The sequence below is a fragment of the Triticum aestivum genome, chromosome 1A (genome assembly GCF_018294505.1).
Source record: "Triticum aestivum cultivar Chinese Spring chromosome 1A, IWGSC CS RefSeq v2.1, whole genome shotgun sequence".
NCBI lineage: Eukaryota > Viridiplantae > Streptophyta > Magnoliopsida > Poales > Poaceae > Triticum > Triticum aestivum.
This window is the reverse complement of record NC_057794.1, coordinates 212,900,330-212,972,418: the sequence shown is the minus strand read 5'-3', so window position 1 is coordinate 212,972,418 and position 72,089 is coordinate 212,900,330.

The window sequence follows — 72,089 nt, the reverse complement described above, 5'->3', positions numbered from 1 at the left end:
ATCTCAAAAACAAACCTAATATGACAAGAACTCGGATTGGTGGTGGATATATGGTGGTAGATGGCAGCGCTGGTAGTATATGACAGCGGTGGTGGTATATGGATACAGATTCGAAGCGGTGGCGGATAAGCGGTGGTGGTAGATGGCAGGGGCGATGATGATGGTGCGGCGGCGGCGTGACAACATATGACCAGAACTCGAAACTCTAAAAGACTAGACTCTAAGACCGGCAACTAGACACGACGATGCAACCACAAATTCAACAAAGCAAAACCCTAAAAAGATTATGCAAAGGCTCAGATTGGTTCGGATATGATGAACTAACCCTAATTTTTTTGTGGCTTTTTCGTGGACTGTAGGTATGAAGAACAGACTCGATCTAAACTACGAAAAACTGTAAAATCTCACCGAGCAACCTGGAGCTCTGATACCCCTTGATAGAGGCAAAGGTGTCCCGTCTTTCGATGAGATAATGGATATCGCTTTGGTGGAAGTCGACTTTGACGATCCGACTACGAACGTGCGAGGACGTCGCGCCTTAGCAATCGCTAAACCAACTCCGAGAGGTTATTGACCACGCCGGAGCACGATCAACCTGACCACGAGGGTCTGTTTCCTGCGAGCAAACGAAGAACAAGCAAGAAACTAAGATTGCAATCTGGATATTGCGAATATAAGATGAAAAGCTTTATTGATCAAGGTGGGGTTCTGTGACGCCTTTGTCTGGTCGTTGAACACAAACGAAGTACGCGAAGTTGCAGCTATGGCGAACTTTTAATCTAAACAAAACCCAAAGTATAAACGGTGCCCTAAGGGCTGTATATATGGAGGAAGAGAGGGGGAATTTCGTGGCCCTTGGTGCAGGGGTCCGAAATCAACCCTATCTCTTGTTTCCCCACACATACGGACTCTAAAAATAGCCTATACTTATGTATTTCGAAATTACATGGGCCTGGCCCAATAAAAAGGTGACGCAGCACCTATAATAGCCTCTGGACGAAATTTATGAAGTGACATCTTGTATATTTCGTCCAAGGCTTCATGCACTCGTTATGGAGGCTTGAAAGACCTGAAATCATCACTTGTAACTCTGTTCTTGTTCCCCTTGCGCATGCCATCATCTCCATGCTTGTTCTTGCTCCAATGTTCATCCTTCTCCAAGCTAGGCCCTTCATTTGTAAGCAAAACAAATGTATCCAATTTAGGCAGCATCATATTCTCATGAACATTAGAATCATTACCAAGAAACGAAAGTACCTGGTAATTTAGTTGGCGTGCGCGAGCTCTAGTAATTGGTCCAGTATGTATAGCAGCAAGGGCTGTGGGTGTAACAATGGTATTGATGTCCTCATCAGAGTCCGTATGTGTGGGGAAACAAGAGTTAGGGTTGGTTTCGGACCCCACCCTCAAGGGCCACGAAATTCCCCCCCTCTTCCTCCATATATACAGCCCTTAGGGCGTCGTTTAGACTTTGGGTTTTGTTTAGATTAAAAGTTCGCCAGAGCTGCAACTTCGCGTACTTGGTTTGTGTCCAACGACCAGACCAAGACGTCACAGAACCCCACCTTGATCAATAAAGCTTTCATCTTATATTCGCAATATCCCGATTGCAATCTCAGTTTCTTGCTTATTCTTCGTTTGCTCGCAGGAAACAGACCCTCGTGGTCAGGTTGATCGTGCTCCGGCGTGGTCAATAACCCTTGGAAGTTGGTTTAGCGATTGCTAAGGCGTGACGTCTCGCACGTTCGTAGTCGGATCATCAAGGTCGACTCTCACAGAAAACGATAGCCACCATCTCATCGAAACATCGGGACACCTTAGCCTCTATCAAGTGGTATCAGATTTCCAGGTTGCTCGGTGAGATTTTACAGTTTTTCGTAGATTAGATCGAGTCTGTTCTTCATACCTACAGTCCACGAAAAAGCCACAAAAAAATTAGGGTTAGTTCATCATATCCGAACCAATCTGAGCCTTTGCATAATCTTTTTAGGGTTTTTGCTTTGTTGAATTTGCGGTTGCATTGTCGTGTCAAGTTGCTGGTCTTAGAGTCTAGTCTTTTAGAGTTTCGAGTTCTGGTCATAAGTTGTCACGCCGCCGCCGCACCATCATCATCGCCCATCTACCACCATTGCTTATCCGCCACCACTCTGAATCCATATCCATATACCACCACCAATCCGTATCCATATACCACCACCAATCTGTATCCATATACCACCACCGCTACCATATACCACCACCGCTGCCATATACCACAACCATATATCCACCACCAATCCGAGTTCTTCTCATATTAGGTTTGTTCTTGAGATCAATCTAAATTTTGATTCGTGTTTCCTTGCCTGCGTAGGTCTCGGGAAAAAAAAGAGTTTGGAGACCCCCGGGCAGTTTTTAGGCCAAAATTTTCACGGGCAAATTTTTTTTCCCAATCCTATTTTTAGGCTTTTCTGAGTCTTTTGAGCCACGTGACATCATAGTGATTTTTTGTCGCACTTTTTCGTCGTCGCTGCCCTGATTTCCGAAAAAAGAAGTGAAAAAAAATTTCGTGCCCATCCTATCAGTTTGACGAGGGAAGAGTTTTTAGACACTCGCCATTATAGTGATTTTTCGCAAAAAAAAAGAGGAGCGCAAAAAAAAGAGCAAAAAAAAGAGTTCCAGAGTGTGCTTTTCCCTTATTTACGTGCAGCGCCGTGATTTTGTTAGTGTTCTAGGCTCACGTCTCTAGCACGGTCTAGCCTAGGACCAGCACAGTACCGTCGTTGAGCGTTTATTCAACTTTGCATCTCTGAATTGATTATTGCTGACCCTTTTTGCTACCATACTATAAGCCTTCCCAGCTCCACATACATCTACGTCGTGCGTTTGACTCTCCCTGGCAATCGCTCTATCCAAGCTTTTGAGAGTTTTGACTACAACGGTTGCCGATCACCGCCTGCTGCTGGGTAAGAACTGGTAAGAATTTGAGATTTGCTGGACGGATTTGTGACACCCGCCACCACCACCACTTGTTAGTAGTCTGTAGAATCATATTCTTGTGTGTTTCTATTGCTGCTAACCATGCCAGGATCACAAGCCGACGAGACTGACTGGGAGAACTTGACGAACAAGGAGCTTCATGATACGTTTCAGCAAATGATGAGTGGACAGGTGCAAGATGTGATAAACAGATTTGAAGAGGCCATGGAGAAGATAGATGGCATGGAGAAGACGTTTGAAACAAAGCTCGATAACAAGTTTGCTGAATTGCTTTCGCGTTTTCCACCACCACCACCGGCTGCTCCTGCCGCACCTCTACAACAACAACAACAACATCGACTACCTCCACGTCGGGAAACAGCCCTCCGCCGAGCGAGCCGTGTCCCTCTTCAGTCGGGCCAAACTGCTGGTGCTGCTGTTGATAATTCTGTGGCTCCTACTGCTGATGTGGAGGAGGATGATTATGTGGGAGATTATGAGGATGAGGTTGATCAAAATCAGAACTACGTGCGACCACCAGCACAACAACCCCTACTGTTACATATACTGGACCAATTACTAGAGCTCGCGCACGCCAATTAAATTACCAGGTACTTTCGTTTCTTGGTAATGATTCTAATGTTCATGAGATTATGATGCTACCTAAATTGTATACATTTGTTTTGCTTACAAATGAAGGGCCTAGCTTGGAGAAGGATGAACATTGGGGCAAGAACATGCATGGAGTTGATGGCATGCGCAAGGGGATCAAGAACGGAGTTACAAGTGATGATTTCAGGACTTTGAAGCCGAAATTCCCCCCTCTTCCTCCATATATACAGCCCTTAGGGCGTCGTTTAGACTTTGGGTTTTGTTTAGATTAAAAGTTCGCCATAGCTGCAACTTCGCGTACTTCGTTTGTGTCCAACGACCAGACCAAGACGTCACAGACCCCCACCTTGATCAATAAAGCTTTCATCTTATATTCGCAATATCCCGATTGCAATCTCAGTTTCTTGCTTGTTCTTCGTTTGCTCGCAGGAAACAGACCCTCGTGGTCAGGTTGATCGTGCTCCGGCATGGTCAATAACCCTCGAAAGTTGGTTTAGCGATCGCTAAGGCGCGACGTCTCGCACGTTCGTAGTCGGATCGTCAAGGTCGACTCCCACAGAAAACGATAGCCACCATCTCATCAAAACATCGGGACACCTTAGCCTCTATCACCTAGCATATGCAGATATGGCCTCGCAACACTGAGACCGAAAGGTCGAGCGTGAATTATATAGTAGATATGATCAACATAATGATGTTCACCATTGAAAACTACTCCATCTCACGTGATGATCGGACATGGTTTAGTTGATATGAATTACGTGATCATTTAGATGAGTAGAGAGATGGCTATCTAAGTGGGAGTTCTTAAGTAAGATGATTAATTGAACTTTAATTTATCATGAACTTAGTACCTGATAGTATTTTGCATGTCTATGTTGTTGTAGATAAATGGCACATGCTACTGTTACTTTAAATTTTAATGCGTTCCTAGAGAAAGCTAAGTTGAAAGATGATGGTAGCAACTACACGGACTGGGTCCGTAACTTGAGGATTATCCTCATTGCTGCACATAAGAATTACGTTCTGGAAGCACCGCTAGGTGCAAAGCCCGTTTTAGGAGCAACACCAGATGTTATGAATGTCTGGCTGAGCAAAGCTGATGATTACTCGATAGTTCAGTGTCCCATTCTTTACGGCTTAGAATGGGGACTTCAACGATGTTTTGAACGTCATGGAGCATATGAGATGTTCCAGGAGTTGAAGTTAATATTTAAAGCAAATGCCTGAATTGAGAGATATGAAGTCTCCAGTAAGTTCTATAGCTGCAAGATGGAGGAGAATAGTTCTGTCAGTGAACATATACTCAGAATGTCTGGGTACCACAACCACTTGACTCAATTGGGAGTTAATCTTCCTGATGATAGTGTCATTGACAGAGTTCTTCAATCACTGCCACCAAGCTACAAAAGCTTCGTGATGAACTATAATATGCAAGGGATGGATAAGACAATTTGATAGATGCGAGGGTGTTCCGATCTTTCGATGAGATGATAACTATCGATTTGGTGGAGACGACTTTGACGATCCGAGTACAAACATGCACGACGTTGCGCCTTAGCAATCGCTAAACCAATCTCCCGAGGTTACTGACGATGCTGGAAGCACGATTAGCCTGACCACGAAGGTCTATTCCTGCACGCAATCAAAGAACAAGCAAGAATATGATAATGCAATCTGAATATTGCGAATATATATGAAGTATTGACAATGGTGGGGATCCGTAAGCGGTCTTGGTCTGGTCGTTGGACACAAACGAAGTACACGAAGTTGCAATGGCTAACTTTTAACTAAACAAATCCCAAGGAAAAAGCTACTAGATGGATCTACTTATATAGGAGCAAGGGGTGGCGGGCAAGGAGGTGGAAGGACGTCCCAAGGCAGCCTAAAACTAAACCTATGTCGTACAAGGCTCATGGGCCCAAGTGGAGGTGATGCAACACCTTTGGACTTGTTATTTGACTCGGATTCTGCTGCAATGTCAGATTGTTTCGTCGATATCTCAATGCTCCGGATGAATTTGAAGGTGAATCCAATTGGATTGGAAAGAGCACGAAATCTAGTTTCCAACAAAAAAAGAATCATCCAATTCGGAGTCCGTATAAAAAAGTTGTTGGCGTTTTGAGTCAGGTATGCCTGTGTAGTCCGAATCTGAATGCAGAACGTGAGAGACTTGGACTCTATCTTCTCTTCGGCCAAAAGTGACGTGAGAGAACTTTTTGAACATAAAGTAAACATCTCTTTCTCCCTTATCTTCATATGTAGATTGTACAAATGCCCCATATACTTGCAATTAGACATAACACAAAAGTGTGTGAAGTATTTTTGTTCTGGATAACATAAATAGATTATTGAATAGTTTGCACTAGAAATCACGTGACAAATATGCATGTATGCAATATTTTTGGTCGTATCCAAGGTAGTCATGTCCTCATCATCCCCCCCCTTCTTGAAAACAAAGCCGTCCTCGGCGTTGCTTAATCTGAAATATGGCTAACAAAAGAGACAAGGTGTATATGTTGTATATGTATATGTCATCCATTTTTACTTCCCTTAATTTTTGCACATATGACACATTTACACATGAGTAACTTTCATAGTTTATAAAATGTAAAGCCAAAATATTATCACGATTATTTTAAGGCATGAAAATGTTGCAACTCAATTTGCACATATAAGTGAAGCTCTTATTCATATCAAAAGATTGACAATGTCATTAAACCATCCCAACATTGGGGAATAAACCTTATTTGCATGAAATTTACATGCTACCACGTGCTTAAATAAGCAAACATGCAATAAGTCATTGGACACAGAATCATCACCAAGATTAGAGGTCATATCAAAATGATTAAACATTAGTTCTTTTGCATCAACAATTAATTCAATGGGTGCACTCAAAATTGTTGGTATTTTAGTTGTTTTATCGCATGGCAAAGTCAAATTATCAACATAGTCCTCTAAAATAGGTGGTACGATCAAAGTAGTGGGTAGCTCATTAGATGATGCATTCAAATTGACAAGGCATTCATCATTCTCATGTAGAGATGGAAGATCAGTACCTTTGTCATTACCTCTTATGATCAACGCAGCTGATGTAGCGACTCTCGGGGGCGATGTGTCACATGGTGGATGTGATGTAGTCCTCACAACAACGGATGTGGTTGTCATAGTATGCCTAGTAGTTGAAGGAACAATCATACCAACTCTTGGAATGTGCACCATGCGCTTGTTCTCCTCGTGGGCAACACGTCGTTTTATTTCCTGTTCAGCTTTGCAAGCAAGACGAAACAAATGGTCCATAGGATAACACTCTTCATGAATTAATATCTCTTGAATATCATGGTTTAATCCTCCCCAAAATCTATCCATAAAATCATCTTCACTTTCTTCTAAAGAGGAATGCAATAAGGTAGTTTGTAAATCATCATAATATTTTGTTACAGTGTCACTACCTTGTTTTAAATGTTGCAACTTCTTAATCATGTCGCGAGTATAATAAGAGGGAATGAAAGTATGTTGCATGGCAAGTTTCAAATCATCCCATGTAGTAGGTATATAATCAGGGTGTAACCGACCATATTCACTCCACCAAACCAAAGCATAACCAGTGAAAGAACCAACTGCAACCTTAACCTTCTTATGTTCATCAAAATTATGGGAAGCAAATATATTTTTTATTTTGAACTCCCATTCAATATATAAAGCAGGTCTAAAACGGCCATTAAATGGTGGTATAGATACATTAACCTGGTCATGTGCATTTGGATGTTTGTGCACCTCTTGTGACAGTTGTGGTATTTGCAAAGGTGGTGGCATGTCTCCCATGATCGACAAAGCCCATGAATTGACTCTGGATCCTATCATGATTAGTAGAAACAGGAAACAGAATCCAAAAAAATGTTCCTATGAACTACTTGGAAGTGGTGGTAAAACGCTCATAGTATAGAAAATCTCAATATCTTACAAGTTCTTACCATGCAGTAGGTGATGATCGACAACCAGCGGTGTCAAATAACTCTGAAGATTGAGTAAGGCGATTGCCAAGGGAACGTACGTATACACGGTGTAGAAATATGTGGAGCTGGGTTGGCTATATATGGTAGCAACAGATTAGCAATAATCAATTCAAAGATGCAATGTTGAATAAACGTTCAACGACGGTACTGTGCTGGTCCTAGGCTAGACCGAACTAGATACGCGAGCCTAGAACACTAATGAGGTCACGCCGTAGCACAACTAGCATCAATAAAGGATATGAAGTAGATTTGGACAGCAAGATGTAAGTGAAAATCACAATAGCAGTAAAGATAATGATATGAAACAACTTTCTCTCCAACTTTTCTCTCGAGAAGTTTGTGCCAATTTTTTGATAATTTTTTTCAAGAATGATGTTGACTCAAGCTTTCAAACGCAAAAGGAATCACTCAATTCCGAGTTGATATGAGGAGTCGAAAAATTCAAAAACTGACGTGAAAAACTGGAATAAGCTGTGTCCGTGCACTTTAGAGAGCAAAAAGACCTATTTAGAAGCCGATTTTGAGGTCCCAAATATTGAACTAGCTTTTGCAACTATTTAGATGCGGCTCGTCGCTAGCTTTCATTTTGAGTACTTGCGGAGCCAAAACAGACTTCGTATGAGGAAGTTATGCCTATTTTACTGAACAATGCACAAAAAATATTCCAATCCGAATTCAACTACCAGATTGAGTCTAGATAGATCCGAATTTTGTTTTTTTCTTCTCCCTTTTTTTCCTCAGTTTTTTTCTTTTTTTCTCTCTCATTTTTTTCTCTTTCTTTTTTTATCTCTCCCTCTTTCCAAAACAAACTAGATATGATGTAGATTGGATCAAGCGAAGATGGGAACGATCTCAATTGTGATTATGACAATGAACGGTGGGTAGCACGTGAAGGAAATTTATGGATGGGTGATGGACAGCGGAAGAGATAATGATGCAGCGGCGGCATGACTAATGTGAATAGAACTTGAAACTCTAAACGAACTAGACACTAAGACCAGCAACTCGACACGACGATGCAACCGATAATTCAACTATGCAAGCAATGAAAAGAAAAATTGCAAAGGCTCAGACTGGCTTGGACAAAGGATGAATAGATCTAACTTTTTTTGTGGCTTTTTCTTGGACAATAGGTAAGAAAATAAATCTAATCGAGGAAAAACTGGAAATTCTCACCGAGCAACCTGAAAACTGATACCACTTGATAGATGCGAGGGTATCCCGATCTTTCGATGACATGATAACTATCGATTTGGTGGAGAGGACTTTGACGATCCGACTACAAACGTGCGCGATGTTGTGCCTTAGCAATCGCTAAACCAATCTCCTGAGGTTACTGACAATGCTGGAAGCACGAACAGCCTGACCACGAAGGTCTGTTCCTGCACGCAATCGAAGAACAAGCAAGAATATGATAATGCAATCTGAATACTGCGAATATATATATGAAGTATTGACAATGGTGGGGATCCGTAAGCGGTCTCGGTCTGGTCGTTGTACACAAACGAAGTACACGAAGTTGCAATGGCTAACTTTTAACTAAACAAATCCCAAGGAAAAAGCTACTAGATGGATCTACTTATATAGGAGCAAGGGGTGGCGGCCAAGGAGGTGGAAGGACGTCCCAAGGCAGCCTAAAACTAATCCTAGGTCATACAAAGCTCATGGGCCCAAGTGGAGGTGATGCAACACCTTTGGACTTGTTGTTTGACTCGGATTCTGCTGCAATGTCAGATTGTTTCGTTGATATCTCAATGCTCCGGATGAATTTGAAGGTGAATCCAATTGGATTGGAAAGAGCACGAAATCTAGTTTCCAAAAAAAATCACCCAATTCGGAGTCCATATGAAAAAGTTGTTGGCGATTTGAGTTAGGTATGTCTGTGCAGTCCGAGTCTGAATGCAGAACGTGAGAGACTTGGACTCTATGTTCTCTTGGGCCAAAAGTGACGTGAGAGAACTTTTTGAACAACAACTAAACATCTCTTTCTCCATTATCTTCATATGTGGATCGTTCAAATGTCCCATATACCTGCAATTAGATAGAACACAAAAGTGTGTGAAGTATTTTTGTTCTGGATAACATAAATAGATTATTGAATAGTTTGCACTAGAAATCACCTGACAAATATGCATGTATGCAATATTTTTGGTCGTATCCAATGATGAGGACATCAATACCACTCTTACACCCACAGCCCCTGCTGCTATACATAGTGGACCAAGGCGTCACAGAACCCCACCTTGATCAATAAAGTTTACATCTTATATTCGCAATATCCCGATTGCAATCTCAGTTTCTTACTTGTTCTTCGTTTGCTTGCAGGAAACAGACCCTCGTGGTCAGGTTGATCGTGCTCCGGCGTGGTCAATAACCCTCGGAAGTTGGTTTAGCAATTGCTAAGGCGCGACGTCTCACACATTCGTAGTCGGATCGTCAAGGTCGACTCCCACAGAAAACGATAGCCATCATCTCATCGAAACATCGGGACACCTTAGCCCCTATCAAGTGGTATCAGATTTTCAGGTTGCTCGGTGAGATTTTCCAGTTTTTCATAGTTTAGATCGAGTCTGTTCTTCATACCTACAGTCCATGAAAAAAGCCAAAAAAATTTAGGGTTAGTTCATCATATCCGAACCAATCTGAGCCTTTGCATAGTCTTTTTAGAGTTTTGCTTTGTTGAATTTGTGGTTGCATCATCGTGTCGAGTTGCTGGTCTTAGCATCTAGTCCCTTAGAGTTTCGAGTTCTGTTCACAGGTTGTCACACCACCGCCGCACCATCGTCATCATCATTGCCATATACCACCACCCCACCATATACATCGCGACTGCCATATACAACCACCAATCCGAGTCCACATATACCATCGCCATATACAACCACCAATACGAGTCCGCATATACCATGGCCATATACCACCACCAGTCCGAGTTCCACCAGATTCATCACCGCCAACAGTCCGAGTTCCACCAGATTTATCTCCGCTACCAGTCCTAGTCCGAGTCCAGTATTTGTTGCTTTGTTTTCGAGTTCCAGATCATGCGATACTTCGAGTCATGACAGAGTAGGACTCCTGAGATTCTGTGCTACCCGCAGAAGAAAAATAGTTCCAAACTAAAAAAACGAAGTCTGGAAAATTCTGGCTAGGCAGTTTTTAGACCATTTGCAGACTTTTTTGAAATTTTTTTGTTGCGGAGCAAAAAAAAGAGGAAAAAAGTGCAAAAAAAGTGAAAAAAGAAGAAAAAAATTCATATAGTGCTCCTCCCTTGTTTACGTGCCGCGCCGTTATTTTGTTCGTGTTCTAGGTCGCGTCTCTAGTACGGTCTAGTGATAGAGGCGAGGGTGTCCCGATCTTTCGATGAGACGAAGTTGCAATGGCTAACTTTTAACTAAACAAATCCCAAGGAAAAAGCTACTAGATGGATCTACTTATATAGGAGCAAGGGGTGGCGGCCAAGAAGGTGGGAGGACGTCTCAAGGCAGCCTAAAACTAACCCTAGGTCGTACAAGGCTCATGGGCCCAAGTGGAGGTGATGCAACACCTTTGGGCTTGTAGTTTGACTCGGATTCTGCTGTAATGTCAGATTGTTTCGTCCGTAACTCAACGCTCCGGACGAATTTGAAGGTGAATCCAATTGGGTTGGAAAGAGCACGAAATCTAGTTTCCAACAAAAAAATAATCACCCAATTCGGAGTCCGTATGAAAAAGTTGTTGGCGTTTTGAGTCAGGTATGTCTGTGCAGTCCGAATCTGAATCCAGAACGTGAAAGACTTGGACTCTATCTTCTCTTGGCCCAAAAGTGACGTGAGAGGACTTTTTGAATAGAACATAAACTTCTCCTTTTCCCTTATCTTCATATGTGGATTGTACAAATGTCCCATACACCTGCAATTAGACAAAACACAAAAGTGTGTGAAGTATTTTTGTTCTGGATAACATAAATAGATTATTGAATGGTTTGCATTAGAAATCACCTGACAAATATGCATGTATGCAATATTTTTGGTCGTATCCAAGGTAGTCATGTCCTCATCATCTAGCCTAGGACCAGCACAGTACCGTCGTTGAGCGTTTATTCAACTTTGCATCTCTGAATTGATTATTGCTGACCTTTTTGCTACCATATTATAAGCCTTCCCAGTTCCACATACATCTACGTCGTGCGTTTGACTCTCCCTGGCAATCGCTCTATCCAAGCTTTTGAGAGTTTTGACTACAACGGTTGCCGATCACCGCCTACAACTGGTAAGAATTTGAGATTTGCTGGACGGATTTGTGACACCTGCCACCACCACCACTTGTTAGTAGTCTGTAGGATCATATTCTTGTGTGTTTCTATTGCTGCTAACCATGCCAGGATCACAAGCCGACGAGACTGACTGGGAGAACTTGACGAACAAGGAGCTTCATGATACGTTTCAGCAAATGATGAGTGGACAGGTGCAAGATGTGATAAACAGATTTGAAGAGGCCATGGAGAAGATAGATGGCATGGAGAAGACGTTTGAAACAAAGCTCGATAACAAGTTTGCTGAATTGCTTTCGCGTTTTCCACACCACCACCGGCTGCCCCTAACGCACCTCTGCAACAACAACAACAAGAACAACGTCGCTTTCCAAATTAAGTGGGATGAGCACAACGCGTTCCCATTGACCCTGGGCCAAATTTTGGTGCCGATGTTGATGCTTTTGCCGCTCCTGCTGCTATTGCAGAAGTGGAGGACCATTACGAGGATGAGGTTGACCAAAATCAGAGCTACGTGAAACCACCAGCACCACCACCACCAGGTCGTCCTCATGCATATCATCGCAATGGTAGGGCTGCACCACGACCTGAGGTACATGACCATCTTCCTAAACTAAAATTGAATATTTCACCATTTGAGGGTAGATATGTTCCTGATATATATCTTACTTGGGAGTTAGAAACTGAACAATGATTTACATGCTTACAATATCCTGAGGAGAGACGTGTTCCTGCTGCTGTTTGTGCTTTCACTAGCTTTGCATGTGTTTGGTGGTCTAAACATTGTAGATTATATCCTATTCCAGCTACTTGGGCTGCATTGAAAACTGCTATGCGTACTCGTTGGGTTCCACCATATTATCAACGTGAATTACTTCAAAAATTGCAGCGTTTAAGACAAGGAAATTTTTTTGTAGAAGAATATTATCAGGAATTACAAACTGGCATGATTAGATGTGGTATTGTTGAGGAGAATGAAGCTATGCTTGCATGTTTTATGGGTGGATTAAATAGAGAGATTCAGACCATTCTAGAGTATAAGGAGTATACTAATATCACTCGTTTATTCCATCTTGCTTGTAAAGCTGAACGTGAAGTGCATGATCGACAGGCATTGGCGCGAACTAACTTTTCTGCAGGTCGATCTTCATCATGGACACCACATGCATCCTCTAATTCCACTCCACCAGCACCTCCATCAGGTGCCACCTCCAGCCATGATACAAGAAAGCAGGCACAACCAGCACTATCTGCCAAGAGCACACCTGCCGGACTTGCATAGAGCTCTTCTTCTTCCATGGCATCAACAGGGCACACAAGTGATATTATTTGTCGTCATTGTAAGGGAAGAGGATGTTTTGCGAGAGAATGCCAATCTCAGTGTGTGATGATTGCTACTAAGGATGGTGGGTATGAGTCCGCTAGTGACCATGATGAGGAGACTTTGGCTCTTATTACACGTGAAGAACATGGTGAAGATGATTCTGATCATGAGACGCAATACATGGCTCCTGAAGATGCTGACATGTATGAATGTTTAGTTGCTCAGCGTGTTTTGAGTGTGCAGGTCACACAAGCTGAGTAAAATTAGAGGAATAATTTGTTCCATACAAAGGGAGTTGTGAAGGAACGTTCTGTTCGCGTCATCATAGATGGAGGGAGCTGCAACAACTTGGCTAGCATGGAGATGGTGGAGAAGCTATCTCTCACCACAAGGCCACATCCACATCCTTACTACATCCAATGGTTCAACAACAGCGGCAAGGTTAAGGTAACACGTACTGTTCGTGTGCATTTTAGTATCTCTACATATGCTGATTATGTTGATTGTGATGTGGTACCTATGCAAGCATGTTCCTTATTACTTGGTACACCATGGCAATTTGATAAAAATACTGTACACCATGGTAGAAACAATCAGTATACTCTTGTTCATAAGGTTAAAAATATTACTTTGCTTCCTATGACTCCTGATTCTATTTTGATAGATGATATTAATAGAGCTAATAAAGCAAAACAGGAGAACAATAAGAGTGAAAATCAGATTGTGGCAAAAGAATTTGAGCAACAAATGAAGCCTAATAATAAACCATCTAGTGTTGCTTCTGAAATTAAATTGAAAAGTGCATGTTTACTTGCCACCAAATCTGATATTAATGATCTAGATTTTAGCAAATCTGTTTGCTATGCTTTTGTGTGCAAAGAGGCATTATTTTCATTCGAGGACGTGCCTTCCTCTTTGCCTCCTTCTGTCACTAACATTTTGCAGGAGTTCGCTGACGTCTTTCCACAAGACGTGCCACCGGGATTACCACCTATTCGAGGGATTGAGCATCAAATTGACTTAATTCCCGGTGCATCATTACCCAACCGTGCGCCATACCGTACCAATCCAGAGGAGACGAAGGAGATTATGCGTCAAGTACAGGAGCTGCTTGACAAAGGTTATATACGTGAATCCCTTAGTCCTTGTGCTGTTCCTATCATTTTAGTGCTGAAAAAGGATGGTACGTCGTGTATGTGTGTTGATTGTAGAGGCATTAATAATAGTACTATTCGTTATCGTCATCCTATTCCTAGGCTAGATGACATGCTTGATGAATTGAGTGGCTCTACAATATTCTCCAAAGTTGATTTGCGTAGTGGATACCATCAAATTTGTATGAAATTGGGAGATGAATGGAAAACGACATTTAAAACTAAGTTTGGTTTATATGAGCGGTTAGTCATGCCTTTTGGGTTAACTAATGCACCTAGTACTTTCATGAGACTAATGAACAAAGTTTTACGTGCTTTCATTGGACGATTTGTGGTAGTCTATTTTGATGATATACTGATTTATAGCAAATCTTTGGAGGAACATTTGGGACATTTACGTGTTGTTTTTATTGCTCTACGTGATGCACGTTTGTTTGGTAACCTTGGAAAGTGCACCTTTTGCACCAACCAAGTATCTTTTCTTGGTTATGTTGTTACTCCACAGGGAATTGAAGTTGATAAAGCCAAGATTGAAGCTATTGAGAGTTGGCCGCAGCCCAAAACGGTCACACAAGTGAGGAGTTTCCTTGGCCTCGCTGGTTTCTATAGGCGTTTTGTGAGAGATTTCGGCACCATTGCTGCACCTCCCAACGAGCTTACAAAGAAGGATGTGCCTTTTGTTTGGGGTACCACATAGGAAGAAGCCTTCACGGTATTGAAAGATAAGTTGACACATGCTCCTTTACTCCAACTTCCTGATTTCTATAAGACTTTTGAGCTTGAATGTGATGCTAGTGGAATTGGATTAGGAGGTGTGTTATTACAAGATGGCAAACCTGTTGCATACTTTTCTGAAAAATTGAGTGGGCCTAGTCTGAACTATTCTACTTATGACAAAGAATTATATGCTCTTGTTCGGACCTTAGAAACATGGCAACATTATTTATGGCCAAAGGAATTTGTTGTACATTCTGATCATGAATCTTTGAAACACATTAAAAGTCAAGCAAAACTGATCCGTATACTTGCTAAATGGGTTGAATTCATTGAGACTTTCCCCTGTGTCATTAAACACAAGAAGGGTAAAGAAAATGTTATTGCTGATGCATTGTCTCGTCGTTATACTATGCTTTCACAACTTGACTCTAAAATATTTGGTTTGGAGACTGTCGGTGTCAAAACCGGCGGATCTCGGGTAGGGGGTCCCGAACTGTGCGTCTAAGGCGGATGGTAACAGGAGGTAGGGAACACGATGTTTTACCCAGGTTCGGGCCCTCTTGATGGAGGTAAAACCCTACGTCCTGCTCGATTTATTCTTGATGATATGGTATTACAAGAGTTGATCTACCACGAGATCGGAGAGGCTAAACCCTAGAAGCTAGCCTATGGTATGATTGTATGTATATATCTACCGACTAGCCTAGCCTCGGTTTATATAATGCACCAGAGGCCTAGGATAACAGGAGTCCTAGCCGAATACGCCGGTGGGGAGGAGTCCTTGTCTTGACCACCAAGTCTTGTGGAATCTTCCATGTATGCGGCAGCTGTCCGAACTGGCCCATTAGTATACGGCCATGGGGGTCCTCGGCCCAATCTAACAGATTGGGAGATGACATGGTGAGTACCCCCTAGTCCAGGACACCGTCAGTAGCCCCCTGAACTGGTCTTCAAGTTAGGGACATTCCTCGATTCTTCCGAACTGTTCTTCATCTTTGGTCATCGGTCTTGAAAACTGGTTCAACAAATCTTCTCATCTTCGATCTTGAGGATTGCCGAAATGCATTCGACGAGTTTACACGTCGGGTATCCGAGGAGCCCCTTTAAGTTTCCGGCCTTTATCAATGCCTTGTTATTTTTATGCCACACCTCGGGTTTGAAGTTGTTCCTGGGAGGCAGTGTCCTCTTGCGTTCGAGCTCTAACGCGGGACTGCATTCGAGGTATCTTTTGCACTCGAGCACCAATGCCGGACTGCTTCCGAGCTCCAATGCCGAAATGTATCCGAGCTCCAACGCCGAAATATATCCGAGCTCCAACGTCGGACTGTGTCCAAGCTCCAACGCCGAAATATATCTAGGGTGTCATATCACCTTGGTTCAAAAAGGTTGAAGGAGTTCAGTCGAGCTTAATGCTGGAAATGCCCTCTATGGAGCCAGCCACTAGCGCCCGAGCTTTATGCCGGACTGCTGCCGAGGTGGTGCACCACCCCGACTGTGAGCCGGTTTTTGTCAATATTTTTTTATTGGTGCAATTTATTCTTTGCCGAGATATATAGCCAGTAGCCCTCAAGGTGTGTATCGGTCTAAAACCCGAGATGCACCTGAAGGATGATGTAAGACCGCTAATCCCAGTAGCCGCTGAGACTCGGGTTGATTTGCAAAATTGGTCTGAGGATCAAGTCCTAGATCGGCAGAATACTTCGGGACACAAAAAGCGGCGTGCTCAGTCCTCGAGACTCAGGTTGGGTGCGGCTGACCAACCTAAGGATCAAAATCTCCTCAGAAACTGTATTACACTTAAAATTTTCTGCATTGGACGGGAAATGCAGTAGCCCCTGAGACATTGGTCGGGTGGCAACACCAGTTCAGGGGATCGATGTGCCCCTTTAATATTTGTAAATAATAAGCCCGAAGCCCAGTAGCCCCCGAGCTTTAATGCGGGCACGGGTGGCCGAATTAAGGATTGATATCCATAGTAAAATCACAAATTATGTGTAATGACTCTATGTTTCCAAGTACTTTACGTCATTTAATGCTCGGATCCGCATTGTACAAAACTTTGTTGACCGACCATCGGCTTCCACCTCCTCGGCCAGTAGCCGAGGAGTGTTTGTCTTACTTTATAAAGCCTTTATGATGGCAAAGATTTACGACAAACAAGGCAATCTGGCCATACGGTTTTATAAACAAAGGTACGCAGAGAGATATGTTATATTACTGTTTAACAGAAGAAATGTCTTCCAAGGAAAATAGTCCCGCTATTGGTTCCTTTCTTTGGGTTGTCATGCTAAGCATGATCATGAAACCTCAGCTCCAATGTAAGAGCAAAATATCAAGGATACAGTTTGGGAGGCCAGTTAATAGCCCCCGGTAGTGTTCGGCGACAGTCGAGGTCAAGCCATAAACACTTCAGCCATTGTTATGAATGGCCTGTCATTTAACACCGTCATCGGATCGCTGAGTAGTTTACGCTTATTGTGACAGTCAGTTTTTTGGCTTTCTCCACTGAGGTGCTTAACCATGTGAGCTGGAAGCACAATCGCAGTGGTTCTCCCTTTGCACACCTAGCCGAACAAAGCAGAACGTAGGAGGCAAGCGCAGGAGCCGGGCAACCCAACTATTGACCGAAGACACAATTCGAAACCGATGCATATATAGCAATATCCGAGAATGTTTTTGCCGAATCTCTAAAGGTGTCCGGCGTTGCATTGCGAGACTTGTGCTGAAAATACACAAATAGTTTAAAAGTGCCATGAGCTTGGAAAACTAAAAAACGTTAGTAAAAACTTGACGTCCGAACAAGATCAAGTGTTCGGTGCCAATCCGAAAATTGGCCTTAGCAAAAGAAGTGCTTATGTCGTGCTTTAACATGATACATCCTATCTCAAGACTTCAAGCGGGTCAGCCTACGGCTTCAACCTCCTATCCCGAGGGCGGAGTACTTCTCATTAGGCCAGTTTAGCAAACTAAACTCTAGCGGCTTTGAGAGAGAAATTAGGCTCCCCGGCTAGTTACCACATGCTCGTGTCGAAAAAAGGAGTGATAGATAATAATAATAATAATAATAATAATAATAATAATAATAATAATAATAATAATAATAATAATAATAATAATAATAATAATAATAAAACTGTGCAACGATTAAGAAGAATAATGGCTCATATGAATTTAAGAGCCCCCAAGTGACTTGGGTAAAAGAATGATTGCATGTACCTAAGTACTTATATCATATCTATGTTCAACCGAAGTTTAAATGCATCTTAACCGACCGTCGGCTTCTCCCTCTTCGGTCAATGACCGAAAAGTGTTATGTACTCCATCTGTCGAGAATATCGATGGTGTTTCCAATAACCATGCAATCAGGCCATAAGGCTGTAACAGACAAAGCGCGCTCTGGGAGCTTATGCTATATTACTGCGAAGTGTAAGAAGCATCTTCGAAGAAAATAGTACCCCCGCCGATACCTTTCTTCAATGCTCATTGTTGTTATGATACTTGTGCAATAGATTTTTTGTACTCATGAGTTCCGTTGTGTGCCGACCATCATTGAAAACTATAAGAGCGCTAGCATTCGACTTCACCCAGTCTGAGGTCCGGCTCGGATGACCCGATCGTGACAATCGCAGAGGTGCTCCCTTTACTCCCTAGCCGAATAATCGGGAACGTAGGCGTAAACACAGGAGCAAGGCAACCCAGCTTGCAAATCGCTTAAGTCAATATGGTGCATATTGTGGCGTAATACACGAACAAGGAACGAAGCCGTACAAGTATAATCATATGCAAGAGGAAAAGCTTCATGAAGGAAGCCCCCAAATGAATTGGGTATTTGAATTTATGCGTCACAAACAAAGTTTGGACAAGGAAATTTTTTACAAACAACTTTTCTCCAAAAAAGTATAATGCTTGGTCGAACCGAACACAAGTTAGAAATTAAAGCTTTGAGCATGAAAGCGACTTAGCTGGTTAATGTGTTCGGTATTAATGACGCGGTCCGAGCTTGATGCGGGACAAGGTTCCATCCCCCAAGCCGGTACCGAGGTGGCGGAGCGGAGAGCTCGACACGCCGAAGTGGTCACATAGCACGTTCAATGCAGACCGGCAGAGTGACGCCAAAGTCCCCGGATCATTTTCCTGTGCACAAAAAATAGTGCAAACCGGAGATAATAGTAATAATGATAATTAAAAAAAATCGTTGCATAATAAATAATTTATGCAAAGTGAGTAATAAAAGAAATATGGCCTGGCGCCGAAGTCAATGTCAATGCAGGGCGTCGGCGTGATGCGGTAAAGGCGTGGCAAAGCCTGAATTCACAAGTCGGTCCGAGCTCCGGATGCGGCATTCGCCGGACTATGTACAGAAACTGACCGAACCACCATGCGACTGTCGTTAATGCGGCCACCATTTGATAGACCTGTGTACATATGATGGACAAACCAGAGTAATAATTCCTTGAGAAAAATGAACCCAAACAAGCAAGAAAGACTGGGATTAATAGCACCTAGTTTGTTGTAGCAATCCGAAGGAAGGTGATTCCCAAAATTGGGACTCGATCCGCACACCCATTGCCTGATGGGCGATAAAACGACGGCATGGCAATGTTGGTAAGGTTGGCTCGCCGAGGCAAAGCCCTCGATCCAGCTAACGTGACAGAGCTGGTCGGCTGGTGACGCCGAAGTGTCCGGAGTAGGTTGATGAAGAGATGGCAAAGCCCCCGGTCCAGTCGAGATGTCGAAGCCTCGATGTCAGCCGATGAGTCGAAGTAGGTCGGCGTGATGGACACCAGCTTGAAGAAGCAATAGTGCGGACCTGCCGATGCAAGTCATGACGTGGTCGATGCTGGCTTGATAAAGCGACCGTGCGACGATGCTGGTATGCCCGCTCCGCGTAATCCGTGGGGCGGCGATATTGGTGATGATTTATCCTTCGCGATGCCGGACTCTTGTTCGGCTTGCCGAGATGATGATCCAAAGAAGTTGAGCTCGGCTCAACAAAGTGACGACGTGTCTAGCGCAGGTCGGCAGCCGTGGAGCAATATTGCCAGACTGATTTGACACTAGCATGATATTGAAGATCATGTTCAAAAGATTTTAAAGTTAGTAGGATGTGTTCGGGAACAAAACACAATACCCCATACAAAATTTCCTTCAAAAGGGATGTCCGAAATCCCGTTCATAAAAAAGACGAACTCGGGTCGAATTTGTTTTCACGCAAAAAACAGATCCGAAAAGTGATGCACTAATCGGAAGGTTCCCGGAGTTTGGACGGTCGGATCGAGCTAAAATGTTGAGAGATGGTAGATATAGAAATTCCACAGCCGATCAACGGTTGGATCTTTCAAAGGACATCTGAGCTAGAAGCTGGACACCACGCCCTAAACTCATCCAGATTCCCATCCAGATTTGACAGGGCTCCGGTATACCGTGGATTGCCAGAGATTCCTCCATCGGAACTTGACGAAATTTTCAAGGGTTGTTGTAGACTCAATTCCGCACAACTCCACCAAAGCGATCGTTAAAAAGACACTTGAGGAGGCGCTGGCGGCGGACACAAGTTTGACATTGAGCCCCCGAGCTCCCTGGATGATTCCTCCATGATCTTGATAGAGATCGGAGTTGATGTTTATAAAGGTCCTCATCCGAACATGACGATCGGAGGTAGGGCGCAGTACTTAGACAAACCAAGGTGACCAATCGAGCTGGTGACGAAGATGCCGAAGTCGCAGTTGATCTGCAGGCGAGCCATCAACCTTTTGCCGAACACACAGCGGAACTCTCAATGAAAGCACCAATGTCAGTGTCAAAACCGGCGGATCTCGGGTAGGGGGTCCCGAACTGTGCGTCTAAGCCGGATGGTAACAGGAGGCAGGGAACACGATGTTTTACCCAGGTTCGGGCCCTCTTGATGGAGGTAAAACCCTACGTCCTGCTCGATTTATTCTTGATGATATGGGTATTACAAGAGTTGATGTACCACGAGATCGGAGAGGCTAAACCCTAGAAGCTAGCCTATGGTATGATTGTATGTATATATCTATCGACTAGCCTGGCCTCGGTTTACATAATGCACCAGAGGCCTAGGATAACAAGAGTCCTAGCCGAATACGCCGGTGGGGAGGAGTCCTTGTCTTGACCACCAAGTCTTGTGGAATCTTCCATGTATGCGGCAGCTCTCCGAACTGGCCCATGAGTATACGGCCATGGGGGTCCTCGGCCCAATCTAACAGATCGGGAGATGACGTGGTGAGTACCCCCTAGTCCAGGACACCGTCAGAGACCATCAAGATCAATATGTGCATGATGCTGAATATAAAGATGTATTGCAGAATTGTAAGGAAGGGAGAACTTGGAACAAGTTCGTTCTTATTGATGGATTTGTGTTTCGTGCTAACAAGCTATGCATTCCAGCTAGCTCCGTTCGTCTTTTGTTGTTGCATGAGGCGCATGGAGGAGGATTAATGGGACACTTTGGCGTCAAGAAGACGGAGGATATACTTGTTACACATTTCTTTTGGCCAAAGATGAGACGGGATGTTGAGCATTTTGTTGCTCGCTGCACTACATGTCAAAAATCTAAGTCATGACTCAATCCTCATGGTTTATATATGCCTTTTCCTGTACCTAGTGTTCCTTGGGAGGATATATCTATGGACATAGTTTTAGGTTCACCTCGAACAAAGAAGGGGAGGGATATCATATTTGTTGTCGTGGATAGGTTCTCGAAAATGGCACACTTTATACCATGTCATAAAAGCGATGATGCTGTTAATGTTGATGATTTGTTCTTTCGTGAAATTATTCACTTGCATGGCAAACCAAATACTATTGTTTCAGATCGTGATACTAAATTTCTTAGCCACTTTTGGAGATGTTTATGGGCTAAGTTGGGGACTAAACTACTTTTTAGTACTACTCGTTACCCCCAAACTGATGGACAAACTGAAGTAGTCAATAGAACAGTGTCTACTATGCTTAGGGCTGTTTTGAAGAATAAAAAGAAAATGTGGGAAGAATGCTTGCCTCATATTGAATTTGCTTATAATCCTTCATTGCATTCTACTACTAAGATGTGCCCTTTCGAAATTGTGTATGGTTTCCTACCTCGTGCACCTATTGATTTGTTGCCTCTTCCATCTTCGGAGAAGGTTAATTTTGATGCTAAAGAACATGTTGAATTGATTTTAAAAATGCATGAGTTAACTAAGGAAAACATTGAGCGTATGAATGCTAAATATAAACTTGCTGGAGATAAGGGTAGAAAACATGTTGTGTTTGCACCTGGAGATCTTGTTTGGTTACATTTGTGTAAGGATAGATTTCCTAATTTGCGCAAATCAAAGCTAATGTCATGTGTTGATGGTCCTTTTAAGGTGTTAGAGAAAATAAATGATAATGCATATAAACTTGAGCTACCTGCAGATTTTGGGGTTAGTCCCACTTTTAACATCGCAGATTTGAAACCTTATTTGGGTGAGGACGATGAACTTTCATCGAGGACGACTTCATTTCAAGAAGGGGAGAATGATGAGGACATCAATACCATTGTTACACCCACAGCCCCTGCTGCTATACATACTGGACCAATTACTAGAGCTCGCGCATGCCAATTGAATTATCAGGTACTTCCGTTTCTTGGTAACGATTCTAATGTTCATGAGAATATGATGCTGCCTAAATTGGATACATTTGTTTTGCTTACAAATGAAGGGCCTAGCCTGGACAAGAAAGATGAACCTTGGAGCAAGTTCAAGCATGGAGATGATGGCATGCGCAAGGGGAACAAGAACAGAGTTACAAGTGATGATTCCAGGACTCTGAAGCCACCATAATGAGTGCATGAAGCATGGGACGAAATATACAAGATGCCACTTCATAAATTTCGTCTAGAGGCTATTCTAGGTGCCGCGTCACCTTATTATTGGGCCAGGCCCATGTATTTTCGAAGTACTTAAGTATAGGCTGTTTTTAGAGTCCGTATGTGTGGGCAAGCAAGAGTTAGGGTTGGTTCCGGACCCCTCCACCAAGGTCCACGTAATTCCCCCTCTCTCCTCCATATATAGAGCCCTTAGTGCATCGTTTAGACTTTGGGTTTTGTTTATATTAAAAGTTCTCCATAGCTGCAACTTCGTGTACTTTGTTTGTGTTCAACAACCAGACCAAGGCGTCATAGAACCCCACCTTGATCAATAAAGTTTTCATCTTATATTCGCAATATCCCGATTGCAATCTCAGTTTCTTGCTTGTTCTTCGTTTGCTTGCAGGAAACAGACCCTCGTGGTCAGGTTGATCGTGCTTCGGCGTGGTCAATAACCCTCGGAAGTTGGTTTAGCGATTGCTAAGGCGCGACGTCTCACACGTTCGTAGTCGGATCGTCAAGGTCGACTCCCACAGAAAACGATAGCCATCATCTCATCGAAACATCGGGACACCTTAGCCCCTATCATCCAAGGTAGTCATGTCCTCATCACAATTCCCGAGCTCTTCGCAACGCTAAAGGCTGTGGAGGTAGAAATCAAGAAGGAGCATCAAGTGTTGATGGTCAACAAGACCACTAGTTTTAAGAAGAAGGGCAACTGGAAGAAGGGGAACTTCAAGAAGAACGGCAAGCAAGTTGCTGCTTAAGTGAAGAAGCCCAAGTCTAGACCTAAGCCTGAGACTGAGTGCTTCTACTGGAAAGGGACTGGTCACTGGAAGCGGAACTGCCCCAAGTATTTGGCTGATAAGAAGGATGGCAAAGTGAAAGGTATATTTGATATACATGTTATTGATGTGTACCTTACTAATGCTCATAGTAGCGCCAGGGTATTTGGTACTGGTTATGTTGCTCATATTTGCAACTCGAAACTGGGGCTACATATTAAATGAAGGTTGGCTAAGGATGAGGTGACGATGCGCGTGGGAAATGGTTTCAAAGTCAATGTGATCCCCGTCGACATGCTACCTCTACATCTACCTTCGGGATTAGTATTAGACCTGAATAATTGTTATTTGGTGCCACGTTAAGCATGAACATTATATCTGGATCTTGTTTGATGCGAGATGGTTATTCATTTAAATCAGAGAATAATGGTTGTTCTATTTATATGAGTAATATCTTTTATGGTCATGCACCCTTGATGAGTGGTCTATTTTTATTGAATCTCGACAGTAGTGATACACATATTCATAGTATTGAAGCCAAACGATATAAGTTTAATAATGATAGTGCAACTTATATGTGGCATTGTCGTTTAGGTCATATTGGTGTAAAGCACATGAAGAAACTCCATGCTGATGGGCTTTTGGAATCACTTGATGCTTGCGAACCATGCCTCATGGGCAAGATGACTAAGACTCCGTTCTCCGGAACAATGGAGCGAGCAACAGACTTACTGGCAATAATACATACTAATGTATGCAGTCCGATGAGTGTTGATGCTCGCGGTGAATATCGTTATTTTCTGACCTTCACAGATGATTTGAGCAGATATGGGTATATCTACTTGATGAAACATAAGTCTGAAACATTTGAAAAGTTCAAAGAATTTCAGAGTGAAGTGGAAAATCATCGTTACAAGAAAATTAAATTTCTACGATCTGATCGTCGAGGTGAATATTTGAGTTATGAGTTTAGTCTTCATTTGAAACAATGCGGAATAGTTTCACAACTCACACCACCTGGAACACCACAACGTAATGGTGTGTCCGAATGTCGTAACCACACTTTATTAGATATGGTGCGATCTATGATGTCTCCTACTAATTTACCACTATCGTTTTGGGGTTATGCTTTAGGGACAGCTGTATTCACGTTAAATAGGGCACCATCAAAATCCGTTGAGACGACACCATATGAACTGTGGTTTGGCAAGAAACCCAAGTTGTCGTTTCTTAAAGTTTGAGGCTGCAATGCTTATGTGAAAAAGCTTCAACCTGATAAGCTCGAGCTCAAATCGGAGAAATGTATCTTCATAGGATACCCAAATGAGACTGTTTGGTACACCTTCTATCACAGATCCGAAGGCAAGATATTCGTTACTAAGAATAGATCCTTTCTAGAGAAGGAGTTTCTCTCGAAAGAAGTGAGTGGGAGGAAAGTAGAACTTGATGAGGTAACTGTACCTTGTCCCTTATTGGAAAGTAGTTGACCATTAAAATCAGTTGAAGTGATTCCTACACCAATTAGTGAGGAAGCTAATGATGATGATCATGAAACTTCTGATCAAGTTACTACCGAACCTCGTAGGTCAACCAGAATAAGATCTGCACCAGAGTGGTACGGTAATCCTGTTCTGGAGGTCATGTTACTTGACCATGATGAACCTATGAACTATGAGGAAGCAATGATGAGCCCGGATTCCACAAAATGGCTTGAGGCCATGAAATCTGAGATGGGATCCATGTATGAGAACAAAGTATGGACTTTGGTTGACTTGCCCGATGATCGGCAAGCAATTGAGAATAAATAGATCTTTAAGAGGAAGATGAATGTTGATAGTAGTGTTACTATCTACAAAGCTCTAATTGTCGCAAAAGATTTTTGATAAGTTCAAGGTGTTGACTACGATGAGATTTTCTCACTCGTATCGATGCTTAAAGTCTGTCCAACAGATGTTAGCAATTGCCGCATTTTATGAAATTTGGCAAATGGATGTCAAAACTGTATTCCTTAATGGATCTATTAAAGAAGAGTTGAATATGATGCAACCGGAAGGTTTTCTCAATCCTAAAGGTGTTAACAAAGTGTGCAAGCTCCAGTGATCCATCTATGGACTGGCGCAAGCATCTCGGAGTTGGAATATACACTTTGATGAGTGGATCAAAGCATATGGTTTTATACAGACTTATTGTGAAGCCTGTATTTATAAGAAAATGAGTGGGACACTACTAGGAAAAGGGCTATACATGAAATTGACACTAATGGCGCACCAGACACGTGGTACGCCACTACTATATACTAATGGCGCACCATGTGCTGGTGCGCCATTAGTGTGGCCACTAGTAACAAAAACTTTTTTTCATTTTTCCAAACATACTAATGGCGCATCCAGGCACAGTGCGCCATTACTAGTTCTAACTAGTAATGGCGCACCACAACCAAGTGCGCCACTATTGTATTTTTTTTATTCTTTTTTCTGCAAAACTACTAATGGCGCACCGTGGCATAGTGCGCCATTACTAGTTTAAACTAGTAATGGCGCACTCTGCCACGGTGCGCCATTAGTATATATATATTTTTTTTATTATTTTTTTGCAAAACTACTAATGGCGCACCACCAGCAGATGCGCCATTAGTATGTAGGGTTACTAATGGCGCATGAGTGGGTGGTGCGCCATTAGTAACCTGGGACCAGCTAGATATTTTGGACAGCCACACCTACATACTCACTTTCCCCACTTCATTCCCTCGACCTCCTTCTCCAAACTTGTGTCGGCTGCCTCCTCCTCCTCACCTCATTTGCACCATAGATTCATCAAAATTAAGTGGTTAAATTACTTTTTTTGATAGGTGAGTAAGGGGAAAGCTATCTTTATGTTGTAGATCTACTTTTTTCTCCCTAGCTCGCTCCAACAACATGAACATGCACTTTTTGTGACCAAGCTAGATCTATGTATGTTTGTGGTGTTGCATATATGTTTGTGTTTGTAGGTACCGGTATTTGAAATGCGATAGTTGCCAATATTTTGCCGAAATGTTGATTCATTTGCGTTTCGGCGAGAATTTTGGCACTATGCATTCTTTTTGGTCCAATTTTTAGGGAAAGGCATGCCAAATTTTTTCTTGGTTCTAAAATATCGTTTTGCTCTACCCTGCAGGCGACCATGGTCCGCACAATGACCGAAGGCATCGTGAATAGATTTTTGAGCTCCGCAAAGGCCGAGATGCTTCAAGAGAATGAGACGGAGATAATGTCCGTGTCGAAGATGCAAGCTGAAGAGCCTTCTTGCGAACCCGGATTCCGGGCAGGTGCGGGACCACCTGCTCTTGCGTGGTTTCATGGATGGCTATCGGTGGCAAGGTGATGAAGATGACTATGAAGTCGTCCATGGGGGCCGGGCAAGAAATGAGGAAGGGCAGCAAGATAACCACCGCGGCTCGGGCGGGCGAGAAGACGAAGAATCTCCAGGACATGATCACGACGGTGATGCTGTACACGGTCATCATGTAGAAGATGCCGGACATGATGATGAGGAAGATCAAGACGAAGGGCATGATCATGAAGATGAAGATGCTGGAGCAGACGACGATGGAGGCTGGGTGCAAGACCCTCATATTCAAGAGCTGCTTCTCAAGCAGACGGATAACGTAAGAGCTGCCGCCCGAGAGAAAGCCAAGCTGGATCAAGTGGAGATAGACGCGGTTACTCCATTGTATGAAGGATGCAGGCCCGAGGATACCCGCCTGAAAGTAACGCTCATGGCTCTGGAGATGAAGGTAAAACACAAAATGAGCGACGCATACTTCGACGAGAACATGTCATTCGGGCACGAACGTCTTCCCAAGGGGAACAAGTGCCCAACCAGTTTCGAGGAGGCGAAGAAAATCATGTGTCCTCTGGATTTACCGCACGTGAAATACCATGTGTGCATGAACAATTGCATCATTTATCGGTACGAGCACGCGGAGTCTACCATATGTCCGGTGTGCGGCGTCACTCAATACAAGAAGAGGAAGAAAGCTCCTCGAAAAGTGGTGTGGTACTTTCCGATCACTCCTCGTCTGCAGCGGTATTTCGCGGACCCTAAGGTAGCAAAGCTCCTACGTTGGCACGTGGATAGGGAGGAGAAGAAGCAGGAAGATGACGCAAATGATCCGAAGATAAATAAAAAAGACAAGATGCTGAGTCACCCTAAGGATGCGAGCCAGTGGCAAGCATTGAACTTCGAAGACCCAGAATTTGGGAACGATCCAAGGAACATCGTGTTGGGCGCGAGCACCGATGGAGTCAATCCGTTTGGCAGCTAGAGAAGCACACATAGCACCTGGCCTGTGTTTGTGTGGATGTACAACCTCCCCCTGGTTGTGCATGAAGAGGAAGTACATTCACATGACTATGCTAATTGAAGGGCCAAAACAACCAGAGAACGACATCAATCTGTATCTGGGGCTGCTGAAAGAGGAGCTAGACACGCTATGGAAAACGCCAGCCAAAACGTGGGACGCCGCAGAGAAAGAATATTTCCCTATGAGAGTCGCACTGCTCACGACGGTGCACGACTATCTCGGTTACGGATATCTCATGGGGCAGGTGGTCCACGGATTTTCTGGATGCGTCGGGTGCATGGATGACACAGCGTATCGCCAGCTAGATAGAGATCCCGGGTCTTCGAAAACCGTGTTCATGAGGCATCGAAGGTGGCTTCACGACGATGACCCATGGAGGAAACGCAAGGATCTGTTCGATGGTGAAACCGAACCCCGAAGACGCCCTCGTACGAGGAGCGGCGAGGAAATAGACGAGCTGTTGAAAAATTGGAAAGATTGCCCACTGCCGGGAAAGAAGCAAAAGGCACCAGAGCCGGGAAAGAAGCGAAAGGCGCCAGAGCCGCTGCTGAAGGTATGGAAAACGAGGTCCGTTTTCTGGGACTTGTCGTACTAGAAGATCCACTGTATGCCTCACAGCCTTGATGTCATGCATATCACGAAGAACGTGTGCGAGAGTCTGCTTGGTACCCTGCTCAACATGCCAGAGAGGACCAAAGATGGGTCGAAAGCAAGGGTAGACTTGAAATCAATGGGCATCAGGCAGGAGCTTCACACTAATGATGATGATGATGATGATGATGATGAGGCGAAGCAGGACACAGAAAGTCGTCGCAAAGGTAAAAAGGCGAAGAAGACTGGAAATGACTACCCTCCCGCGTGCTGCACTCTAAGTCAGGAGGAGATCGAGCAGTTTTTCACCTGCCTCGTAGGAGTAAAACTTCCTTACGGTTACGCGGGGAAGATAAGCAGATACCTAGACCCAGCGAAGCAAAAGTTCAGCGGGATGAAGTCTCACGACTGTCACGTGCTGATGACGCAGATACTTCCAGTTACAACCCGTGGGATCATGGACGCGCACGTCCGTGAAACGCTATTTGGCCTATGCAACTTTTCAACGTCATCTCTCGAAAGTCGGTTGGCGTGAGGCAACTCAGAAGGCTACAGGAAGAGATTGTGGTGATACTATGCGAGCTTGAGATGTACTTCCCGCCTGCATTCTTCGACGTTATGGTGCATCTGCTGGTCCATATCATGGAGGATATCATCCAACTCGGGCCGACGTTCCTGCACAGCATGATGCCGTTTGAAAGGATGAATGGTGTCATCAAAGGATATGTTCGCAACATGTCACATCTAGAGGGAAGCATAGCCAGGGGCTTTCTGACCGAAGAGTGCATCTCCTACTACACGAATTATCTTGGCATCGAGAACCCCGTTGGTCTGCCCGTCAACAGGCACCTCTGCAGGCTCGCTGGATGGGGTCACCGTGAGGGTCGCCGCGAAATGCATGTCGACTTCAAGGGTCGACTCGCCGACTTTGAAAGAGCAAACCTAGTCGCGCTACAACACATAGACGTGGTCGATCCTTGGGTGGTAGAGCACAAAACCTTTATTGAGAAGACGTACAATGACCGAGGCCAACAGAGGACGGACGGAGATATAATCAAAGAGCACAACTCATGTTTCGCGCGTTGGTTCAAGCAGAAGCTTCTGTCGTACCCTTTACATGAGGATTCTTCCGCGGAAGAACAACTCATATTCGCCTTGTCACAGGGCGCCAAGCACAACCTGATGACCTATGAGGCGTACCATATCAAAGGCTACACATTCTACACTGAGGACAAGGACATGAAGAGCGATGGTTATCAGAACTCCGGGGTAAGGATGGAATCCTACACCGGTAACGACAAGGACATATACTACAGAAGGATCGAGGAGATCTGGGAGTTGAGCTACGCTGGAGAGAAGGTCCCGATGTTCCGTGTGAGATGGGCCAAGAGCGTCCTAAAAGAAGACCGGTATTTCACCACCATGGTTATACCTGAAGCCAAATCAAAGACCGTGGGCGCAAATGTCACCGCGAAAAATGAGCCATGGGTACTGGCTTCCCAAGTGGACCAATGCTTCTTCATTACCGACCCGTCAAAGCCCAATCGTGTTGTCGTGAGGAGAGGCAAAAGGAAGATCATCAAAATGGATGGAGTACCAAATGAGCAAGACTTCGACAAGTACGGCAACCCAAAGATCGAACATGACGACGACGATGAAGTAGCAGCATACACCACAAGAAGAAGCAGGACCACCCTACCTAAAGGACGTCCGTTCAAGAGAAGAACTCCGTTTATGAAAAATAAGGGCAAGAAGATTGTGAACAGATAGCTAGCTAAGATCGATTGTATTTAAATTGTAGCCTTCATTTCTCGATTGTATTTCATGGGCACTTTTTGAACTCATGAATGTTTTTAAATTTCATGGACACTCGATCTCGATCCCCCTCCATCTCGATCGCTATCCCACCTCGCCAGATCTCGATCCCCCTCCGACGACCCACCGCACCCTCCCCCGCACCCTCCCCGGCCCGCTCCACCGTCACAAATAAATGCAACTAAAATTGCAAAAAAAAATAACAAATTTGATTATATTTTCAAATAACAAATTGGATGATATTTTCAAATAATAAATCTGATGATATTTTTCATATTCATAAATATTTTCAAATAACAAATTTGATGATATTTTAAAAAAAATTATTACTATTTTTATAAAAAATCATTACTGTTTCATATTCATATTCATTTTCTTAAAAATTATTAGATGCAACAAAATAGTAATAATAATTACTTATGGTGCACCTCTGGCTGGTGCACCATTGCTATATAAAAAAGATTACTAATGTCGCACCTCCTGCTGGTGCACCATTGCTATATAAAAAAAGATTACTAATGGCGCACCTCCTGCTGGTACGCCATTGCTATATAAAAAAAAGATTACTAATGGCGCACCGACGGGGGGTGCGCCATTAGTAAGCTTCCCCCCTAGCTAATTCCTCCCTCTCCCTCACCAGATCCCCTTCGTCCCTCTCTCCCCCGCCAGATCCACCCGCGCACTGGCCCGACCGACGACGCCGCCGCCTCGACCCCCGCCGGACTCCACCCACGCGCCCCTGCGCCCCCCACCCCCGTCGCCCTGACCCCCGCCGGACTCCACCCCCGCCGCCCCCGCCGCCCCCGCGCCCCCCACCCCCGCCGCCCCGACCCCCGTCGGACTCCACCCCTGCCGCCCCCGTTGCGGCGTCGTCGTCGTTCTCTTCACCGACCTCGCCCCTCGCGCCGCGGCTTCGTGCTCCGGCTACTTCCGCCCCTCGCGCGCCCACATACAGCGACGAAGGTGCCCGGGTCCCCCGCTCACTGATTCTTCCGACTCCTCCAAGCCCCTCGCCTCCTCCACGACCGGCGGCGGCGCCGACCCCGACGAGGAGCCCGTCCTGCCCCTCCTCCAGGAACTCGCAGTAAGTTCGATTTACAATGCACTACTCCAAATCCTGGTCAAGTAGTTGCTGTTGATTCCCGCAAAAAAAAGTAGTTGCTGTTGATGTAGTCTGAATTTAGAGTGGAATCCTGCAGTTGATGTAGTCCAGTATGTCAGATTTGATTTAGTTTGAATTTAGAGCTGTGTGTAGTGCCAAACTGGATGATGTAGTGCTCTGAATTTAGAGGTTTATGTAGTGCCAAACTGGATGTAGTGCCAAATTTTGCAGGATGTCGACTCTATTTTGAAATTCAGAGATAATGAAAAGATCAAGCTGAGATTAATACCAGATCAAACTGAATAGTGGAGTACTGCTCACTAAAAAAGTGGAGTATTCGCCCAAATTTTTGTATCTCAGTTTAAGTTACTGAATTTGCAAGCACTGTTCAGAGTAGATTTTTGGTTGAATTACAGTGCTTTCAATCAATTTGCAACATTTTTCACTGTCAGATCATCACAAGCTAGAATTCCATCAAAGTGAGTAATACTTTCACTATCCTAATGCTTTATAAATGCAGAGAAGATGCTCATTTTTTTGTAACCTGTAGATGCCATGCTCAATTTTTTGGTGAAGCTAGAATTCCATATATAGTCTGCTTGTGTGATGCACTGCTGTTGTATATTACAGTGCCCGTGATCTATTTCTCCTTTAAGCATGTTATTTTCTGGAGTGTCCATGGAAATGTGAGCAGAGTAACTAAACTGTCTAAGCATACAGTAACTGATGCCTCACTCTTGAATGCCCTACATCTGTTCAGAAGGGCCAGTGTTAGCAACTTGTTACCGAATTCATAATATTTCTCGCAGCTGGTAGGGGGTTTGTACCACACAGAGCAGATGAGCTCGGATCGGAGCTAAGATAATCAGTTTGCTGGGTTTTGTCTCCGACCATCGTGTCGTGATGATTTTGCAGGTACCCTGAGAGGCCCTTGAGTTTCCGGAATGTTGATTAACTTCCGTTCCGGCAAATTCGGGTACTCCATATGTCCTATTTTCAGCAAAGGTCATGCTGGTGCCTACGTTGATTCACGGGCTGACGGCGTGGATTGCGGGCGGCCAACAGGGGCCTCCCCCGGTTCCCAGCTTCACGGCCAGCAACTCGCACAACGCGTAGGCGGCGCCATTGGTGTCTCCGGCGGCGCCATTGGTGTCTTCGGCGAAGGCGGTATTCGTGTCTCCAGCGCCGGCACGGGCATTGGAGCTTAATGCACCCGGGTGTACACCAGCCGACACCTCGCCAGCAAGCGGCCCCTCCGTCAGTTGCACGCCCGCCATTGGTGGTGCCTCGACATTAGCCGAGCTTGACGGCATCACGGTAACTAAGCCTCTCGGCCGATGACTTCATCTCCTTGCCTTTGACTGGGCATCCCTGACGCCCTACATGTTTTCGCAGGGCGCCGCCGATGTTCCTTGCACTCTCCTGCACTTCGTGGGCGGCGAGTTGGTCGATGTCGCCAAGGGAAGAATTGTTCAACCAGGCAACCCCGTGTTCCACGGTAATCCGATATCGTGTATAGGGTTGAAGTGGTTCGGGTGCTTCCAGGCTGCGACGAGCTGTTACCTCTGATTTGACCCGCTGGGGCCGACGAAGAAGATGAGATGACCCTCAGCGCCTGCGTAAGCTGGCCCCTGCTTTGGCCGAAGAGCCAGATTCGTTTGGGGGCGGGGGACACCACCCCACAGACAAGATCGCCAGTCGTGCCGGTGCAAGCCATGGCAACAACACCGCAACGCTACCGGACATGCTGGACATCCCTATGGGACAGGATCCGGACATGCATATGGCACAGGATCCGGACGACGACGACAACGACGACGGTACATTTACCAACGTCGATAAGTACTTTGCCGAACATGGGTACGGTGACGAGTTCTGCGGGCCTCCTTCTCAAGAACCTAACCAAGACGACCGCGATCTAGCTGGTACGGCGGAGAAACCGAATTGCAACAGGCGTCGTCTGGCGTTCAGTTCTCAGGAGACGCCTCCAGCTGCCGCCTTCATCGAGCCTTAGATAGCTGAGGTGCGAAATATTATCAGCCCCAACATGCTCAAGAAGGCAGTCTGTGAGAAGAACTCGGTCCCATTACAACAGATCAAGAAGAAGGGATGGAAACGAAAGGCTAAAAAGGGCGCCGGTGCGAGCCAGCCGGCACCGAGTACGATCCGTGCTCAGGACGGGCCACCTTCACCTAAGGATATCGCGAGGAGGGTGCATGTGGCAGGTAGGGCGATGCTACCGACAAATATGCTCAATGCCACAACCGGTGCTATGCGGAGTCTACATGACAGTGTTCTTTCTTTGGAGAAGCGGCGTCTTAGAGAGAATGATGTGGCATACCCAGTTTTGTGGCCAAGGTGCCAGAGGGCAAGGGCTTTGTGGATGGCGCCATCGGGGGTACGATCGTCCTGTGGTTTGATGACATCTTTTCTATGTTTAACCTTCATCCACTTGATAGAGGCTAAGGTGTCCCGATGTTTCGATGAGATGGTGGCTATCATTCTCTGTGGGAGTCGACCTTGACGATCCGACTATGAACGTGTGAGACGTTGCGCCTTAGCGATCGCTAAACCAACTTCCGAGGGTTATTGACCACACCGGAGCACGATCAACCTGACCACGAGGGTCTATTTCCTGCGAGCAAACGAAGAACAAGCAAGAAACTGAGATTGCAATCGGGATATTGCGAATATAAGATGAAAGCTTTATTGATCAAGGTGGGGTTCTGTGACGTCTTGGTCTGGTCGTTGGACACAAATGAAGTACGCGAAGTTGCAGCTATGGCGAACTTTTAATCTAAACAAAACCCAAAGTCTAAACGACGCCCTAAGGGCTGTATATATGGAGGAAGAGGGGGGAATTTCGTGGCCCCTGAGGGTGGGGTCCGAAACCAACCCTAACTCTTGTTTCCCCACACATACGGACTCTAAAAATAGCCTATACTTAAGTATTTCGAAATTACATGGGACTGGCCCATTAATAAGGTGACACAGCACCTAGAATAGCCTATGGACGAATATTATGAAGTGGCATCTTGTATATTTCGTCCAAGGCTTCATGCACTCCTTATGGCGGCTTCAAAGTCCTGAAATCATCACTTGTAACTCCGTTCTTGATCCCCTTGCGCATGCCATCAACTCCATGCGTGTTCTTGCTCCAATGTTCATCCTTCTCCAAGCTAGGCCCTTCATTTGTAAGCAAAACAAATGTATCCAATTTAGGCAGCATCATAATCTCATGAACATTAGAATCATTACCAAGAAACGAAAGTACCTGGTAATTTAATTGGCATGCGCGAGCTCTAGTAATTGGTCCAGTATATGTAACAGTAGGGGCTGTGGGTGTAACAATGGTATTGATGTCCTCATCATCCTCCCCTTCTTGAAATGAAGTCGTCCTCGACGGAAGCGCATCTTCCTCACCCAAATAAGGCTTCAAATCTGCAATGTTAAAAGTGGGACTAACCCCAAAATCTACAGGTAGCTCAAGTTTATATGCATTATCATTTATTTTCTCTAACACCTTAAAAGGACCATCAACATGTGGCATTAGCTTTGATTTGCGCAGATTAGGAAATCTATCTTTACGCAAATGTAACCAAACAAGATCTCCAGGCGCAAACACAACATGTTTTCTACCCTTATCTCCAGCAAGTTTATATTTAGCATTCATACGCTCAATGTTTTCCTTAGTTAACTCATGCATTTTTAAAATCAACTCAGAACGTTCTTTAGCATCAAAATTAACCTTCTCTGAAGATGGAAGACGCAACAAATCAATAGGTGCACGAGGTAGGAAACCATACACAATTTCAAAAGGGCACATCTTAGTAGTAGAATGCAATGAATGATTATAAGCAAATTCAATATGAGGCAAGCATTCTTCCCACATTTTCTTTTTATTCTTCAAAACAGCCCTAAGCATAGTAGACAATGTTCTATTGACTACTTCAGTTTGTCCATCAGTTTGGGGGTGACAAGTAGTACTAAAAAGCAGCTTAGTCCCCAACTTAGCCCATAAACATCTCCAAAAGTGGCTAAGAAATTTAGTATCACGATCTGAAACAATAGTATTTGGCACACCATGTAAGCAAATAATTTCACGAAAGAACAAATCAGCAACATTAACAGCATCATCGCTTTTATGACATGGTATAAAGTGTGCCATTTTCGAGTACCTATCCACGACAACAAATATGCTATCCCTCCCCTTCTTTGTTCGAGGTAAACCTAAAACAAAGTCCATAGATATATCCTCCCAAGGAACACTAGGTACAGGCAAAGGCATATATAAACCATGAGGATTGAGTCGTGACTTAGCTCTTTGACATGTAGTGCAGCGAACAACAAAACGCTCAACATCCCGTCTCATCTTTGGCCAAAAGAAATGTGTAGCAAGTATATCCTCCGTCTTCTTGACGCAAAAGTGTCCCATTAATCCTCCTCCATGCGCCTCCTGCAACAATAAAAGACGAACGGAGCTAGCTGGAATGCATAGCTTGTTAGCACAAAACACAAATCCATCGTTAAGAACGAACTTGTGATGAGGACATGACTACCTTGGATATGACCAAAAATATTGCATATATGCATATTTGTCAGGTGATTTCTAGTGCAAACTATTCAATAATCTATTTATGTTATCCAGAACAAAAATACTTCACACACTTTTATGTTTTGTCTAATTGCAGGTGTATGGGACATTTATACAATCCACATATGAAGATAAGGGAGAAAGAGATGTTTATTTGCTGTCCAAAAAGTTCTCTCACATCTCTTTTGGCCCAAGAGAAGATAGAGTCCAAGTCTCTCACGTTCTAGATTCAGATTCGGACTGCACAGACACACCTGACTCAAAACGCACACAAGTTTTTCATACGGACTCCGAATTGGGTGATTCTTTTTTTGTTGGAAACTAGATTTCGTGCACTTTCCAACCCAATTGGAATCACCTTCAAATTCGTCCGGAGCGTTGAGTTGTGGACGAAACAATCTGATGCTGCAGCAGAATTCGAGTCAAACTACAAGTCCAAAGGTGTTACATCACCTCCACTTGGGCCCATTGGCCTTGTACGACCTAGATTTAGTTTTAGGCTGCCTTGGGACGTCCTCCCACCTCCTTGGCCGCCACCCCTTGCTCCTATATAAGTAGATCCATCTAGTAGCTTTTCCTTGGGATTTGTTTAGTTAAAAGTTAGCCATTGCAACTTCGTGTACTTCGTTTGTGTCCAACGACCAGACCAAGACCGCTTACGGATCCCCACCATTATCAATACTTCATATATATTCGCAATATTCAGATTGCTTTATCATATTCTTGCTCGTTCTTCGATTGCTTGCAGGAATAGACCTCCGTGGTCAGGTTGATCGTGCACCGGCGTGGTCAATAACCTCTGGAGATTGGTTTAGCGATTGCTAAGGCGCAACGTCGTGCACGTTTGTAGTCGGATCGTCAAAGTCGTCTCCACCAAATCGATAGTTACCATCTCATCGAAAGATCGGGACACCCCCGCCTCTATCAAGTGGTATCAAGTGGTATCAGTTTTCAGGTTGCTCGGTGAGAATTTCCAGTTTTCCTAGATTAGATTTATTTTCTTACCTATTGTCCAAGAAAAATCCACAAAAAAGAGTTAGATCTATTCATCCTTTGTCCAAGCCAGTCTGAGTCTTTGCAATTTTCTTTTCATTGCTTGCATAGTTGAATTATCGGTTGCATCGTCGTGTTGAGTTGCTGGTCTTAGTGTCTAGGTCGTTTAGAGTTTCGAGTTCTGTTCACATTAGTCACGTCGCCGCGGCATCATTATCCCATCCGCTGTCCACCATCCCATCCACCAATTTCCACCATGTGCTACGCACTGTTTATTGTCATAATCATAGTTGAGGTCACTCACATCTTCGCCTGATCGAATCTGCATCTTATCTAGTTTGTCTTGGAAAGAAGGAGAAAAAGAAGATAAAGAAAAAAAAGAGAGAAAAAAGGAAAGAAAAAAAAAGAAAAAGAGGGAGAAGAAAAAGAAAAAAAAGGCGTGAGAAAAAAAAGAGAGAAAAAAAATTGGATCTATCTAGAATCAATCTCGTACCTGAATTCGGATTGGAATCTGTTTTGCGCATTGTTCAGTAAAACAGGTGTATCTTCCTCATACGAAGTCAGTTTTGGCTCCGTGAGTAATCAAATTGAAGATAGCGACGAGCCGCATCTAAATAGTTGTAGAAGCTAGTTCAATATTTGACACCTCAAAATCGGCTTCTAAATAGGTCTTTTTGCCCTCCGAAGTTCGTGAACACAACTTGTTCCAATTTTTCAGGCCAGTTTTAGAATTCTTTAACTCCTCATATCAACTCGGAATTGAGTGATTCTTTTTGCATTGGAAAGCTTGAGTTAGTAGCATTCTTTGAAAGAATTTATCAGAAAATTGTCTCAAACTTTTCAAGAGGAAAGTTGGAGAGAGAGTTGTTGTATATCCTGCTTGGCAGTTGTTTTTCATCATTATCTTCACTGCCGTTGTGATCTTCACTTATATCTTGTTGTCAAGAGCTACTTAGTATCCTTCATTGATGCTAGTTGTGCTACGCCGTGACCTCATTAGTGTTCTAGGCTCGCGTCTCTAGTCCGGTCTAGCCTAGGACCAGCACAGTACCGTCGTTGAACGTTTATTCAACATTGCATCTTTGAATTGATTATTGCTAATCTTTTGCTACCATATATAGCCAACCCAGCTCCACATATTTCTACACCGTGTATACGTACGCTCCCCTGGCAATCGCTTTACTCAATATTCGGAGTTACTTGACACCGCTGGTTGCCGATCACCGCCTGCTGCATGGTAAGAACTTGTAAGGCATTGATATTTGCTTTACTGTGAGCGTTTTACCACCACATCCTAGTAGTTATAGGAACATTATTTTTGGGTTTTGTTTATTGTTCTACTAATCATGACAGGATCCAGAGTCAATTCAAGGGCTTTGTCGATCGCGGGAGACGTGCCACCACCTTTGCAAATACCACAACCGTCACGAGAGGTGCACAAACATCCAAATGCACATGATCAGGTTATGTATCTATACCACCATTTAATGGCCGTTTTAAACCTGCTTTATATATTGAATGGGAGTTCGACATAAAAAATATATTTGCTTCCCATAATTTCAATGAACATAAAAAGGTTAAGGTTGCGGTTGGTTCTTTCACTGGTTATGCTTTGGTTTGGTGGAGTGAATATTGTCGGTTACACCCTGATTATATACCTACTACTTGGGATGATTTGAAACTTGCCATGCGACATACTTTCGTCCCTGCTTATTATACTCGTGACATGATTAAGAAGTTGCAACACTTAAAACAAGGTAGTGAAACTGTAACAAAATATTATGATGATTTACAAACTACCTTGTTGCATTCCTCTTTAGAAGAAAGTGAAGATGATTTTATGGATAGATTTTGGGAAGGATTAAACCGTGATATTCAAGAGATACTAATTCATGAAGAGTGTTATCCTATTGACCATTTGTTTCATCTTGCTTGCAAAGCTGAACAGGAAATAAAACGACGTGTTGGCCACGAGGAGAACAAGCGCACGGTGCACATTCCAAGAGTTGATATGATTGTTCCTTCAACTACTAGGCATACTATGACAACCACATCCGTTGTTGTCAGGACTACATCACCTCCACCATGTGACACATCGCCCCCGAGAGTGGCTACATCATCTGAGTTGATCATAAGAGGTAATGACAAAGGTACTGATCTTCCATCTCTACATGAGAATGATGAATGCCTTGTCAATTTGAATGCACCATCTGATGAGCTACCCACTACTTTGATCACACCACCTATTTTAGAGGACTACGTTGATAATTTGACTTTGCCATGTGATCAAACAACTGAAATACCAACAATTTTGAGTGCACCCATTGAATTAACTATTGATGCAAAAGAACCAATGTTTAATCATTTTGATATGACCTCTAATCTTGGTGATGATTCTGTGTTGAATGACTTATTGCATGTTTGCTTATTTAAGCATGTTGTAGCATGTAAATTTGATGCAAGTAAGGTTTATTCACCAATGTTGGGATGGTTTAATGATGAACATTGTCAATCTTTTGAAATGAATAAGAGCTTCACTTATATGTGCAAACTGAGTTGCAATATTTTCATGCCTTCTACTTCTTGTGCTAATTTTTTGGCTTTAGATTTTATGAACTATGCAAGTTACTCATCTATTCATGTGTCATATATGCAAAAATCAAGGGAAGTAAAAATGGATGACATATACATATACAACATGTACACCTTGTCTCTTTTGTTAGCCACATTTCAGATTAAGCAACGCCGAGGACGGCTTTATTTTCAAGAAGGGGAGGATGATGAGGACATGACTACCTTGGATATGACCAAAAATATTGCATATATGCATATTTGTCAGGTGATTTCTAGTGCAAACTATTCAATAATCTATTTATGTTATCCAGAACAAAAATACTTCACACACTTTTATGTTTTGTCTAATTGCAGGTGTATGGGACATTTATACAATCCACATATGAAGATAAGGGAGAAAGAGATGTTTATTTGCTGTCCAAAAAGTTCTCTCACATCTCTTTTGGCCCAAGAGAAGATAGAGTCCAAGTCTCTCACGTTCTGGATTCAGATTCGGACTGCACAGACACACCTGACTCAAAATGCACACAAGTTTTTCATACAGACTCCGAATTGGGTGATTCTTTTTTTGTTGGAAACTAGATTTCGTGCACTTTCCAACCCAATTGGAATCACCTTCAAATTCGTCCGAAGCGTTGAGTTGTGGACGAAACAATCTGATGCTGCAGCAGAATCCGAGTCAAACTACAAGTCCAAAGGTGTTACATCACCTCCACTTGGGCCCATTGGCCTTGTACGACCTAGATTTAGTTTTAGGCTGCCTTGGGACGTCCTCCCACCTCCTTGGCCGCCACCCCTTGCTCCTATATAAGTAGATCCATCTAGTAGCTTTTCCTTGGGATTTGTTTAGTTAAAAGTTAGCCATTGCAACTTCGTGTACTTCGTTTGTGTCCAACGACCAGACCAAGACCGCTTACGGATCCCCACCATTATCAATACTTCATATATATTCGCAATATTCAGATTGCTTTATCATATTCTTGCTCGTTCTTCGATTGCTTGCAGGAATAGACCTCCGTGGTCAGGTTGATCGTGCTCCAGCGTGGTCAATAACCTTTCGGAGTTGGTTTAGCGATTGCTAAGGCGCAACGTCGTGCACGTTTGTAGTCGGATCGTCAAAGTCGTCTCCACCAAATCGATAGTTATCATCTCATCGAAAGATCGGGACACCCCCGCCTCTATCAACTTGTTCCAAGTTCTCCCTTCCTTACAATTCTGCAATACATCTTTAAATTCAGCATCATGAACATATTGATCTTTGATGGTCTCCAAACCAAATATTTTAAAGTCAAGTTGTGAAAGCATAGTATAACGACGAGACAAGGCATCACCAATAACATTTTCTTTACCCTTCTTGTGTTTAATGACATAAGGGAAAGTCTCAATAAATTCAACCCATTTAGCATGTCTACAGTTCAGTTTTGCTTGACTTTTAATGTGTTTCAAAGATTCATGATCAGAATGTATAACAAATTCCTTGGGCCATAAATAATGTTGCCATGTTTCTAAGGTCCGAACAAGAGCATATAATTCTTTATCATAAGTAGAATAGTTCAGACTAGGCCCACTCAATTTTTCAGAAAAGTATGCAACAGGTTTTCCATCTTGTTATCCTAATCCAATTCCACTAGCATCACATTCAAGCTCAAAAGTCTTATTGAAATTAGGAAGTTGGAGTAAAGGAGCATGTGTCAACTTATCTTTCAATACCGTGAAGGCTTCTTCCTGTGCGGTACCCCAAACAAAAGGCACATCCTTCTTTGTAAGCTCGTTGAGAGGTGCAGCAATGGTGTGAAGATCTCTCACAAAACGCCTATAGAAACCAGCAAGGCCAAGGAAACTCCTCACTTGTGTGACCGTTTTGGGCTGCGGCCAACTCTCAATAGCTTCAATCTTGGCTTTATCAACTTCAATTCCCTGTGGAGTAACAACATAGCCAAGAAAAGATACTCGGTCGGTGCAAAAGGTGCACTTTCCAAGGTTTCCAAACAAACGTGCATCACGTAGAGCAATAAAAACATCACGTAAATGTTCCAAATGTTCCTCCAAAGATTTGCTATAAATCAATATGTCATCAAAGTAAACTACCACAAATCGTCCAATGAAAGCACGTAAAACTTCGTTCATTAACCTCATGAAAGTACTAGGTGCATTAGTTAACCCAAAAGGCATGACTAACCACTCATATAATCCAAACTTAGTTTTAAATGCTGTTTTCCATTCATCACCCAATTTCATACGAATTTGATGGTATCCACTATGCAAATCAACTTTGGAGAATATTGTAGAGCCACTCAATTCATCAAGCATATCATCTAGCCTAGGAATAGGATGACGATAACGAATAGTAATATTATTAATGCCTCTACAATCAACGCACATACGCGACGTACCATCCTTTTTCGGCACTAAAATGATAGGAATAGCACAAGGACTAAGAGATTTGCGTATATAACCTTTGTCGAGCAGTTCTTGTACTTGACGCATAATCTCCTTCGTCTCCTCTGGATTGGTACGGTATGGTGCACGGTTGGGTAGCGAAGCACCGGAATTAAGTCAATTTGATGCTCAATCCCTCGAATAGGTGGTAATCCCGGTGGCACGTCTTGTGGAAAGACGTCAGCGAACTCCTGCAAAATGTTAGTGACATCAGGGGGCAAAGAGGAAGGCACGTCCTCGAATGAAAATAATGCCTCTTTGCACACAAAAGCATAGCAAACAGATTTGCTAAAATCTAGCTCATCAATATCAGATTTGGTGGCAAGTAAACATGCACTTTTCAATTTAATTTCAGAAACAACAGTAGATGGTTTATTATTAGGCTTCATTTGGTGCTCAAATTCTTTTGCCACAATCTGATTTTCACTCTTATTTGTCTCCTGTTTTGCTTTATTAGCTCTATTAATATCATCTTTCAAAATGGAATCAAGAGTCATAGGAAGCAAAGTAATATTTTTATCATTATGAACAAGAGTATACTGATTGTTTCTACCATGGTGTACATAATTTTTATCAAATTGCCATGGTCGACCAAGTAATAAGGAACATGCTTGCATAGGTACCACATCACAATCAACATAATCAGCATATGTAGAGATACTAAAATGCACACGAACAGTACGTGTTACCTTAACCTTGCCACTGTTGTTGAACCATCGGATGTAGTAAGGATGTGGATGTGGTCTTGTGGTGAGAGATAGCTTCTCCACCATCTCCATGCTAGCCAAGTTATTGCAGCTCCCTCCATCTATGATCACGCGAACAGAACGTTCCTTCACAACTCCCTTTGTATGAAACAAATTATGCCTCTGATTTTGCTCAGCTTGTGTAACCTGCACACTCAAAACACGTTGAGCAACTAAACATTCATACCCGTCAGCATCTTCAGGAGCCATGTATTGCGTCTCATGATCAGAATCGTCTCCACCGTGTTCTTCATGTGTAATAAGAGCCAAGGTCTCCTCATCATAGTCACTAGCAGACTCATACCCACCATCCTCAGTAACAATCATCACACGCTTAGATGGGCATTCTCTCGCATAATGACCTCCACCCTTGCAACGTCGACAAATAATATCATGTGTTTGCCCTGTTGATGCCATGGATGAAGAAGAGCTCTTTGCAGGCCCAGAAGGTGTGCTCTTGGCAGATAGTGGTGATTGTGCCTGCTTTATTGTATCACGGATGGAGGTGGCAGCCGACGGAGGCGCCGGTGTAGCAGAACGTGTGGAAGTAGATGATGCACGTGGTGTCCATGATGAAGGTCGACCTGCAGAAAAGTTAGTCCGTGCCAATGCCTGTCGATCCTGCACTTCACGTTCAGCTTTACAAGCAAGATGGAATAAACGAGTGATATTAGTATACTCCTTATACTCTAGAATCGTCTGAATCTCTCTATTTAATCCACCCATAAAACATGCAGGCATAGCTTCATTCTCCTCAACAATACCACATCTAATCATGCCAGTTTGTAATTCCTGATAATATTCTTCTACAGAATTGTTTCCCTGTCTTAAGCACTGCAATTTTTGAAGTAATTCACATTGATAATATAGTGGAACCCAACGAGTACGCATAGCAGTTTTCAAAGCAGCCCAAGTAGCCGGAATAGGATATAATCTACAATGCTCAGACGACCAAACACATGCAAAACTAGTGAATGCACAAACAGCAGCAGGAACACGTCTCTCCTCGGGATATTGTAAACATGTAAATCGTTGTTCAGTTTCTAACTCCCAAGTAAGATATATATCAGGAACATATCTACCCTCAAATGGTGGAATATTCAATTTTAGTTTAGGGAGATGGTCATGATCTCGTACCTGAGGGTGAGCCCTACCATTGCCATTATTTGCATGTGGACGACCTGGTGGTTGCTGTGCTGGTGGTGGCACGTAGTTCTGATTTTGATCAACCTCATCCTCATAATCTCCCACATAATCATCCTCCTCCACATCAGCAGTAGGAGCCACAGAAGTATCAACAACAGCACCAGCAGTTTGGCCCGACTGAAGAGGGACATGGCTCGCTCGGCGGAGGGCTATTTCCCGACGTGGAGGTAGTCGATGTTGTTGCTGTTGTTGCAGAGGTGCGGCAGGAGCAGCCGGTGGTGGTGGTGGAAAACGCGAAAGCAATTCAGCAAACTTGTTATCGAGCTTTGTTTCAAAAGTCTTCTCCATGCCATCTATCTTCTCCATGGCCTCTTCAAATCTGTTTATCACATCGTGCACCTGTCCACTCATCATTTGCTGAAACGTATCATGAAGCTCCTTGTTCGTCAAGTTCTCCCAGTCAGTCTCGTCGGCTTGTGATCCTGGCATGGTTAGCAGCAATAGAAACACACAAGAATATGATCCTACAGACTACTAACAAGTGGTGGTGGTGGCGGGTGTCACAAATCCGTCAAGCAAATCTCAAATTCTTACCAGTTCTTACCCAGCAGCAGGCGGTGATCGGCAACCATTGTAGTCAAAACTCTCAAAAGCTTGGATAGAGCGATTGCCAGGGAGAGTCAAATGCACGACGTAGATGTATGTGGAGCTGGGAAGGCTTATAGTATGGTAGCAAAAAGGGTCAGCAATAATAAATTCAGAGATGCAAAGTTGAATAAACGCTCAACGACGGTACTGTGCTGGTCCTAGGCTAGACCGTGCTAGAGACGCGAGCCTAGAACACTAACAAAATCACGGCGCTGCACGTAAATAAGGGAAAAGCACACTCTGGAACTCTTTTTTTCGCTCTTTTTTTTGTGCTCCTTTTTTTGCGCTCCTCTTTTTTTTGCGAAAAATCACTATAATGGCGAGTGTCTCAAAACTCTTCCCTCGTCAAACTGATAGGATGGGCACGGAATTTTTTTCACTTTTTTTTGGAAATCAGGGCAGCGACGACGAAAAAGTGCGACAAAAAATCACTATGATGTCACGTGGCTCCAAAGACTCAGAAAAGCCTAAAAATAGGATAGGGAAAAAATTGCCTATGAAAATTTTGGCCTAAAACTGCCCGGGGGTCTCCAGACTTTTTTTTCCGAGACCTACGCAGGCAAGGAAACACGAATCAGAATTTAGATTGATCTCAAGAACAAACCTAATATGAGAAGAACTCGGATTGGTGGTGGATATATGGTTGTGGTATATGGCAGCGGTGGTGGTATATGGTAGCGGTGGTGGTATATGGATACAGATTGGTGGTGGTATATGGACACGGATTGGTGGTGGTATATGGATATGGATTCAGAGCGGTGGCGGATAAGCAAAAGTGGTAGATGGGCGATGATGATGGTGCGGCGGCGGCGTGACAACTTATGACTAGAACTCGAAACTCTAAAAGACTAGACTCTAAGACCAGCAACTTGACACGACGATGCAACCGCAAATTCAACAAAGCAAAAACCCTAAAAAGATTATGCAAAGGCTCAGATTGGTTCGGATATGATGAACTAACCCTAATTTTTTTTCTAGCTTTTTCGTGGACTGTAGGTATGAAGAACACACTCGATCTAATCTACGAAAAACTGTAAAATCTCACCGAGCAACCTGGAAATCTGATACCACTTGATAGAGGCTAAGGTGTCCCGATGTTTCGATGAGATGGTGGCTATCGTTTTCTGTGGGAGTCGACCTTGACGATCCGACTACGAACGTGCGAGACATCGCGCCTTAGCGATCGCTAAACCAACTTTCGAGGGTTATTGACCACGCCGGAGCACGATCAACCTGACCACGAGGGTCTGTTTCCTGCGAGCAAATGAAGAACAAGCAAGAAACTGAGATTGCAATCGGGATATTGCGAATATAAGATGAAAGCTTTATTGATCAAGGTGGGGTTCTGTGACGTCTTGGTCTGGTCGTTGGACACAAATGAAGTACGCGAAGTTGCAGCTATGGCGAACTTTTAATCTAAACAAAACCCAAAGTCTAAACGACGCCCTAAGGGCTGTATAGATGGAGGAAGAGGGGGGAATTTCGTGGCCCTTGAGGGTGGGGTCCGAAACCAACCCTAACTCTTGTTTCCCCACACATACGGACTCTAAAAATAGCCTATAATTAAGTATTTCGAAATTACATGGGCCTGGCCCATTAATAAGGTGACGCAGCACCTGGAATAGCCTATGGATGAATATTATGAAATGGCATCTTGTATATTTCGTCCAAGGCTTCATGCACTCCTTATGGCCGCTTCAAAGTCCTGAAATCATCACTTGTAACTCCGTTCTTGATCCCCTTGCGCATGCCATCAACTCCATGCGTGTTCTTGCTCCAATGTTCATCCTTCTCCAAGCTAGGCCCTTCATTTGTAAGCAAAACAAATGTATCCAATTTAGGCAACATCATAATCTCATGAACATTAGAATCATTACCAAGAAACGAAAGTACCTGGTAATTTAATTGGCGTGCGCGAGCTCTAGTAATTGGTCCAGTATATGTAACAGTAGGGGTTGTGGGTATAACAATGGTATTGATGTCCTCATCAGCTGCACTACACCTTCGTTCGGCTGTTTTCGCTGAGTATGGAGATGCAGATCATTAGTGATAAGACCCCGGACATCGTGATAGTCGACCCCTTCTACATGCGTGCCAAGCTCTTGGGCAGCGCTGGGGACCGCTAAGTCGCGAGTTCACACCTCGAAGGCGTCATTCTGGCAAACCCAGATAAGGATAACTTCCTCGTGTCTTACTTTCCCGAGTAAGTCATCCCTTAACCGCCCCGTAACATATGATTTCTTAGATTTCGATCGTTTTTTCTAACATTCCGTGTTCTGTGCAGTGACACACATTGCACACTCATCCTCTTAAGCCCGAAATATTCCATGGCCACATATTTCGACCCGAACCATGACTCCAAGATAGACTACACAAATATCAAGAAAGTTCTTGATGATGTTCTCCCCGGCTACGCCAAATCTGGAGGCACCTTCACCAGGCCAGTTTGTAGGTACGGCAGGCACGTGTTCGCCCACAATACTAAGTTCTGCTGCGTCAAGCAGCCGCCTGGCGGTCAGAAGGATGCCTACTATGCCCTCCATCATATGCGGGCGATCGTACGGGACCATCATCACCTTCTGCTACCAGATAATCTCAAAGATTGGGCTGCGAGCTTGTCGGCAATCCAGGACGCGGGCATCAGACAAGAATTCTTTCGCATCCAGTCGGAGTTTGCGGAAATCATCCATCAAGATGTCCTTCATACCTCGGGGCAGTTCTACCTCAGATATCAACCGTCCAACAGTGAGATAGACACAATGCTACAAATGCAGGCTGACAACGCCCGCGATTTCATGACCATCACGACAGACAGCGGCTTCATCCACGCTCCGGTCCCATGAGTCAAGTCGAAATTAGTGATGCTATGTGTAGTTCTGAAACATTAATTGGCTCATGTTGTAATTAAACTTTAATGAATTGTATGTCTCTTTGGTTTGGACAGTCGTTCAACTTAGATGTAATCGATGCTATTTATTCGTAGGACCATGAGTCGTGCTATTAATGTCTTGCTTTTCTCTTCCGATCCTTTTGTTGCATACTTATATATTGCTCATGTATTGTCTGTTGTCTGGCTTGTGCATAGAGATGCCGTCGTATGTCGTGTACAAGGGTAAGGTTCCCGGAGTCTACGACGACTGGGGGGAGTGTCGGAGACAGGTTCACCATTTCAGCGGTAATAGTTACAAAGGGTACACCACTAGGGTGGAGGCGGAATCTAGATACGCCCGCTATCTAGCGGGAGAGAGGAGGGAGAGTTGGAGGAACCAGATGAAGACCAGTTTCATCGCAATGATGCTCATCGTGATGACCACAGCTTCTTCTATGTGATGGTAGTTTAGATGATCGATATCGACTTGTAATGTGAAGACAAACTCGCTACTCGCGGTCTCGAGACTTGTAATGTTCTATCTTTGTTCGGTCTTTTGAATTCGGAGACTAATATGATGAATTGTATTCGGAGACTAATCTTCTATTGTATTCGATGAATCTGCTGTTGCTGTGTGGTGCTGTCTATATTCTATCCAATAATATATTTTGTAACATGTGCAAAAATCAGAAAACTAAAAAAACCTAATATTCATACTAATGGCGCATCATCTCAAAGTGCGCCATTAGTATGCCGAAGGATACTAATGGCGCATCACTACACAGTGCGCCATTAGTATGCCAAAGGATACTAATGGCGCATCACCCCACAGTGTGCCATTAGTATGCCAAAGGACATGGGGAAATATGGCCCCCTGGGAGGCATACTAATGGCGCATGTTGGTCTATACTAATGGCGCACGGCGTGGTGCGCCATTAGTATACCAGATACTAATGGTGCACCCGTAGTGCGCCATTAGTATATAATACTAGTGGCATGGTACTAGTGGCACACCAGTAGTGCACCATTAGTAGGCAAAACTGGTGCGCCACTAGTAGGCCTTTTCCTAGTAGTGGGAGCACTACAACCTTTCTGATAAGTATATGTGAATGACATATTGTTGATCGAAAATGATGTAGAATTTTTCTGGAAAGCATAAAGGAGGGTTTAAAAGGAGTTTTCCAAAGAAAGACCTCGGTGAAGTTGCTTACATATTGAGCATCAAGATCTATAGAGATAGATCAAGACGATTGATAAGTTTTTTCAATGAGTACATACGTCGATAAGATTTTGAAGTAGTTCAAAATGGAATAGTCAAAGAAGGAGTTCTTGCCTGTGTTGCAAGGTGTCAAGTTCAGTAAAGACTCAAAACTCGACCACTGCAGAAAATAGAAAGAGAATGAAAAGTCATTCACTATGCCTCGGTCATAGGTTCTATAAAGTATGCTATGCTGTGTACCAGACCTATTGTGTACCTCACCATGAGTTTGGCAAGAGGGTACAATAGTGATCCATGAGTGGATCACTAGACAACGGTCAAAATTATCCTTAGTGGAATAAGGATATGTTTCTCAATTATGGAGTTGATAAAGAGTTCATCGTAAAGATTTACGTCGATGCAAGCTTTAACACTGATTTGGATGACTCTGAGTCTCAATCTGTATACATATTAAAAGTGTGAGTAATTAGCTAGAGTAGCTCCATGCAGAGCATTGTAGACATAGAAATTTGCAAAATACATACGGATCTGAATGTCGCATACCCGTTGACTAAACTTCTCTCACAAGCAAAACATGATCACACCTTAGTACTCTTTGGGTGTTAATCACATGGCGATGTGAACTAGATTATTGACTCTAGTAAAGCCTTTGGGTGTTGGTCACATGGTGATGTGAACTATTGGTGTTAAATCACATGGCGATGTGAACTAGATTATTGACTCTAGTGCAAGTGGGAGACTGAAGGAAATATGCCCTAGAGACAATAATAAAGTTGTTATTTATATTTCCATATATCATGATAAATGTTTCGTATTCATGCTAGAATTTTATTAACCAGAAACTTGATACATGTCTGAATACATAGACAAAACAAAATTTCCCTAGTATGCCTCTACTTGACTAGCTCGTTCACCAAAGATGGTTAAGTTTCCTGACCATAGAGCTGTGTTGTCATTGGATGAATGGGATCACATCATTAGGAGAATGATGTGATGGACAAGACCCATCCATTAGCTTAGCATGTTGATCTTTCAGTTTTATTGCTATTCCTTTCTTAATGACTTATACACATTCCTTTGACTATGAGATTATGCAACTCCTGAATACCGGAGGAACACCTTGTGCGCTATCAAACGTCACAACATAACTGGGTGATTATAAAGATACTCTACAGGTGTCTCCCATGGTATTTGTTGAGTTGGCATAGATCGAGATTAGGATTTGTCACTCTGTGTATCGGAGAGGTATCTCTGGGACCTCTCGGTAATGCACATCACTATGAGCCTTGCAAGCAATGTGAACAATGAGTTAGTTACGGGATGATACATTATGGAACGAGTAAAGAGACTTGTGGGTAACGAGATTGAACTAGGTATGGTGATACCGACGATCGAATCTCGGGCAAGTAACATACAGATAACAAAGGGAATGGCATATGTTGTTATGCGGTTTGACCGATAAAGATCTTCATAGAATATGTCGGAGCTAATATGAGCATCCAGGTTCCGCTATTGGTTATTGACCAGAGATGTGTCTCGGTCATGTCTACATAGTTCTCGAACCCGTAGGGTCTGCACACTTAACGTTCGACGACGATTTGTATTATGAGTTATGTGATTTGATGATCGAAGTTTGTTTGGAGTCCCAGATGAGATCACGGACATGATGTGGAGTCTTGAAATGGTCGGGAGGTAAATATTAATATATTTGAAGGTTGCATATGGACATCAGAATGGTTCCGAGACGTTCGGGCATTTTTTCGGAGTACCGGGAGGTTACCGGAACCCACTTGGGAAATTAATGGGCCTTAGTGGGCTTTAGTGGAGAGAGGGAAGAAGGGCCACGAGGTGGCGCGCGCCTCCCCCCTGCCCAAACTGAATTGGACTAGGGGTGCGGGCGCGGCCCCCTCCTTCCTTCTCCTTCTCCCCTCCTTCCTTTCCCTCCGGTGGAAGAAAGGAAAGGGGGGGAGCGAATTCTACATGGACTAGGAGTCCAAGTAGGACACGCCTGGTGCGCCCAACTGTTGGAAATATGCTCTAGAGGCAATGATAAAATGGTTATTATTATATTTCTTTGTTCATGATAATTGTCTATTGTTCATGATATAATTGTGTTATCCAGAAATCGTAATACATGTGTGAATACATAGACCACAACACGTCCCTGGTGAGCCTCTAGTTGACTAGCTCGTTGATCAAAAGATAGTCATGGTTTCCTGACTATGGACATTGGATGCCATTGTTAACGGGATCACATAATTAGGAGAATGATGTGATGGACAAGACCCAATCCTAAGCATAGCTCAAAGATCGTGTAGTTCGTTTGCTATAGCTTTTCTGAATGTCAAGTATCATTTCCTTATACCAGGAGATTGTGCAACTCCCGGATACCATAGGAGTGCTTTTGGTGTGCCAAACATCAGAACATAACTGGGTGACTATAAAGGTACACTACAGGTATCTCCAAAAGTGTCTGTTGGGTTGGCACGAATCGAGACTGGGATTTGTCACCCCGTATGACGAAGAGGTATCTCTGGGCCCACTCGGTAATGCATCATCATAATGAGCTCAATGTCACCAAGTGATGAGTACCCCCTAGTCCAGGACATCGTCAGTAGCCCCCTGAAGCGGTCTTCAAGTTAGGGACATTCCTCGATTCTTCCGAACTGTTCTTCATCTTCGGTCATCGGTCTGGAAAACTGGTTCAACAAATCTTCTCATCTTCGATATTGAGGATCGCTGAAATGCATTCGACGAGTTTACACGTCGGGTATCCGAGGAGCCCCTTTAAGTTTCCGGCCTTTATCAATGCCTTGTTATTTTTATGCCACACCTCGGGTTTGAAGTTGTTCCTGGGAGGCAGTGTCCTCTTGCGTCCGAGCTCTAACGCAGGACTGCATTCGAGGTATCTTTTGCAGTCGAGCACCAATGCCGGACTACTTCCGAGCTCCAACGCCGAAATGTATCCGAGCTCCAACGCCGAAATATATCCGAGCTCCAACGCCGGACTGTGTCCAAGCTCCAACGCCGAAATATATCTAAGGTGTCATATCACCTTGGTTCAAAAAGGTTGAAGGAGTTCAGCCGAGCTTAATGCTGGAAATGCCCTCTATGGAGCCAGCCACTAGCGCCCGAGCTTTATGCCAGACTGCTTCCGAGGTGGTGCACCACCCCGACTGTGGGCCGGTTTTTGTCAATATTTTTTATTGGTGCAATTTATTCTTTGCCGAGATATATAGCCAGTAGCCCTCAAGGTGTGCATCAGTCTAAAACCCGAGATGCACCTGAAGGATGATGTAAGACCGCTGATCCCAGTAGCCGATGAGACTCAGGTTTATTGGCAAAATCGGTCTAAGGATCAAGTCCTAGATCGGCAGAATACTTCGGGACACAAAAAGCGGCGTGCTCAGTCCTCGAGACTCGGGTTGGGTGCGGCCGACCAACCTAAGGATCAAAATCTCCTCAGAAACTGTATTACACTTAAAATTTTCTGCATTGGACGGGCAATGCAGTAGCCCCCGAGACACTGGTCGGGTGGCAACACCAGATCAGGGGATTGATGTGCCCCTTTAATATTTGTAAATAATAAGCCCGAAGCCCAGTAGCCCCCGAGCTTTAATGCGGGCACGGGTGGCCGAATTAAGGATTGATATCCATAGTAAAATCACAAATTATGTGTAATGACTCTATGTTTCCCAGTACTTTACGTCATTTAATGCTCAGATCCGCATTGTACAAAACTTTGTTGACCGACCATCGGCTTCCACCTCCTCGGCCAGTAGCCGAGGAGTGTTTGTCTTACTTTATAAAGCCTTTATGATGGCAAAGATTTACGAAAAACAAGGCAATCTAGCCATACGGTTTTATAAACAAAGGTACGCAGAGAAATATGTTATATTACTGTTTAACAGAAGAAATGTCTTCCAAAGAAAATAGTCCCACTATTGCTTCCTTTCTTTGGGTTGTCATGCTAAGCATGATCATGAAACGTCAGCTCCAATGTAAGAGCAAAATATCGAGGATTTAGTTTGGGAGGCAAGTTAATAGCCCCCGGTAGTGTTCGGCGATAGTCGAGGTCAAGTCGTAAACACTTCATCCATTGTTATGAATGGCCCGTCATTTAACACCGTCATTGGATCGCTGAGTAGTTTACGCTTATTGTGACTGTCAGTTTTCAGCTTTCTCTACTGAGGTGCTTAACCATGTGAGCTGGAAGCACAATCGCAGTGGTTCTCCCTTTGCACACCTAGCCGAACAAAGCGGAACGTAGGAGGCAAGCGCAGGAGCCGGGCAACCCAACTATTGACCGAAGACACAATTCGAAACCGATGCATATATAGCAATATCCGAGAATGTTTTTGCCGAATCTCTAAAGGTGTCCGGCGTTGCACTGCGAGACTTGTGCTGAAAATACACAAATAGTTTAAAAGTGCCATAAGCATGGAAAACGAAAAAATGTCAGTAAAAACTTGACGTCCGAACAAGATCAAGTGTTCGGTGCCAATCCGAAAATTGGCCTTAGCAAAAGAAGTGCTTCTGTCGTGCTTTAACATGATACATCCTATCTCAAGACTTCAAGCGGGTCAGCCTACGGATTCAACCTCCTATCTCGAGGGTGGAGTACTTCTCATTAGGCCAGTTTAGCAAACTAAACTCTAGCGGCTTTGAGAGAGAAATTAGGCTCCCCGGCTAGTTACCACATGCTCATGTCGAAAAAAGGAGTGATAGATAATAATAATAATAATAATAATAATAATAATAATAATAATAATAATAATAATAATAATAATAATAATAATAATAATAATAATAATAATAATAATAATAATAATAATAATAAAAAACTTTGCAACGATTAAGAAGAATAACGGCTCATATAAATTTAAGAGCCCCCAAGTGACTTGGGTAAAAGAATGATTGCATGTACCTAAGTACTTATATCATATCTATGTTCAACCGAAGTTTAAACGCATCTTAACCGACCGTCGGCTTCTCCCTCTTCGGTCAACGACCGAAAAGTGTTATGTACTCCATTTGTCGAGAATATCGATGGTGTTTCCAATAACCAGGCGATCAGGCCATAAGGCTGTAACAGACAAAGCGCGCTCTGGGAACTTATGCTATATTACTGCGAAGTGTAAGAAGCATCTTCGAAGAAAATAATACCCCCGCCAATACCTTTCTTCGGTGCTCATTGTTGTTATGAGACTTGTGCAATAGATTTTTTGTACTCATGAGTTCCGTTGTGTGCCGACCATCATTGAAAACTATAAGAGCGCTAGCTTTCGGCTTCACCCAGTCTGAGGTCCGGCTCGGATGACCCGATCGTGACAATCGCAGAGGTGCTCCCTTTACTCCCTACCCGAATAATCGGGAACGTAGGGGTAAATACAGGAGCGAGGCAACTCAGCTTACAAATCGCTTAAGTCAATATGGTGCATATTGTGGCGTAATACACGAACAAGGAACGAAGCCGTACAAGTATAATCATATGCAAGAGGAAAAGCTTCATGAAGGAAGCCCCCAAATGAATTTGGTATTTGAATTTATGCGTCACAAACAAAGTTTGGACAAGGAAATTTTTTACAAACAACTTTTCTCCAAAAAAGTATAATGCTTGGTCGAACCGAACACAAGTTAGAAATTAAAGCTTTGAGCATGAAAGCGACTTAGCTGGTTAATGTGTTCGGTATTAATGACGCGGTCCGAGCTTGATACGGGACAAGGTTCCATCCCCCAAGCCGGTACCGAGGTGGCGGAGCGGAGAGCTCAACACGCCGAAGTGGTCACATAGCACGTTCAATGCAGACCGGCAGAGTGACGCCGAAGTCCCCGGATCATTTTCCTGTGCGCAAAAAATAGTGCAAACCGGAGATAATAGTAATAATGATAATTAATACAATTGTTGCATAATAAATAATTTATGCAAAGTGATTAATAAAAGAAATATGGCCTGACGCCGAAGTCAATGTCGATGCAGGGCGTCGGCGTGATGCGGTAAAGGCGTGGCAAAGCCTGAATTCACAGGTCGGTCCGAGCTCTGGATGCGGCGTTCGTCGGACTATGTACCGAAACTGACTGAACCACCATGCGACTGTCGTTAATGCGGCCACCATTTGATAGACCTGTGTACATATGATGGACAAACCAGAGTAATAATTCCTTGAGAAAAATGAACCCAAACAAGCAAAAAATACTGGGATTAATAGCACCTGGTTTGTTGTAGCAATCCGAAGGAAGGTGATTCCCAAATTGGGACTCGATCCGCACACCCATTGCCTAATGGATGATAAAACGACGGCATGGCAATGCTGGTAAGGTTGGCTCGCCGAGGCAAAGCCCTTGGTCCAGCTAACGTGATAGAGCTGGTCGGCTGGTGACGCCGAAGTGTCCGGAGTAGGTTGATGAAGAGATGGCAAAGCCCCCGGTCCAGTCGAGATGTTGAAGCCTCGATGTCAGCCGATGAGTCGAAGTAGGTCGGCATGATGGACACCAGCTTGAAGAAGCAATAGTGCGGACCTGCCGATGCAGGTCATGACGTGGTCGATGCCGTCTTGATGAAGCGACCGTGCGGCGATGCTGGTATGCCCGCTCTGTGTAATCCGTGGGGCGGCGATATTGGTGATGATTTATCCTTCGCGATGCCGAACTCTTGTTCGGCTTGCCGAGATGATGATCCAAAGAAGTTGAGCTCGGCTCAACAAAGTGACGACGTGTCTAGCGCAGGTCGGCAGCCGTGGAGCAATATTGCCGGACTGATTTGACACTAGCATGATGTTGAAGATCATGTTCAAAAGATTTTAAAGTTAGTGGGATGTGTTCGGGAACAAAACACAATACCCCATACAAAATTTCCTTCAAAAGGGATGTCCGAAATCCCATTCATAAAAAAGACGAACTCGGGTCGAATTTGTTTTCACGCAGAAAACAGATCCGAAAAGTGATGCACTAATCGGAAGGTTCCCGGAGTTTGGACGGTCGGATCGAGCTGAAATTTTGAGAGGTGGTAGATATAGAAATTCCGCAGCCGATCAACGGTTGGATCTTTCAAAGGACATCTGAGCTAGAAGCTGGACACCACGCCCTAAACTCATCCAGATTCCCGTCCAAATTTGATAGGGCTCCGGTATACCGTGGATTGCTAGAGATTCCTCCATCGGAACTCGACGAAATTTTCCAGGGTTGTTGTAGACTCAATTCCGCACAACTCCACCAAAGCGATCGTTAAAAAGACACTTGAGGAGGCGGTGGCGGCGGACACAAGTTTGACGTTGAGCCCCCGAGCTCCCTGGATGATTCCTCCATGATCTTGATAGAGATCGGAGTTGATGTTTATAAAGGTCCTCATCCGAACATGACGATCAGAGGTAGGGCGCAGTACTTAGGCAAACCAAGGTGACCAGTCGAGCTGGTGATGAAGATGCCGAAGTCGCAGTTGATCTGCAGGCGAGCCATCAACCTTTTGCCGAACACACAGCGGAACTCTCAATGAAAGCACCAATGTCGGTGTCAAAACCGGCGGATCTCGGGTAGGGGGTCCCGAACTGTGCGTCTAAGGCGGATGGTAACAGGAGGCAGGGAACACGATGTTTTACCCAGGTTCGGGCCCTCTTGATGGAGGTAAAACCCTATGTCCTGCTCGATTTATTCTTGATGATATGGGTATTACAAGAGTTGATGTACCACGAGATCGGAGAGGCTAAACCCTAGAAGCTAGCCTATGGTATGATTGTATGTATATATCTATCGACTAGCCTGGCCTCGGTTTATATAATGCACCAGAGGCCTAGGATAACAAGAGTCCTAGCCGAATACGCCGGTGGGGAGGAGTCCTTGTCTTGACCACCAAGTATTGTGGAATCTTCCATGTATGCGGCAGCTCTCCGAACTGGCCCATGAGTATACGGCCATGGGGGTCCTCGGCCCAATCTAACAGATCGGGAGATGACGTGGTGAGTACCCCCTAGTCCAGGACACCGTCAGAGACCATCAAAGATCAATATGTGCATGATGCTGAATTTAAAGATGTATTGCAGAATTGTAAGGAAGGGAGAACTTGGAACAAGTTTGTTCTTAATGATGGATTTGTGTTTCGTGCTAACAATCTACGCATTCTAGCTAGCTCCGTTCGTCTTTTGTTGTTGCAGGAGGCGCATGGAGGAGGATTAATGGGACACTTTGGCGTCAAGAAGACGGAGGATATACTTGTTACACATTTCTTTTGGCCAAAGATGAGACGGGATGTAGAGCATTTTGTTGCTCGCTGCACTACATGTCAAAAAGCTAAGTCATGACTCAATCCTCATGGTTTATATATGCCTTTGCCTGTACCTAGTGTTCCTTGGGAGGATATATCTATGGACATTGTTTTAGGTTCACCTCGAACAAAGAAGGGGAGGGATATAATATTTGTTGTCGTGGATAGGTTCTCGAAAATGGCACACTTTATACCATGTCATAAAAGCGATGATGCTGTTAATGTTGCTGATTTGTTCTTTCATGAAATTATTCGCTTGCATGGCAAACCAAATACTATTGTTTCAGATCGTGATACTAAATTTCTTAGCCACTTTTGGAGATGTTTATGGCCTAAGTTGGGGACTAAAGTACTTTTTAGTACTACTTGTTACCCCCAAACTGATGGACAAACTGAAGTAGTCAATAGAATATTGTCTACTATGCTTAGGGCTGTTTTGAAGAATAAAAAGAAAATGTGGGAAGAATGCTTGCCTCATATTGAATTTGCTTATAATCGTTCATTGCATTCTACTACTAAGATGTGCCCTTTTGAAATTGTGTATGGTTTCCTACCTCGTGCACCTATTGATTTGTTGCCTCTTCCACCTTCGGAGAAGGTTAATTTTGATGCTAAAGAACGTGTTGAATTGATTTTAAAAATGCATGAGTTAACTAAGGAAAACATTGAGCGTATGAATGCTAAATATAAACTTGCTGGAGATAAGGGTAGAAAACATGTTGTGTTTGCACCTGGAGATCTTGTTTGGTCACATTTGTGTAAGGATAGATTTCCTAATTTGCGCAAATCAAAGCTAATGCCACATGCTGATGGTCCTTTTAAGGTGTTAGAGAAAATAAATGATAATGCATATAAACTTGAGCTGCCTGCAGATTTTGGGGTTAGTCCCACTTTTAACATCGCAGATTTGAAGCCTTATTTGGGTGAGGACGATGAACTTTCATCGAGGACGACTTCATTTCAAGAAGGGGAGGATGATGAGGACATCAATACCATTGTTACACCCACAGCCCCTACTGCTATACATACTGGACCAATTACTAGAGCTGGCGCACGCCAATTGAATTATCAGGTACTTTAGTTTCTTGGTAACGATTCTAATGTTCATGAGAATATGATGCTGCCTAAATTGGATACATTTGTTTTGCTTACAAATGAAGGGCCTAGCTTGGACAAGAAAGATGAACCTTGGAGCAAGTTCAAGCATGGAGATGATGGCATGCGCAAGGGGAACAAGAACATAGTTACAAGTGATGATTCTAGGACTCTGAAGCCACCATAATGAGTGCATGAAGCATGGGACGAAATATACAAGATGCCACTTCATAAATTTCGTCCAGAGGCTATTCTAGGTGCCGCGTCACCTTATTATTGGGCCAGGCCCATGTATTTTTGAAGTACTTAAGTATAGGATGTTTTTAGAGTCCGTATGTGTGGGCAAACAAGAGTTAGGGTTGGTTCCGGACCCCTCCACCAAGGGCCACGTAATTCCCCCTCTCTCCTCCATATATAGATCCTTAGTGCATCATTTAGACTTTGAGTTTTGTTTAGATTAAAAGTTCGCCATAGCTGCAACTTTGTGTACTTCGTTTGTGTTCAACGACCAGACCAAGGCGTCATAGAACCCCACCTTGATCAATAAAGTTTTCATCTTATATTCGCAATATCCCGATTGCAATCTAAATTTCTTGCTTGTTCTTCGTTTGCTTGCAGGAAACAGACCCTCGTGGTCAGGTTGATCGTGCTTCGGCGTGGTCAATAACCCTCGGAAGTTGGTTTAGCGATTGCTAAGGCGCAACGTCTCACACGTTCGTAGTCGGATCGTCAAGGTCGACTCCCACAGAATACGATAGCCATCATCTCATCGAAACATCGGGACACCTTAGCCCCTATCATCCAAGGTAGTCATGTCCTCATCACAATTCCCGAGCTCTTCGCAATGCTAAAGGCGGTGGATGTAGAAATCAAGAAGGAGCATAAAGTGTTGATGGTCAACAAGACCACTAGTTTCAAGAAGAAGGGCAAATGGAAGAAGGGGAACTTCTAGAAGAATGGCAAGCAAGTTACTGCTTAAGTGATGAAGCCCAAGTCTAGACCTAAGCCTGAGATTGAGTGCTTCTACTGGAAAGGGACTGGTCACCGGAAGCGGAACTGCCCCAAGTATTTGGCTGATAAGAAGGATGGCAAAGTGAAAGGTATATTTGATATACATGTTATTGATGTGTACCTTACTAATGCTCATAGTAGCGCCTGAGTATTTGATACTGGTTCTGTTGCTTATATTTGCAACTCAAAACTGGGGCTACAGATTAAATGAAGATTGGCTAAGGATGAGGTGACGATGCGCGTGAGAAATGGTTTCAAAGTCAATGTGATCCCGTCGACATGCTACATCTACATCTACCTTCGGGATTAGTATTAGACCTGAATAATTGTTATTTGGTGCCAGCGTTAAGCATGAACATTATATCTGGATCTTGTTTGATGCGAGATGGTTATTCATTTAAATCAGAGAATAATGGTTGTTCTATTTATATGAGTAATATCTTTTATGGTCATGCACCCTTGATGAGTGGTCTATTTTTATTGAATCTCGACAGTAGTGATACGCATATTCATAGTATTGAAGCCAAACGATATAAGTTTAATAATGATAGTGCAACTTATTTGTGGTAGTGTCATTTAGGTCATATTGGTGTAAAGCGCATGAAGAAACTCCATGCTGATGGGCTTTTGGAATCACTTGATGCTTGCGAACCATGCCTCATGGGCAAGATGACTAAGACTCCGTTCTTCGGAACAATGGAGCGAGCAATAGACTTACTGGCAATAATACATACTAATGTATGCAGTCCGATGAGTGTTGATGCTTGCGGTGAATATCGTTATTTTCTGACCTTCACAGATGATTTGAGCAGATATGGGTATATCTACTTGATGAAACATAAGTCTGAAACATTTGAAAAGTTCAAAGAATTTCAGAGTGAAGTGGAAAATCATCGTTACAAGAAAATTAAATTTCTACGATCTGATCGTCGAGGTGAATATTTGAGTTATGAGTTTAGTCTTCATTTGAAACAATGCGGAATAGTTTCACAACTCACACCACCTGGAACACCACAACGTAATGGTGTGTCTGAATGTCGTAACCACACTTTATTAGATATGGTGCAATCTATGATGTCTCCTACTGATTTACCACTATCGTTTTGGGGTTATGCTTTAGAGACAGCTGTATTCACGTTAAATAGGGCACCATCAAAATCCGTTGAGACGACACCATATGAACTGTGGTTTGGCAAGAAACCCAAGTTGTCGTTTCTTAAAGTTTGAGGCTGCAATGCTTATGTGAAAAAGCTTCAACCTGATAAGCTCGAGCTCAAATCGGAGAAATGTGTCTTCATAGGATACCCAAAGGAGACTGTTTGGTACACCTTCTATCACAGATCCGAAGGCAAGATATTCGTTACTAAGAATAGATCCTTTCTAGAGAAGGAGTTTCTCTCGAAAGAAGTGAGTGGGAGGAAAGTAGAACTTGATGAGGTAACTGTACCTTCTCCCTTATTGGAAAGTATTTGACCATAAAAATCAGTTGCAGTGATTCCTACACCAGTTAGTGAGGAAGCTAATGATGATGATCATGAAACTTCTGATCAAGTTACTACCGAACCTCGTAGGTCAACCAGAATAAGATCCGCACCAGAGTGGTACGGTAATCCTGTTCTGGAGGTCATGTTACTTGACCATGACGAACCTATGAACTATGAGGAAGCGATGATGAGCCCGGATTCCACAAAATGGCTTGAGGCCATGAAATCTGAGATGGGATCCATGTATGAGAACAAAGTATGGACTTTGGTTGACTTGCCCGATGATCGGCAAGCAATTGAGAATAAATAGATCTTCAAGAGGAAGACGAATGTTGATAGTAGTGTTACTATCTACAAAGCTCGAATTGTCGCAAAAGATTTTCGATAAGTTCAAGGTGTTGACTACGATGAAATTTTCTCACTCGTATCGATGCTTAAAGTCTGTCCAACAGATGTTAGCAATTGCCGCATTTTATGAAATTTGGCAAATGGATGTCAAAACTGTATTACTTAATGGATCTATTAAAGAAGAGTTGAATATGATGCAACCAGAAGGTTTTCTCAATCCTAAAGGTGTTAACTAAGTGTGCAAGCTCCAGCGATCCATCTATGGACTGGCGCAAGCATCTCGGAGTTGGAATATACACTTTGATGAGTGGATCAAATCATATGGTTTTATACAGACTTATTGTGAAGCCTGTATTTACAAGAAAATGAGTGGGACACTACTAGGAAAAGGGCTATACATGAAATTGACACTAATGGCGCACCAGACACGTGGTGCGCCACTACTATATACTAATGGCGCACCATGTGTTGGTGCGCCATTAGTGTGGAAGACACTAATGGCGCACCAGACACATGGTGCGCCACTAGTAAGAAAAACTTTTTTTTCATTTTTCCAAACATACTAATGGCGCATCCAGGCACAGTGCGCCATTACTAGTTCTAACTAGTAATGGCGCACCACAACCAAGTGCGCCACTACTGTATTTTTTTATTCTTTTTTCTGCAAAACTACTAATGGCGCACCGTGGCATAGTGCACCATTACTAGTTTAAACTAGTAATGGCGCACTCTGCCACGGTGCGCCATTAGTATATATATATTTATTATTATTATTTTTTGCAAAACTACTAATGGCGCACCACCAGCATATGAGCCATTAGTATGTAGGGTTACTAATGGTGCATGAGTGGGTGGTGCGCCATTAGTAACCTGGGACCGGCTAGATATTTTGGACAGCCACACCTACACACTCACTTTCCCCACTTCATTCCCTCCACCTCCTTCTCCAAACTTGTGTCGGCTGCCTCCTCCTCCTCACCTCATTTGCACCATAGATTCATCAAAATTAAGTGGTTAAATTACTTTTTGATAGGTGAGTAAGGGGAAAGCTATCTTTATGTTGTAGATCTACTTTTTTCTCCCTAGCTCGCTCCAACAACGTGCACATGCACTTGTTGTGGCCAAGCTAGATCTATGTATGTTTATGGTGTTGCATATGTTTGTGGTGTTGCATATATGTTTGTGTTTGCAGGTACCGGTATTTGAAATGCGATAGTTGCCAATATTTTGCCGGAATGTTGATTCATTTCCGTTTCGGCGAGAATTTTGGCACTATGCATTCTTTTTGGTCCTATTTTTAGGGAAAGGCATGCAAAAAAATTTCTTGGTTCTAAAATATCGTTTTGCTCTACCCCGCAGGCGACCATGGTCCGCACAATGACCGAAGGCATCGTGAATAGATTTTTGAGCTCCGCGAAGGCCGAGATGCTTCAAGAGAACGAGACGGAGAAAATGTCCGTGTCGAAGATGCAAGCTGAAGAGCCTTGTTGCGGACCCGGATTCCGGGCAGGTGCGGGACCACCTGCTCTTGCGTGGTTTCATGGATGGCTATCGGTGGCAAGGTGATGAAGATGACTATGAAGTCGTCCATGGGGGCCGGGCAAGAAATGAGGAAGGGCAGCAAGATAACCACCGCGGCTCGGGCGGGCGAGAAGACGAAGAATCTCCAGGACATGATCATGACGGTGATGCTGTACACAGTCATCATGTAGAAGATGCCGGACATGATGATGAGGAAGATCAAGATGAAGGTTAAGATCATGAAGATGAAGATGCTGGAGCAGACGACGATGGAGGCTGGGTGCAGGACCCTCATATTCAAGAGCTGCTTCTCAAGCAGACGGATAACGCAAGAGCTGCCATCCGAGAGAAAGCCAAGCTGGATCAAGTGGAGATAGACGCGGTTACTCCATTGTATGAAGGATGCAGGCCCGAGGATACCCGCCTGAAAGTAACGCTCATGGCTCTGGAGATGAAGGTAAAACACAAAATGAGCGACACATGCTTCGACGAGAACATGTCATTCGGGCACGAACGTCTTCCCAAGGGAAACAAGTGCCCGACCAGTTTCGAGGAGGCAAAGAAAATCGTGTGTCCTCTGGATTTACCGCACGTGAAATACCATGTGTGCATGAACAATTGCATCATTTATCGGGACGAGCACGCGGAGTCTACCATATGTCCGGTGTGCGGCGTCACTCGATACAAGAAGAGGAAGAAAGCTCCTCGAAAAGTGGTGTGGTACTTTCCGATCACTCCTCGTCTGCAGCGGTATTTCACGGACCCTAAGGTAGCAAAGCTCCTACGTTGGCATGCGGATAGGGAGGAGAAGAAGCAGGAAGATGACAGAAATGATCCGGAGATAAATAAAAAAGACAAGATGCCGAGTCACCCTAAGGAAGCGAGCCAGTGGCAAGCATTGAACTTCGAAGACCCAGAATTTGGGAACGATCCAAGGAACATCGTGCTGGGCGCGAGCACCGATGGAGTCAATCCGTTTGGCAGCCAGAGAAGCACACATAGCACCTGGCCTGTGTTTGTGTGGATGTACAACCTCCCCCCTGGTTGTGCATGAAGAGGAAGTACATTCACATGAGTATGCTAATTGAAGGGCCAAAACAACCAGAGAACGACATCAATCTGTATCTGGGGCTGCTGAAAGAGGAGCTAGACACGCTATGGAAAACGCCAGCCAAAACGTGGGACGCCGCAGAGAAAGAATATTTCCCCATGAGAGCCGCACTTCTCACGACTGTGCACGACTATCTCGGTTACGGATATCTCCCGGGGCACGTGGTCCACGGATTTTCGGGATGCGTCAGGTGCATGGATGACACAGCGTATCGCCAGCTAGATAGAGATCCCGGGTCTTCGAAAACCGTGTTCATGGGGCATCGAAGGTGGCTTCGCGATGATGACCCATGGAGGAAACGCAAGGATCTGTTCGATGGTGAAACCGAACCCCGAAGACGCCCGCGTACGAGGAGCGGCAAGGAAATAGACGAGCTGTTGAAAAATTGGAAAGATTGCCCACTGCCAGGAAAGAAGCAAAAGGCGCCAGAGCCGGGAAACAAGCGAAAGGCGCCAGAGCTGCTGCTGAAGGTATGGAAAACAAGGTCTATTTTCTGGGACTTGTCATACTGGAAGATCCACTGTGTGCCTCACAGCCTTGATGTCATGCATATCACGAAGAACGTGTGCGAGAGTCTGCTTGGTACCCTGCTCAACATGCCAGAGAGGACTGAAGATGGGTCGAAAGCAAGGGCAGACTTGAAATCAATGGGCATCAGGCAGGAGCTTCACGCTAAAGATGATGATGATGATGATGATGATGATGATGATGATGAGGCGAAGCAGGACACAGAAAGTCGTTGCAAAGGCAGAAAGGCGAAGAAGACTGGAAATGACTACCCTCCCGCGTGCTGCACTCTAAGTCAGGAGGAGATCGAGCAGTTTTTCACCTGCCTCATAGGAGTAAAACTTCCTTACGGTTACGCGGGGAAGATAAGCAGATACCTAGACCCAGCGAAGCAAAAGTTCAGCGGGATGAAGTCTCACGACTGTCACGTGCTGATGACGCAGATACTTCCAGTTGCAATCCGTGGGATCATGGACGCGCATGTCCGTGAAACGCTATTTGGCATATGCAACTTTTTCCATGTCATTTCTCGGAAGTCGGTTGGCGTGAGGCAACTCAGAAAGCTACAGGAAGAGATCGTGGTGATACTATGCGAGCTTGAGATGTACTTCCCGCCCGCATTCTTCGACGTTATGGTGCATCTGCTGGTCCATATCATGGAGGATATCATCCAACTCGGGTCGATGTTCCTGGACAGCATGATGCCGTTCGAAAGGATGAATGGTGTCATCAAAGGATACGTTCGCAACATGTCACGTCTAGAGGGAAGCATAGCCAGGGGCTTTCTGACCGAAGAGTGCATCTCCTACTACACGAATTATCTAGGCATCATGAACCCCGTTGGTCTGCCCGTCAACAGGCACCTCGGCAGGCTCGCTGGATGGGGTCAACGTGAGGGTCGCCACGAAATGCATGTCGACTTCGAGGGTCGACTCGCCGACTTTGAAAGAGCAAACCTAGTCGCGCTACAACACATAGACGTGGTCGATCCTTGGGTGGTAGAGCACAAAACCTTTATTGAGAAGACGTACAATGACCGAGGCCAATAGAGGATGGACGGAGATATAATCAAAGAGCACAACTCATGTTTCGCGCATTGGTTCAAGCAGAAGCTTCTGTCGTACCCTTTACATGAGGATTCTTCCTTGGAAGAACAACTCATATTCGCCTTGTCATAGGGCGCCAAGCACAACCTGATGACCTATGAGGTGTACCATATCAACGGCTACACATTCTACACCGAGGACAAGGACATGAAGAGCGATGGTTATCAGAACTCTGGGGTAACCATGGAATCCTACACCGGTAACGACAAGGACAGATACTACAGAAGGATCGAGGAGATCTGGGAGCTGAGCTACGCTGGAGAGAAGGTCCCGATGTTCCGTGTGAGATGGACCAAGAGCATCCTAAAAGAAGACCGGTATTTCACCACCATGGTTATACCCGAAGCCAAATCCAAGACCGCGGGCGCAAATGTCACCGCGAAAAATGAGCCATGGGTACTAGCTTCCCAAGTGGACCAATGCTTCTTCATTACCGACCCGTCAAAGCCCAGTCGTGTTGTCGTGAGGAGAGGCAAAAGGAAGATCATCGAAATGGATGGAGTAGCAGATGAGCAAGACTTCGACAAGTACGGTGACCCAAAGATCGAACATGACGACGACGATGAAGTAGCAGCATACACCACAAGAAGAAGCAGGACCACCCTACCTAAAGGACGTCCCTTCAAGAGAAGAGCTCCATTTACGAAAAATAAGGGCAAGAAGATTGTGAACAGATAGCTAGCTAAGATCGATTGTATTTAAATTGTAGCCTTCATTTCTCGATTGTATTTCATGGGCACCTTTTGAACTCATGAATGTTTTTTAAATTTCATGGACACTCGATCTCGATCCCCCTCCATCTCGATCGCTATCCCACCTTGCCAGATCTCGATCCTCCTCCGACGACCCACCGCACCCTCCCCCGCACCCTCCCCGGCCCGCTCCACCGTCACAAATAAATGCAACTAAAATTGCAAAAAAAAACAAATTTGATTATATTTTCAAATAACAAATTTGATGATATTTTCAAATAATAAATCTGATGATATTTTTTCATATTCATAAATATTTTCAAATAACAAATTTGATGATATTTTTAGAAAAATTATTACTGTTTTTATAAAAAATCATTACTGTTTCATATTCATATTCATTTTCTTAAAAATTATTAGATGCAACAAAATAATAATAATAATTACTTATGGCGCACCTCTGGCTGGTGCGCCATTGCTATATAAAAAAAGATTACTAATGTTGCACCTCCTGCTGGTGCACCATTGCTATATAAAAAAAGATTACTAATGGCGCACCTCCTGCTGGTGCGCCATTGCTATATAAAAAAAAGATTACTAATGGTGCACCGACGGGGGGTGCGCCATTAGTAAGCTTCCCCCCTAGTTAATTCCTCCCTCTCCCTCACCAGATCCCCTTCGTCCCTCTCTCCCTCGCCAGATCCACCCGCGCGCTGCCCCAACCGACGACGCCGCCGCCTCGACCCCCGCCAACCTCCACCCCCGCCGCCCCCGTGCCCCCGGCCCCTGCGCCCCCCACCCCCGCCGCCCCGACCCCCGCCGGACTCCACCCCCGCCGCCCCCGCCGCCCCCACCCCCGCCGCCCCGACCCCCGCCGGACTCCACCCCCGCCGCCCCCGTTGCAGCATCGTCGCCGTTCTCTTCACCGACCTCGCCCCTCACGTCGCGGCTTCATGCTCCGGCTACTCCCGCCCCTCGCGCGCCCACATACGGCGGTGAAGGTGCCCGGGTCCCCCGCTCGCTGATTCTTCCGACTGCTCCAAGCCCCTCGCCTCCTCCTCGACCGGCGGCGGCGCCGACCCCGACGAGGAGCCCGTCCTGCCCCTCCTCCAGGAACTCGCGGTAAGTTCGATTTGCAATGCACTACTCCAAATCCTGGTCAAGTAGTTGCTGTTGATTCCCGCAAAAAAAGTAGTTGCTGTTGATGTAGTCTGAATTTAGAGTGGAATCCTGTAGTTGATGTAGTCCAGTATGTCAGATTTGATTTAGTCTGAATTTAGAGCTGCGTGTAGTGCCAAACCGGATGATGTAGTGCTCTGAATTTAGAGGTTTATGTAGTGCCAAACTGGATGTAGTGCCAAATTTTGCAGGATGTAGACTCTATTTTGAAATTCAGAGATAAGGAAAAGATCAAGCTGAGATTAATACCAGATCAAACTGAATAGTGGAGTACTGCTCACTGAAAAAAGTGGAGTATTCACCCAAATTTTTGTATCTCAGTTTAAGTTACTAAATTTGCAAGCACTGTTCAGAGTAGATTTTTGGTTGAATTACAGTGCTTTCAATCAATTTGCAACATTTTTCACTGTCAGATCATCACAAGCTAGAATTCCATCAAAGTGAGTAATACTTTCACTATCCTAATGCTTTATAAATGCAGAGAAGATGCTCATTTTTTTGTAACCTGTAGATGCCATGCTCAATTTTTTGGTGAAGCTAGAATTCCATATATAGTCTGCTTGTGTGATGCACTGCTGTTGTATATTACAGTGCCCGTGATCTATTCGTCATTTAAGCATGTTATTTTCTGGAGTGTCCATGGAAATGTGAGCAGAGTAACTAAACTGTCTAAGCATACAGTAACTGATGCCTCACTCTTGAATGCCCTACATCTGTTCAGAAGGGCCAGTGTTAGCAACTTGTTACCGAATTCATAATATTTCTTGCAGCTGGTAGGGGGTTTGTACCACACAGAGCAGATGAGCTCAGATCGGAGCTAAGATAATCAGTTTGCTGGGTTTTGTCTCCGACCATCGTGCCGTGATGATTTTGCAGGTACCCTGAGAGGCCCTTGAGTTTCCGTAATGTTGATTAACTTCCGTTCCGGCAAATTCGGGTACTCCATATGTCCTATTTTCAGCAAAGGTCATGCTGGTGCCTACGTTGATTCATGGGCTGACGGCGTGGATTGCGGGCGGCCAACAGGGGCCTCCCCCAGTTCCCAGCTTCATGGCTAGCAACTCGCACAACGCGTAGGCGGCGCCATTGGTGTCTCCGGCGGCGTCATTGGTGTCTTCGGCGGAGGCGGTATTCGTGTCTCCAGCGCCGGCACGGGCATTGGAGCTTAATGCACCCGGGTGTACACTGGCCGACACCTCGCCAGCAAGCGGCCCCTCCGTCAGTTGCACGCCCGCCATTGGTGGTGCCTCGACATTAGCTGAGCTTGACGGCATCACGGTAACTAAGCCTCTCGGCCGATGACTTCATCTCCTTGCCTTTGAATGGGCATCCCTGACGCCCTACATGTTTTCGCAGGGTGCCGCCGATGTTCCTTGCACTCTCCTGCACTTCGTGGGCGGCGAGTTGGTCGATGTCGCCAAGGGAAGAATCGTTCAACCAGGCAACCCCGTGTTCCACGGTAATCCGATATCGCCCACAGTGTATAGGGTTGAAGTGGTTCGGGTGCTGCCAGGCTGCGACGAGCTGTTACCTCCGATTCGACCCGCTGGGGCCGACGAAGAAGATGAGATGACCCTTAGCGCCTGCGTAAGCTGGCCCCTGCTTTGGCCGAAGAGCAAGATTCGTTTGGGGGCGGGGGACACCACCCCACAGGCAAGACCGCCAGTCGTGCCGGCGCCAAGCCATGGCAAGAACGCCGCAACGCTACCGGACATGCTGGACATCCCTATGGCACAGGATCCGGACATGCATATGGCACAGGATCCGGATGACGATGACAACGACAATGGTACATTTACCAACGTTGATAAGTACTTTGCCGAACATGGGTACGGTGACGAGTTCTGCGGGCCTCCTTCTCAAGAACCCAACCAAGATGACCGCGATCTAGCTGGTACGGCGGAGAAACCCAATTGCAACAGGCGTCGTCTGGCGCTCAGTTCTCAGGAGACGCCTCCAGCTGCTGCCTTCACCGAGCCTTAGATAGCTGAGGTGCGAAATATTATTAGCCCCAACACGCTCAAGAAGGCAGTCTGTGAGAAGAACTCGGTCCCATTACAACAGATCAAGAAGAAGGGATGGAAACGAAAGGCTAAAAAGGGCGCTGGTGCGAGCCAGCCGGCACCGAGTACGATCCGTGCTCAGGACGGGCCACCTTCACCTAAGGATATCTTGAGGAGGGTGCATGTGGCGGGTAGGGCGATGCTACCGATAAATATGCTCAATGCCGCAACCAGTGCTATGCGGAGTCTACATGACAGTGTTCTTTCTTTGGAGAAGCGGCGTCTTAGAGAGAATGATGTGGCATACCCGGTTTTCGTGGCCAAGGTGCCAGAGGGCAAGGGCTTTGTGGATGGCGCCATCGGGGGTACGATCGTCCTGCGGTTTGATGACATCTTTTCTATGTTTAACCTTCATCTGCTGCACTACACCTTCGTTCGGCTATTTTCGCTGAGTATGGAGATGCAGATCATTAGAGACAAGAACCCAGACATCGTGATAGTCGACCCCTTCTACATGCGTGCCAAGCTCTTGGGCAGCGCTGGGGACCGCTAAGTCGCGAGTTCACACCTCGAAGGCGTCATTCTGGCAAACCCAGATAAGGATAACTTCCTCGTGTCTTACTTTCCCGAGTAAGTCATCCCTTAACCGCCCCGTAACATATGATTTCTCAGATTTTGATCATTTTTTCTAACATTCCGTGTTCTGTGCAGTGACACACATTGCACACTCATCCTCTTAAGCCTGAAATATTCCATGGCCACGTATTTCGACCCGAACCGTGACTCCAAGATAGACTACACAAATATCAAGAAAGTTCTTGATGATGTTCTCCCCGGCTACGCCAAATCTGGAGGCACCTTCACCAGGCCAGTTTGTAGGTACGGCAGGCACGTGTTCGCCCACAATACTAAGTTCTGCTGCGTCAAGCAGCCGCTTGGCGGTCAGAAGGATGCCTACTACACCCTCCATCATATGCGGGCGATCATACGAGACCATCATCACCTTCTGTTACCAGATAATCTCAAAGATTGGGCCGTGAGCTTGTCGGCAATCCAGGACGCGGACATCAAACAAGAATTCTTTCACATCCAGTCGGAGTTTGTGGAAATCATCCATCAAGATGTCCTTCATACCTCGGGGCAGTTCTACCGCAGATATCAACCGTCCAACAGTGAGATAGAGACAATGCTACAAATGCAGGCTGACAACGTCCGCGATTTCATGACCATCACGACAGACGGCGGCTTCATCCACGCTCCGGTCCCATGAGTCGAGTTGAAAGTAGTGATGCTATGTGTAGTTCTGAAACATTAATTGGCTCATGTTGTAATTAAACTTTAATGAATTGTATGTCTCTTTGGTTTGGACAGTCATTCAACTTAGATGTAATCGATGCTATTTATTCGTAGGACCATGAGTCGTGCTATTAATGTCTTGCTTTTCTCTTCCGATCCTTTTGTTGCATACTTATATATTGCTCATGTATTGTCTGTTGTCTGGCTTGTGCATAGAGATGCCGTCGTATGTCGTGTACAAGGGTAAGGTTCCCGGAGTCTATGACGACTGGGGGGAGTGTCGGAGACAGGTTCACCATTTCAGCGGTAACAGTTACAAAGGGTACACCACTAGGGCGGAGGCAGAATCTAGATACGCCCGCTATCTAGCGGGAGAGAGGAGGGAGCGTTGGAGGAACCGGATGAAGACCAGTTTCATCGCGATGATGCTCATCGTGATGACCGCAGCTCTCTTCTATGTGATGGTAGTTTAGATGATTGATATCGACTTGTAATGTGAAGACAAACTCGCTACTCGCGGTCTCGAGACTTGTAATGTTCTATCTTTGTTCGGTCTTTTGAATTCGGAGACTAATATGATGAATTGTATTCGGAGACTAATCTTCTATTGTATTCGATGAATCTGCTGTTGCTATGTGGTGCTGTCTATATTCTGTCCAATAATATATTTTGTAACCTGTGCAAAAATCAGAAAAGTAAAAAAACCTAATATTCATACTAATGGCGCATCATCTCAAAGTGCGCCATTACTATGCCGAAGGATACTAATGGCGCATCACTACACAGTGCGCCATTAGTATGCCAAAGGATACTAATGGCGCATCACCCCACAGTGCGCCATTAGTATGCCAAAGGACATGGGGAAATATGGCCCCCTGGGAGGCATACTAATGGCGCAAGTTGGTCTATACTAATGGCGCACGGCATGGTGCGCCATTAGTATACCAGATACTAATGGCGCACCCGTAGTGCGCCATTAGTATATAATACTAGTGGCATGGTACTAGTGGCGCACCAGTAGTGCACCATTAGTAGGCAAAACTGGTGCGCCACTAGTAGGCCTTTTCCTAGTAGTGGGAGCACTACAACCTTTCTGATAAGTATATGCGAATGACATATTGTTGATTGGAAATGATGTAGAATTTTTCTGGAAAGCATAAAGGAGGGTTTAAAAGGAGTTTTCCAAAGAAAGACCTCGGTGAAGTTGCTTACATATTGAGCATCAAGATCTATAGAGATAGATCAAGACGATTGATAAGTTTTTTCAATGAGTACATACGTTGATAAGATTTTGAAGTAGTTCAAAATGGAATAGTCAAAGAAGGAGTTCTTGCCTGTGTTGGAAGGTGTCAAGTTCAGTAAAGACTCAAAACTTGACCGCTGCAGAAAATAGAAAGAGAATGAAAAGTCATTCCCTATGCCTTAGTCATAGGTTCTATAAAGTATGCTATGCTATGTACCAGACCTATTGTGTACCTCACCATGAGTTTGGCAAGAGGGTACAATAGTGATCCATGAGTGGATCACTAGACAACGGTCAAAATTATCCTTAGTGGAATAAGGATATGTTTCTCAATTATGGAGTTGATAAAGAGTTCATCGTAAAGATTTACGTCGATGCAAGCTTTAACACTGATTTGGATGACTCTGAGTCTCAATCTGTATACATATTAAAAGTGCGAGTAATTAGCTAGAGTAGCTCCATGCAGAGAATTGTAGACATAGAAA